Source organism: Scomber japonicus, chromosome 6 (genome assembly GCF_027409825.1).
Source record: "Scomber japonicus isolate fScoJap1 chromosome 6, fScoJap1.pri, whole genome shotgun sequence".
Lineage (NCBI taxonomy): Eukaryota > Metazoa > Chordata > Actinopteri > Scombriformes > Scombridae > Scomber > Scomber japonicus.
In genome coordinates, this window is record NC_070583.1 from 6,966,691 (window position 1) to 7,038,779 (window position 72,089).

The 72,089-nt window shown below is 39.8% G+C and overlaps 3 protein-coding genes across 4 annotated transcripts in view; 1 reads left to right on the forward strand and 2 right to left on the reverse strand.

Annotated features, from left to right (window-relative positions):
* Nucleotides 1-26,761: 26,761 nt before the first annotated feature.
* On the reverse strand, nucleotides 26,762-43,730 carry zbtb44 (zinc finger and BTB domain containing 44). 2 transcript variants are annotated; one of them, XM_053320595.1, is made up of 6 exons: nucleotides 43,476-43,730; nucleotides 40,132-41,232; nucleotides 39,514-39,598; nucleotides 38,435-38,586; nucleotides 35,729-36,029; nucleotides 26,762-31,391 (listed from the first exon to the last, which is right to left on the reverse strand). In XM_053320595.1, the coding sequence occupies exons 2-6, from the start codon at nucleotides 41,192-41,194 to the stop codon at nucleotides 30,980-30,982; spliced, it is 2,013 nt and encodes a 670-aa protein (XP_053176570.1). In that variant the 5' UTR covers nucleotides 41,195-41,232; nucleotides 43,476-43,730; the 3' UTR covers nucleotides 26,762-30,979. The 2 variants fall into 2 exon arrangements, with proteins under 2 accessions (XP_053176570.1, XP_053176571.1); XM_053320596.1 differs by having other exon boundaries at nucleotides 31,221-31,391; nucleotides 35,946-36,029.
* A 2,243-nt stretch (nucleotides 43,731-45,973) lies between these two features.
* LOC128360210 (A disintegrin and metalloproteinase with thrombospondin motifs 8-like) lies at nucleotides 45,974-60,477 on the reverse strand. Its single transcript, XM_053320592.1, has 9 exons — nucleotides 59,494-60,477; nucleotides 57,101-57,340; nucleotides 53,246-53,378; nucleotides 52,899-53,066; nucleotides 51,727-52,019; nucleotides 49,957-50,143; nucleotides 49,182-49,354; nucleotides 48,604-48,779; nucleotides 45,974-47,973 (listed from the first exon to the last, which is right to left on the reverse strand). The coding sequence occupies exons 1-9, from the start codon at nucleotides 60,232-60,234 to the stop codon at nucleotides 47,229-47,231; spliced, it is 2,856 nt and encodes a 951-aa protein (XP_053176567.1). The 5' UTR covers nucleotides 60,235-60,477; the 3' UTR covers nucleotides 45,974-47,228.
* Nucleotides 60,478-62,195: 1,718 nt separating this feature from the next.
* The window catches only part of LOC128360211 (A disintegrin and metalloproteinase with thrombospondin motifs 15-like), a 13,892-nt gene continuing 3,998 nt past the window's right edge, over nucleotides 62,196-72,089 (forward strand). Inside the window, exons 1-5 of the mRNA XM_053320594.1 lie at nucleotides 62,196-63,167; nucleotides 65,604-65,736; nucleotides 68,258-68,425; nucleotides 71,421-71,704; nucleotides 71,796-71,973. Of these exons, the coding sequence (XP_053176569.1) occupies nucleotides 62,196-63,167; nucleotides 65,604-65,736; nucleotides 68,258-68,425; nucleotides 71,421-71,704; nucleotides 71,796-71,973 (1,735 nt within the window). The remainder of the gene's footprint in view (nucleotides 63,168-65,603; nucleotides 65,737-68,257; nucleotides 68,426-71,420; nucleotides 71,705-71,795; nucleotides 71,974-72,089) is intronic.

Below are 72,089 nucleotides of genomic sequence, written 5' to 3' on the forward strand. Positions count from 1 at the left end.
GACCAAAAACAGAGCTAAAAAAATGTGAATATTGGACTTACTTAGTCTGATGGACAGAAACATGACTTCATATGAATGCCATGTGTAAATTGTTTGCTAACACAGTCATCACAACTTTATAAAGTTATAATATGTCAATGTTGTGTTAACATATTTTCATGCTACTCTCATGAGACCACCAAAAAAAACAAAAAACAAAAAACAGTCAACGCAGCTTTAAAATGAAAAAAACACTCAACTTGGCTGATTGTTGACATCAGCTTCTGTGTACTTGTTTAAATATTGCATAATCATTTAAAAAAACAAAAAACAGATGGTACAGAACACTAAGTCTTTGTCATAAAATAATGTGCATACCAGCTGTAATGCTGTGCAGCTACATATACAACTTGCATGTCATCCAAGTTTTTAATTTAGTTGGGTATCGCTTTTAACATTTGTTCACAGCTTCACATCAACTTTTATTCACTATTTCCAGGATGTCTTTACTCTTACCAAAACTACTAAAAAGGAAGACGTTTAAGTCTTCATTTCACACTTTATGTGTAATATTGAAAGTGCTGGAACACCTGAGGCAATATTATAGCTAATAGACTTTCTTCAGCAGCTCTGCGTCAGCAAATGAGGTTTTGTTCATTTGATGCTGTGCAGAGCTGCTGGCCAGCAGAGAAATCAAATGCAGAACGCAATGACATATGAAATGAAGCCTGCAGATTGAAAAAGAATATGTCCAAACTAAATTGATGTACAACGTGTGAAGCCTCTGCCATGGGCACTCTGAGGCCTGATGTTGGACGAGTTGATTTCCAGATGTGTCTTCAGGCCCTGACTTATGTAAGGTAAGGAGTCTGCACAGTGGGGGCAGGCGTTGGCTGTCTGCTCTCTTGATTGAAGAAGTTCAAATGTTGATTCAGTCTCAGTACACTAAGTATTTCTCTTTTCACTGTAGCAGGCATCATTAACCCTCTCCTTATTCATTCCTCTTTTGCACAAGCTTGGAAAACAGAGTTTTCAATATGCTGCACATCATCTGTTTGCTTTCCAAACTGAACTCATGAATGAAAAAATATAGGACCATAATGACTGCATTTCATAACGTCTTGGCTGACAGAAGCAGGCCTCAACCTCAATTCATTTGTCGTGCAAAAGCACAGAAAGGTGGGCCTGTCAATCGACTTTCCTCTCCGCATGAGCTGACACGAAGGATTAAAAGAAAACAGAACCCAGAGTTTGCTTAAATCACTCCTTTATGTACAGTGTCTTCCCTCAGGGCCCAGATATGTGTGTTTGGTTTACTCACCTGTGTGGACCTGCAAGTGCTCCTCAACAGGTGCTTCTGTGGTCCAGAGATGTGGTTGGTACAGTGTGTGTATAAAGCTGTTTACTTAAATAATAACAGTATGCATGTGTGTGTGGGTGTGTGGGTGGGGCTGTTTGGCTCCTCAGCTCTCAGAGATTACATCATTGGTGCATTGATTGAAATGTTACCAACATGCTGCTCAGAGTGGAAGAGCTGCTACGTTGCTGAAATTTTGCATGAGTAGAAGTAAACAAACAGACTTAAAAATAGTTCAGTGAGTAGTTTATGTAAAACAGATGCAGCAGAATAAGAGATAGTTGCTGTGTCTCAAATCTTCTACTTCTGTACTTAAACTTAATATTGCGTTCACACGGAGAAGTATGGAAAAATGCAGTGCACTATGAGTACCTATATAAAGCATTCAAAACAGTAAAAAAGTTGAGTGTGGAACTACGGACACTTCTCACCCTTAATGGTGGCCATCTTGGCTACGTAGCAGAAGGGAAGGGACCACTTCGCTGCATTATACAAATGCATTATACATGTGTTTTTTGCACGAAGCACCACTATAATGTTGTCACATATAAGCCATCAGTAGGTTTATTGGGTTAATTTAGCAGTCTGTAATGATTTGGTAGCGCGAATAATAAAGTGAATGCTAGCTTGCGAACTAGCTAATCATCATTTCCAGTAAGTGTGCAACGGCTGTGTTTGATTTGAGACAACACTAACCTGTTGAAATCTGCAGACTGCACAATGAAGTACACAGTGTACTACACTGAAGTGTACTGACAGCAGTATGTGATTTGAGACACAGTGATTGTCTTTTTTTAATTCCTATATTTAATTCCTCTTCCTTGTCAGAATCTGATGCCTACATTAACCACAATGCATCTCAACTGACAGTTTTGTTTGCAGAGATGAGGAGCAGACAACAGAAGTCTGGTAACTTCACTTTTTTTTAACTCCACACCCCTAGACTTTTTTCATTTTTTCAAATTTGTAGTCTTTGGCGCCAACTGACGGTGACTCGAGTGACATCACTTTTATCAAATATCAACTGGCCCCTTTTTTTTCACACATGCAAAAGTACTCCACAACATACACAAGCTGATTTGTAAAATCAGTAGAGTTCCAGTTTAATAAAAAATGACACTTTTATGTGAAGCTTTCTTACATGGAGACAGGACAGAGGGATTTCAACATCTTTCCCAGTAACTTTGACTCACAGATGAAACATAAACCTTTTTTACAACTTCAGAACAGACAGTAAGACAGACTGAGAAATGACAGAGCAGACTGATTACGTACGTGTTAAGTTACACTTACTCATATGAGTTCCACTTTCCTGTGCGTGTTCTTTTGTCTACTGGCCACATGTCATCCTTCCGTGTTTGTTTGTCATTCAATAAAGTGGTAAAACTCACCATGGTAACAAACTATCCACTCATGCAGTATGAGAGTAGTAATGCTGTAATGTTATGCCTGCAGCACTTTTGCTGTGTTGACAGTGCATCATTAGACTTTAAAGTGTTGAGAAACTAAGTGATACATTTTGCGTGAGATGAGATCATATAAAAAAAGAGAAGACATCTTTTGTTAGGTCAATGCAGAAAGTTTAGGTTTTATCTGCTGAAGTTTTGGGATATTTGCCTCTGAGACTTACCAACCATTAAAATTGAATAAACAGGGCGTTTGAGCATAGCTCCGCGGGTAGAGCACCCGCCCCATGTGTTGAGGCTACAGTCCTCGTTGCAGGTGACCCCGGTTCGAATCCCGAGCCGAGCGGTCTTATCCTGCGTGTCATTCCCCCTCTCTCTGCCTGTTTCCTGTCTCGCTCCACTGTCCTGTACATTAAAGGCAAAAAGGCCAGAAAAAATATACTTTAAAAAAAAAGAAGATTAAACATGACATTTAAAAAGCCTAAAAAGTAACTAGCAGCAATGTGTCTGTTATTAAAGAGAACCCACAGACCTCATTAGTAACAGTTTTTGGACAGTAGGCAGTTGGAAGTCAAACATTTAAGATACAGCTGGAGTTGTATATTTTTTTCAATGTCAGCTAATCTTGTGAAAAAAACAGCAATGTCTCAGCAATAGTCTCTTTCCAGCACAATTTCTTCTCCTAAACATGTTAATCGGAAATATATAGTTCTATTTTTAAATAGGAAACAGAAAAACCCAAAATAAACTTGTGTCCATGATCGTGGCATTTATGTGCACAGGCTTTGAGTCCAAGACAAATTTCCCTACAGGGACAATAAAGTATATCGTATTGTATCGTATCGTATTGTATCGTATCATACTTAATCGTATCGTATTGTATCATACCATATCATATTGCATCGTATCGCATGGCATGACATTGCATCGTATTGCATTGCATTGTATTGCATTGCATCGTATCGTATCATACCTTATTGTATCATATTGCATCGCATCGTATTGCATTGCATCGTATTGCATCGCATCGTATTGCATTGCATCGCATCGTATTGCATCGTATCGTATTGACTCGTATTGTATCATACCATATCGTATTATACCATATTGTATCATATTGCATTGTATTGAGTGGCTCATTTAGTAGTTATTGGACAACAATGGACCTCCTCCTCAGAACAGAGGAAAAACACATTTAGACATACTTGGATACACACACAATGCTTCATTCATTGTGATTTTAATGGGGTTTGTTGACAATCATAAATATATTGAAAATGGACAACCTTATCGTTTAAGTAGAAAATCAGCCCAGGTTGTTCTCTGGGGTACCGGAGAATTCTGGGAAAAGCGACTTGATGGAAAACAGAAGAAGAAAGAAAATGACACATTTCCAGGGGGTGGAAGTGCAGACAGTGCAGGAAAAAACCCAAAACACTTAAGTCCTGGAATGCAGTGGACATAACTAAATTGCTGATTTGACACAATGAAAAAGCATCTGATGGTGATTTTCTAAACTCAGTGTATATGAGTTTCTCGTTTACAGTAACAGCAGTAAATACCTGTTAGCACAATGGTCACCTCATTTTAAAGCTTCTATAAAACTCACTGACATTTGAAGATGTTGTCTTAGGCCTTCAAACTAATTTCATTACACATTGCCTTGGTGAAGTACAGTTTACTTACAAAAGAAGTCCATTAAATAGTTTTCTACGAGTCGTAAATGTAAAAACTGTCAAAATGGCTCTGCTATAGTGGACATACCTGAGTTGAGCTTTTAAACAGATCAGTCGTATAACACAGCCTATCTGCTCGTCATTTTTATTATAAACTGGCTGTTTTTAATCCAAGGCCACTCCTGACGTCAGCACTTTTGGAGAGGAACCTGCACGCATTCCTGAGATGAGGAGGGATCCAGACTCATTCCCTCACCTCCCCCCTGTACTGATCAGCCAGGACAACAAGCAGAGCTCTCTGCAGACAAGTTGATTGATAGATCAATTTGAGCAAATTTACAAGTCTCTGTTTTTTCTTTTTTCTTTTTTTTTTGTACACCAGACTTCCCCAAAAACGACACCGTGGTGTATTTTCTGCAACACTACGTTACACGTTTATTGTTTGACAGCCAGACTGACCTAAAGTTGCAACGTGAGTGGGAAAAAAAGTTGATTATTTATGAGGTACATCTAAGAAAGAAACCAAGAAACCCAGGTACAAACATGCTTAAATGTCAGACAAGTGCGGACAGTGAAATATTTGCTAAATGGAAAACTTCCAAAATGGCTCATATTATGTAAAACATTTGTACCAAGTGTACTTATAAGACAGCTGTCTTGGCAAGGTTGGGCTTTCCTACGTAAAAAAAATCATCCTTCCATTCTTTTTTAACAGTTTTATTCTTGATGTACCATGGCTGCAGACCAACCTTTTTTTTCTTTTTTTTTCACTGTTCTCTGTTTCTTCCACCTTTCTTCCACAAATCACTGGGATGGTGCTGTGTTTACAGCCAAGAAAACCACAGTGGTGTTTGCTTAAAAACAGAAAATAGCTAAGATTAAAATACCTCCTCGCCGCTACGTAACAGCATCCCTGTTGAACATGTTCCATACTGCTTTTAGGAACATAAACTTTAACTGTGCTCATTACAAGACCTGTAAATCTGCTAGTAAATACTTTCAGAAAGTCCCTTTGACATACCTCCATTATCTATGTGAGTTGTGAAACACATGTTGGGTTACATCAACCCTAACCCTTAGATTAGAAACAGGAATAGATATGAAATAAACATTAGAAATGCCCAAAAAGCACTGATTAAATTTTCAGAGGAAAGGATGAAATGTCACTTTGAGACTGACTTAAGATTTTCATGAGTCTATTTATAGTCAGTATTCAATTTACTTACTTTCAATGATTTGATATTTTTATTGCTATCGGTGGAGTCCACCATTCTCACAGGAAATTTACAGGAAAACCATGCAGCATGTAACCCAGCACAGTCTTAATCTCACTGATAACAGCCACACTGTGTTTGAACACCTTGACAGAGCTGTATCAAGTTACTGCTAATGCCAACCTAACATTTCCTACTGCTACTGCTTCACATTTGAAATACAGACGGGTTTCATTGTGGAATATCCACTGAAAACACAATGTGTTTGTCATACTTAGTTATATCAAAAAACAAGGCAACTGACATTTTTTGAATTTTTTGACCACGAGTCAGTTTTAAATATGGCAGGGAGCCCTGGAATAAGAAGAAGCAGCCACAGTGAGCTGTTAGATGAAGAGATGAAGGCAACAGGCTGCACACATCAAACTCCTCAGTAAAAGTTAACTGTGTTCTGTTGTTCTTCATCACGCTTGGTTGCGCAGTAAACAGACACACCAGCTGCTCTGCTGTTGTATTTCTCACACAACAGTGGCTCATGGAGTGTTTATTGTAGTTATGCTACATTTACTATTGCCACAGAAACAACTGAAATATTAAAGATTACAACTTAAAAGCCTCAGTAAGTTCAAGAGCTTAGGACGGAGAGTGTGCCACATTTGAAAGCTGAACTTCATTACCTAAAGAAGCTAAGAATTGAAATACACTGCTAGAAAAGCTGGAAGCTAAATTTTAATATTGTAAGTTTTTTCACCTCTATTGTAATACATTGTGGGAAACAGCTTAATATATTATATAATATAAGTACAAAAATGTAGAAATAAAGTTAAATAGAAGCATTAATATCTTTAAAGAACAAGTTTAACATTTGAATGGTTTCTGTAGCTTAAAATAATCAGAAGTAGTCGCCTGAAAAACAAGAAAAGGGAGAATAAATAAAGCATTGTTGAAAATGCTGAAATATGATATTAATTATTTATTTTGAAATTCCAGCCCCCGCTTAGCTTTTGTTACCATCTTGAGGCTTTTATTTTGAAAAGCAAGTCTCATCCTGACCCTCCTGCTTAGATACTGTTACTCTTTGGGGCTTTTATTTTAAAAAGTCTGGCTCAAACGGACTTCTCTGTTATGATAAAGTCATTGTCTGGGGCTTTTATTTTGAAAATTGGAAAGGACACATTCGGTCCTTTGACTTTGTACAAATTGTACAAAAAATGTTAAAAAAAGTTTTTTTTTTTTTTAAGTATCAAACGTAAAAGGAAGGAATGTCACAACATAAATGTCCTTAAAGAGCTGAACATTTTGATAGTTTAATAGTTTCTTTCACTGAAAGTATGCAGAAGTAATAGTCAAGCAAAAGACCTTTGGAAGAAAAATAAGTATAAAGCTTAAGAAGAAGATTAATCTGTAAAATCAACTAATAAATCAGAAATAATCACATTTACTTCAGGTTCAGGTATTGTTACTCTCAGCCATGTGTGGAGTATGCACAGCAAGTCCCTATACATAGTATATAGTAGGGTATCATGATGAAAAATGCCCCTCTATGTTCTCTGAAACTCATATGCCGGTTCTGGCCTCCAGTTGCACACGCAAATTGGCCACATGTGCTGGCGGACTACTGGAAAACGTCACAGGTGTCATAGGCGTTTTACTGTCACTGCTGTCAGGTCGGCTTTTCCATGACTTCCCAGAAATGCAATGGAAAGACTTTGCCATGAAAGAATGGAAAAAACAGCTCAAGACCCTTCTCTGATGGTTGGTTGGTGGGTTGGAAATCATCGCATCACTTAAAGAAATCCCTCAGGTGCTCAATATTGGTCCTTTTCGTCTGATATAAATTTCAACCTTGTTTCGAAATAAAAAAACGCAGCCGTTGCAGACAATGGCTGCGAGCTAATGAGGGAAAAAGTGAAAGAGTGTGCTTTTAATATGAGCAGCACGTGCTTCAATGTCACAAATCTTTCATCTTGAGAGCCTGATTTCACACATGTGAGCAGGTTGAATCGCTCACAGCTTGTGCAAGTAAACACGTCACAGAAATGTGAATGAAATGATGATGTTATGCAGTGAAAAAGCAGACGCTCACTTTGTCATACAAGCCTGTGCCGGGTAAACTATCCTGGCAACACCTTTTTCGATCTCTGGGAAGATTATTTCAGAAGATGAGACCATCGTTTGACGTCAGATTGGCTGTCAGGCAGAGATAGTGTCCTTAGCAACAGCAGAAAACAATGGATCACAAATACAATTTTGAGAGCAGCACAGCCAAGAACCTCATCCCGGTATTGTTACAAGAATAACACATTCTTGGAAATTACTTTGAATAGCTCAGTGGTGAGTCATCAATTTCATCCCTCCCCCCCACAGCACTGGAAACCTCTGCTGATCACAGAAAAATGCTAACAGGTTCCACTCTAGTGCGATAGGCTGTTAAAGCTTTTATAGGCTTTTTCTTCTTCAGGCTTGTTGTGATATCATTTACAGTAACTTTATTAAAAGCTTACTGACCTCATGGTCACCTCACCTCACTCTCTTCTTCTGTTCCCCAGAAATGGAAAGATCATGAAAAATACCAGACGATCCTCTCCACATAACACATGAAGAACTCATATATGCAGTATAGTATATTCTTTTTATGTCTATATTCTGTATTTATTATGTGGTATTATAATTCATTACAACTTGAATCTTATTTTTTGATAGATTTGGCCATCATTTAGTTGCACTCACAGAATTACTGAATTGCTGACATGGGAATATGGTGACATCATTAAAAGCGATCAGCAGTAGCTGAGGTGCTGGAGCAGGTCATCTAGTACATTTTAATCGTAGAGTCGTGGTTTCGCTCCTTGACTCCTCCTGTACAAGTGTTTTTCTGTGATTTTAATGTTCGCCATTGTTTTCTCTTCTCTTCTTTCTTTCCTCTCTTCCCATTGTCTTTGCCTTCCAAAATGAGCCACATGAGCATTTTCCCATCTGACAACACTATCACTGTCCATGCTTTCCAAAACTATTACAGATCGCTGTGTTCCGGTTTGATCAGGCACAAAAACATTTTGGGTTAAGGATGCCTCTGTGAACTAAGATACACAACATCTCAGTCTTTCATAACTTTACAATAATAAACCATCTATTCACAAAACAGATGAACAAAATGAGATGATGCAGTTTAGTTTTATTGATGCGCCTCACAGAAAAAGCTTGTTCATAATAGATGAGTCGTCCTAAAAATGCACATAATTCTTGCAGCCAGGTGAGTCAGTTTTGGGGTTACAGTGGTTAGAAATACTGACAAAATGAATAACAGTGTGTTTTATTAAAAAATTGGAATTAGTTTTCCGCAATTTTGCAAAGTTATCCAGTGGGCAAGATTGGTCCGGTTCTGGCCCATGGGCCGTATGTGTGACGCTCCTGGTTTACAACCTGATTTTATGACTGCTGTCGCGTCTGACTTTTCAACGACATCGCTAAATTCCCAGATCTCAACAATTAACTTGGTGAATACAGAGCCAACCCTGTGAAACCAAATCCAAGTTGTAATAAACCAGAATTGTCATTTAAGCACCATAAAGTGAGAAGTTACAGGAAGGAATACATAAAATGATCATTTTTAAAGCTTTCAGGCTCAGTAATAGTGCTACAGCTGTGACTGTATTTAAGATATTAGGATCCAAGCAGTAAAAACTCCTAAAAGTCAACAATGTTAATACTAATAATGTCAAAGTTTTTATTTCACACACTCATGGATCTGTTACTCAAACTTGACCTCCATGATACAGGAAACAACACCTGTATTGTTTTAACACTGTTTTTCCTGCGTGAACATCCGCTTACTTATCACCCCTTCATGAGGAACCCCACAGGGCAATCACTCATGCATATTCAGGTATATTTAGATGTTTTGTTTGTGTGAAAGGAGGGGCGGCTGCTGAAACAGACTCCTATTCAGACAAAGTGGCCAGATCACAGAGATGAAGCAAGAATTTAATAGTGAGCAGATGGCTTGAAAGGGCATGAAGTGAAACAGTGAAACTTTTATTCTTTTTTAAAGCCTACAGCCTTTTCCTCTTTAGCTCATGTAACTTTATTTGACTTATTTGCTACTCACTCACAAACCTCCTTCTCCTCCCGCTATGACAGGATCTAGGATCAGATGAAAGTTTTCATTTCCTTAATATATTTGATTTTTATTTTAGGTCCTTAATTTAATTTCACATCTGGAAACACAGCTCCTGGCAAGCAAACAAAAATTATCAACACCGTCCTCTAGTTACTGGATTAGTTATTGAAATGCTGAGCATCTCCAAAGCTAAGGATATTTTTTCAAAGAGGAACGTGCCAGAAAGAGAAAATAAATTTCATTGCCTCTTTTTTTTTTTTTCGCATAGCGAGGATGTGACATACATGAGATTTATGCTCACATGGGTAGATGCATGCCAGCTATCTCTTGTAGCGAAAACATGTGATTCATTCTCTCCAAAATACACTGTTGCGTCGACTGCTTTGACTTACCACGGCATGAATGTTTTTTAGTAGTCACATGTGCTCGCTCTTTATCCAATAAAAGGATGCAGCGTCTATCCTCAAAAATGAAACAGTATCTTGTCACTGCCGTGTTAACCGTATTTATTGAGGATTTTTTAAATATGCCAATAAAGAAAATGTTAAAATAATATCCTTTTAAATTGTACCTTTTTCCTCTCATAAAAGCTTGACAACAGCTGATTTATTATAATCTGCTTTCTCAATAAATTCAAAGAGATATGTCATAACAACCTTTCCACTCTCTTTTTTTTCTCCTTATGAGTACAGTCGGAATCACACAGAAATCTGTTTTGGCAACACGCATAAATGATTTTCTTTTACACTGAAGCATTCTAAGGATGCATGAATACTTACTAGGTCAGGTTTTTATCCTTTTTTTGTACATGTCAGCTCTATATGTCTTTCTATTAGTAATAAGATAAGATATTCCTTTATTCGTCCCACAGTGGGGAAATTTATATTAGTGGATAGTAAAAAAAATAAAATGTGCATCAATAAAGAAGAATAAATAACAATAAATAATAAGTAAGTACACAATCAATAAAAAGACAATAGTATGAAGGATAATATATCAGAGTGATATTGTTACTACACAGGTTTTACACAGAAAAATAAATATTGCACTATTGAACTGCAGTAATAGTGTACCAAAAATGCTGATATTGCACAGTAATGTACATTAAAAAGTGAGGTTGATGAAATTGTCCAGGTCAGGGATGTGTGAGGTTTACTGGGAGCAGTGCTGGTTGTAGCCTATAGTCTAACAGCTGCAGGGAGGAAGGACCTGCATTATCGCTCCTTCACCTTCTGGGTGAAGCAGTCTGTCACTGAAAGAGCTCTCTAGAGTAGTCAGAATGAACCTGCATGGGGTGGGAGTCATTTTTCATCAGATATGACAGCTTGACCATCAATCTCCTCTCTCTCACTGCTACCTATACAGTCATGGTTTATGCTGAAATACATGTAAACAACAAATTGTCCAAAAGCTGCATCAATTCAGTTTTATACAAATACATCACATGAATAAGTGTTGTTGGAAAAGTCTTTGCATGTAATGACAAACTCACAAGAAATGATCACCCAGCTCTGCAGTTACCCTCCGCTCTGTGGAACCTTTTAGTGTCTTTCAGCTGATTGTTTTGGTTTCATGGCCTGCAGCATTTTGGTGTAGTCTCAGTGCTCTAGTCCAGCTTCCTTCCTGTAGGAGAAGGCAGCTGTTTTCAGTGGAAACACTTGACTAGCTGGTAAACATTACAGTGGAGCACTTAACATGTGAAAAGCCAGATTTACATTCATTAGGTGGCAAGGAGCACGTCTCCAAATGAATGCAAATTTTGCTCCCTATCTGCTAGATGAGTCCATTGGAAATCGCTAGCTAGAGAAAGAGAAAGAGTTAATGTATCAATATTGTGTTCACAGCTTTTTCTGCTGCCCTCAAGGTGCCAAAAAACCAATGCTGCTTCAGAGGACTTGTTTACACTTATTCAAGTATATATTAAAACAGTATTCACATATACTGTACATTAAAAAAAGTTATTGGTTGCTGAAATCAATTCTCCTCTCCACATTTCTTCTTAAAACACTTGCTGTGTAAGTGTTTGAAGAAGTGCAGGACTGCATTCTAAAGTAAAGTTCACTAACAGCTAATATGAGGCTTCAGCAGTCTTTCAACGTCTTCTCTATTTAGACAGAGTCTGTTTAGTACTAGATTCCCCCTTTGCTTCCATGGATAGTGTTTACTTGCTGAACCACAGTGGAGAGATAGAAACACAACTAAACAGGCTATAACTCTGAAGATACCCATTGATGTGTTTAACTGAGACTGCCGAAGCCTCAAACTACCATCAGATGAACGCACAATTGTGCTGGGTAGTGGTGTCAGCAAACAAAATATACTGGTGTGTTTGTATTGTTTAAGCCAGGCTTTTTAAAAAGGGAACCTCTTGTTTAATTTGTAAGGAACAGCCATATATTACTAAATGTCTCAAGGCAGGCTAAATTCAACTCTCTGGCTCCTGTTTAGTGTCTAGAGTAGTACAGTGTTTTACATAGACAATGTGCTCTGCATAAACAGACAAGTGACAGTGAAGGTTTTGGCAAAAAGAATAGATGGAGGATCAAGATCAGGATCAGTTACCTCTATAAAGGACACTCTTACACTCCTATCAGGCGTGTGGAAAACAGGCAGCTACACACTGCATTAGACAAACTGTACAGACCATTAATGGAAACCATTCAACGTGTGCAGTGACTTCATGCAGCGCAGGCCTGTCATATAGTATTATTTGATTTCCTAGGGGCTCATTTGACAAAAAGGAGCTTGAATTAACAGCCATCCATCTATATCTATCTGTTTCCCACTCCTGCTTACAGAGATCCACCCCATTGTGTACCATGCTGTTCAGTAGCATTATACATTATCTAATGGAATACACTGCTGGGAGTACTGGGCCATAAAATGACTCTTAATAAATGTCAACTCTTTTCTTTAATGTTAGTAAGACTCCAGAGCAGGTTGGGGTGGTTTTACTGGAAAAGGTTCCCCTTCCTTACACAGTGGATAACAGGTACCATACTGGGAAAATGGGATTTGTCTTTGTGCGTCCCTGCAAATGATTGCATACATGGCAGGAGCCCATTGTTCAATAAAGGCCATCTCATAGTCCCACTTAAATGTTTTATCCTGCATATTTCTGGAGCAGGACTATGGGCTGAGTGTGGCTGTCCATCTGTCACACATTATATTAGACACTAATGACTGGATTATGACACAATTTCTGGGAATCTTTGGTATTATTACTGACCTAGCACTTTGTAAAAATACACTAAGTGGCCTCAAGTGTGTGCAGCACTGTCCCTCTATTTGCTAAATGGCCACATGGAACTGTTTCATTACAGTTTGACATGCCATAGTAGGAAAAGCACAGCAATTAAAAGCACATGTGATTCATAATAGTAATAATGACTGTATTCCATGCCTGTGTTTCACTTCTATTGCTGTGGTGGGACTGGGACACCTCAATGGAAGGGGATTATTAATCTTATAAGTAACACCTTTACTATGCCTGCTATGACAAGTAGGAAAAAAATCCTTTTGGTGTGAAATTACGTGGGAAGGGATAAAAGTGGCTGATAAGTGATTGAAGACACCTGCTTAAGCCTCCTGGGTACATGACATCACCTGGGTAAGGCACCCGACCTTTGGTATCTTAATCAGTTATTAGCAACTGACAATGATATCCTGACATACCTTTCAACAACAATTCACACCTTATTTCCTTTCTGCCACGTGACTAAGATGTAACAAAAATTATGACTCATGTTGGCAATTGACTGTGAAATTTTAGCATGACAGATACACATTATAACATCACCAGCGGATATAAGCTCACCATATTCATATCAACAAATATGTTTATTAGTTATGAGTGTCTACAAGTTATTTTTTAGCCATATAAAAGCATGGCTTGATGGATGGCAGTCCATGTTTGTTGTTTGATGGCGTTCCTCTTTGGTCCAGACTGAAATATCTCAACTATAAAATTGACTACAATTCAATTTTGTAGGGATGAATGGTCCTCAGAGGATGAACCATGCTGACTTTGGTGATCCAGTGACATTTCCCTTATGGTCACCAACAGGTCAAACATCCATGTTCCCCTCATAATAATAATAATAATAATAATAATAATAATGATTCATTTTATTTAAAGGTGCCATTCAAAGCATTCAAAGACACCTTACAAGACACACATAAAACAACAACAACAGCACATCAAACAATATAAATCAGCTAACATTGATGTGGAAGTTAGTGCAGTTATTGCAAAGATAAATAAATAAATAAATATAAATGTGACTACAAAGTGCAATAGTACAATGGATAAACAAGAATGTAATTACATAGTTAGAGTGAAACAGAGTATGCCACTTGGAATAACTACGTTTTCAGGCAGGATTTAAAGGTGGAGACAGAGTCAGAAGTGGGAGAGAGTTCCAAAGGCGGGGGGCAATCAAAGAGTGCGGAACGGTGTGGTGTGTAGATGTAGAGATATGATGGTGCCAGGTTGTGAAGGATCTTTAAAGTGAGGAGCAGAATCTTAAAGTCAATGCAGGATTTGATAGAGAGCCAATGAAGTTGCTGCAGGACAGGAGTGATAGCGGTGCAGGTTGGTGTAAGTGAGAGACGGGGACGATTGATGTTACGTAGATGGGAGTATGCAGACCGGATAGGATAATGTGGGTCCAGGATGACACCCAGGGTCTTTACTTAAGGGGATGGATGAACTGTGGAATTGTTCATAGTGATGGAAAAAGTGTTAGGTGTTGCTAGGGTGGATCCGATGAGGAGGACCTCAGTTTTGGTGCTGCTGAGTTTGAGAAAGTGATGATTTAATTTCCAGTAAGCAGTCGGATAGAGCTATGGGTGGCAGAGTAGAAGTTGGTTTAGTGGAAAGGACACTTGATTTCGCAATTTGAACTTATTGAGCTTTAGTGTAAGGCCAAAATGTTAAAGGTGACATTGTTATTATACTTGTTTGTATTATTGTTGTACAACAATTAGATTGTTTACTTAAAGGTCCTGTTTACCAAATTAAACAGGTCAGGTCTTTTGGAGACCCCCTAGTCTATATAGGAACATCCAGTCGGTTGGAGAGGATCCAGAGCCCTGGATGGAATGATTCGGGATCCTTCTGTGATTCATAGATGGCGAGCCTCCCAAAGATCCTAGAGAAGCTGGATTGATTCTTCGTCACTAACTCCAATTGGTGGTAGGGCCAACCTGGTTGGCAGGATTGCTACACACCCAAAAGAGTTAACCCGTGACTCTAATCACCCTGTCACACAACAGGGATACATTGTCAAAGGTCAAACAGTATCGGTACTAAGGAAAAACAAGACTCATTATTTTGAAGGCGCCATTTTCTTTTCTTTATTATTTTTCATATCATTGTTTCTATAAATGTTGTCAACTTCTGCTATACAATACTCACAAAAAGAGTTTACTTTTGCAATTTACTTCGTGGCTAATGTTGTTCATTGTTGGCTGTTCAGGTCTATGACAATTGAGCTCTTTCCAAACCTAGCCATTCAGTGTATTCACTATAAGTGGGTTACATATATATACATTGTATAAGGTTGAATAGATGAATTAATCATGTTAACATATTCTGGGATCTCTATTGTCAACTTCTAAAGAGAGATAGAAATGAGATGAGACAGACATTTAAAATATAGACTCTTACTTCTATAAATGTAAAGAGATCTGAATTGCTGAGACACTGCAGAATAGGCCCACACATATAAATATACACATGAACCCTAAAAGAGCATTTGCCAAAGTTTACTCAAGCCTGCAGGATCATTTAGCCCATCCTTAAGAGGAGAAGATCTGGCAAATGCCTGGTGACACTTTTGCAAATGAACACACAGAGTCGTCAAAACAGAGCGTCACTTACAGTTCAGCATTGCTGTGCTGACTATGTGCAGGCTTCTGGAACAATAAATGATAGATAGCGACGTTATGCAGCAGTATGCAGTCAGTCCAGGTTTTGCAGTGCTCTAATGTTGATGCTTTTGACTGTGTGAACCTCCACTATGTAGAGTGTGAAGTGAATAAGCAGACAAAAGCCTGTAACCTTGTGAATAAAGACCATATAAGGCGTCAGTCTGAAAGAATACATCACAATGAAGTAAGTTTTGTTTTAAACACAGTCCTGCTCACCAAACTGTACAGTGTGACAGCAGAACTTTATACCAACCAAAAATCCTCCAGAGCCAAAAACCTCCTCAATAAATTGAGTGCTATTAGACAGCCTCATAAAGCATCTACAATGCAAGAACATCCCTGTGATGTTCCAAAGCTGTCTGAGACAAGAAACGTAAATTGCCAAACAGCTGCAGAACAGAAGCAAGATGCAGCATCAGTAATGAGTGTTTCATCTGAAGCTGAAATCTCTACAATGCAGACATACTGTTACTGTACTTTAAATGTCTTGCCAGTCTTGGGACATGTTAGAAAATCTGTGTCTGGACAAAGTTTGGTAATACACCATAGCCAATATTTCTATCAGCCTAAATGACAAAATGGAGACTAACCCTAACCCTACTTCTATATTCTATATTACAACTTGGATCTTATTTTTCTATGTTTGCCATCATCTCTTTAAATTATGATAACACCCATTGAGTTAATTGCTGAGATCTGGGCACATTGCTAAAAAATGTCCAACTGAGTAAGAAACAGGAGCAGTTTATCTTACATTCAAATTAAATGGCTTACAAAGTCATATGGCTAAAGCTACAAAATCAAGGCGCGTGTATTAATAAACCAAAATGATCCTTTAACTCTCAGGACCATTTGGTTGCAAGAATGTTTAAATCTACTCAGATTAACATTTTTAGATAAAGTTTGGAACATCTGTGTAATGTGAATGACTAACCCAAAGAAAATTCTCACCCAACTCTGCAGCTTCCGTCAGCTCAATTGAGCATATTACCGTCTTTTAGCTAATTATTGTGGTTTTTGGGCCCATAACTTTGTTGTTCTAATTTAATCTAATAGTTCTCGTCAACACTGTTTTGGCTGTAGGTGGCAGATGTTTCCTGAAAAAAGCTTGAAAACAGGGATGTCCGAACTATTCCATAAAGGTCCATGTGACTGTAGGTTTTCATTCCAGGCAATCAGGAGCACACCAGGCTTGACTCATTTAATCAATTGATCTCAGTCTTCAGACAGTCGATTGGCTGAATCGTGTGATCTTGGTTGGTTGGAATAAAAACCTGCAGGCACACGGCCCTTTATGGAATAGTTTAGACATGCCTGGTCTACAATGTAGTCAAAACACATACTAGCTGGAAGAGTCATGTATTTTTCTCAGAAGTTGGTGGAGACCAAAACAAAGTTAAAAGCGTGAATATTGGTCATTTATCCACCATCTGAATACAATTTGACTCCAAATGAATGCTGAACTTGCATGTGTCTGTTGACTGTATAAATAAGCCACTGATTGCAAACAGGTTTGTCATATCGGCAATATAAGGTGTAATGTTCTTATAAGTTGTTATGCTGTACCCTAGTGGATAAAACTCCATTACTGCAGGTTTAAACCCTAACACAACCAATAAAACTGCAATTGAGGTAGAAGTTCTTAATTTCAGTAACCGCACACAATGTAAAGTTGCCTTTTTTTACTTTATTGCCATTCATAAACATTAACAGGCAATTGTAACTGTACAGAACAAAATCAACTTGAGGTTGGGCTTCATTCCACACATATGTAGGCTACATACAAATAACACTGCATAGGGTCAAAATAGACACCATAGGTCCATACATCACATATAGAATGGAAGACTTAATCAAAGTAGAGAATAACAGGTGTCCATCTCCTTATAAATATAGGATTGTTTAACTGTAGGAAGGCAGTCATATGTTCCATCACATAGACATGTCTGATTTTCTGTTTCCATTGCACTGTCGCAGGAGGGTTAGGCTTGTAAAGCCTTCATTTAAATCTTAAGTAGAAAGCAAACTAAAAGAGAACACGTTGGCAAATATTTAATTATTTATTATAAAATTCACTAAGGAGCAAACACTAGACAGAGGACAAATTTAAGATAAAAAAAAATGAAAAAAAGGAAAGGAAATGGAAAAACAGTGGTCAGAGTGAAAGCTTAAGGAAACTCTGTATAGACTGTTTTTTAGCCACAGGAGACCACAGCTATTATCCAATGACACAAATCTTCTACTGGCACTTCATGCTGCAGGGTTAATGTTGAAGACTAACTGCTCCTTCGGCAGACTTATGTAAAAACACTGAAACACATGGAACTATTTTCCTGAAAAAACAACAGTCAAACCCTGAGAGCCACACAAAGACTTACAGCCTGATTGTATGGGTCAATTAGAACAAAGGGTCCATGCAGAGCAGCTTCAAATTGATTCTTCTAAAACAATAAATCTGTGTCACGTAAGTTAAAGTAGAAATATGTGGCGTGCTTGCAGGCAGCAGCCCCTAAATCACACAGCAGGACTGCCACTTTGATGGCTCTAGCTTCTGTATGAGACTATTTGCTTTTCATAGAAATCATATGAGCCTAAGGCCAGGAGGCCACCTTCCCAGGACTTGAATAGGAAGTCAAGGTTGCAGTACAGTGACCAAGACATGCATTAAAGGATGATTTTATTATGCAACTGACAGGATGGCTTGGTGATACTGTTGGAAAATATGCCCCTGGCCTCAGGATAGACAGGTGGTCGGTGAGAAGGCTGGAAGTAAGCAACTGAAAAAAAAATTGAAAGTGAAAATCTGGAGCTTTTTCACAAAAATAAATATGTTTTTCTACTTACTAGTACTCAACAGTAATTGAAAACTTTTACATTGACTGTTGCAAATTCAAGCCATCCTGTCTTTTCTTGCATACAGAAAGTGTTTTGTAATATTGTATGCTTCAATTTAGAGTAAACAGAGAGGAGTGTGGAGTTTGCGTGATCAGCGGTGACAGCTCATATGGAAAGACTGCCGCTTACAGAAACGCAAATTCCAAATGGCAAACATCACCAGACGAGTACACTGATATTGGTATGATGAGATTCCTAAAAAGGCTAAGATTTGAGGATGTATTTGGAAGCATTTCCTGAAAACTATTAACATCTGTACATTTTGTGCAAATCCATCCAATATCTCCACTTTGACTTGCTGGTGGCATTCATTGAAAGGTCAGAGGATCACCATCTATCTATCTATCATCAGATAGATAGATAGATAGATAGATAGATAGATAGATAGATAGATAGATAGATAGATAGATAGATAGATAGATAGATATTGGTTTAGAGCAGCTACATCCACACTTAAGACAGCCACATGTAACATCTCATAGAAACACATCTCTAACTATCCAATGGAAAAAACTTTGGTGTCCCTGTCTGTTCATATCGCCGCTAAGGCTGGTGATACTGTCTGGGATGCAGTCCTTCAGCCACATGTCTGAAAAGCACATGAGGCTGCTCTCCAGGAACACATTCTGGCTCCTGACAAGGGTCTCCAATTCTTCCATTTTGTTGGACAACATTTCCCATGGTGATAGATGGTAGGGCTGGTTTAAAAGCATCTCTCTATGCTCGCTCTCTCCCCCTCCTGTCTCTTTTTACTCTGGCTTGAGTCCTCTGACGTCTTGTCCGCAGTGTTTCGGCCGGGATATTGTCTTGTTCCGACATCTTTTGAAAAACCGAGCCAGCTTGGATAGCTGCACCGAATTTCATGGACATCCACCAATAGTTGTGAAGACGTTTCGCTAAAACCCAAAAAAACCAAGAGGTCTTGGCGCTAGAGAAAACGTCAAGGGATCACTAAATTCTGCTGGATTCATCTGCTGGGGACCATGGATGTCAAAAAAAATCACTTGCAAGGACCACACCTTTGACAAGAAAAGAACGATCGATGAGCATGGTTCTTCTGCTCGCTGACTTGTGGGGAAGCTTATAGGAAGCTTATAGGAAGTCTGGCGTAGAGTCCAGGTAGCACAGATGTGGTGTGGTCCTGCTCATGAAACATCGCTGAATAAGCCTCACTTCATGGCAGTCTATCCGAATTGTCTAGCTTTTGAGATATTTTCATCTGAACAAAGGTGTTGCACCAATGAACGACTAACCGGAAAACGTAATTGATATCCATAGATACTTGCATAGTATAAAAAAAGCGAGCATTAATTGCAAGTTTATGAAAGGGTACCAACACCACTGCAGACATGGCACATGGCACACTGCTTCCCGTGTTGGTAATTACCATTAATCATGAGGTGCAAAATTCTTAAATATGAACGTAATTCCTTGGGATATCTGGCTCCAAAAAGGCATCACAGAACTGACAGTACACTTGAATAATGGGAGGCACTGAGCAAAAACATCAAAGTAATGACCTAATTGCACACACATTGGTCAAAAAACTGGAGAAATGATTTGATGTGGCAAAGGGAAGAGTCTGGAACATCACGGCACAGACAAAGAGCAACATGAGGTGTTCTGTAGAGAAAGCTTGACCTTACTTTTAATTAGGCCCATGATCTTCAGAGCATGATACTGTTTGGCATTTCTGTCAACGTCATACTGACGTTTGAGGCACTAGAAGACATGGCAATTTACTTTGATGAGAGGTCTGGTGAAAATGATATAACACAAGCTTTGGTTTGGCTGGCCTAATGTTAATGATGGCTAGAGGACAATTTGGACTATCAGGTAGTTTTCCTGACAGTGATCACATAGGCCTCCAATGGCAGCAGAATCCCTGGATGGTGAAAACAGAAAAGTGTGTGGTGATCAGTCATAAATACCAGGCAAAAGTTCTTCTAAGCTGTTGGCTAATTGCTGCAGTTCTTTTGGACAGCCCTCTCACATGTTTACCTCCTCTTCCTTCCACCATCCACTGCACTGTGGGACATCACGTGACTCAAAGGAATTTACACTGGAATGAAGGCTGGATGTTCCATGTCTGGCTAAAATGAGGCTTTTCCAATAGTAGTGAACAGATTAAAATGTGAGCTGTAGTGGAAAGAATCAAACAGCAAATAGAGTTCTGAGAAGCTCATCAGAAATGAATTGAAAGTGACACAGCAGTGTGGCCAGATGAATTGGTTTTCTTATTGCTTCTATTCGCAGGTATTTGGTACAGTAGAGCTACTGGTGGACAGACATGAGGCGAGCTGTGGAAAAGGGAGAAATCAGCGTGGTCGATACTTTTCAGACGGCTGTCATCGCTGTCCCTGAATCGTGGAAAATAATGGAACAAATGTATTCACTTTTTGCATAACTGCAAGACGTCAGCTGCAAGCATGGCCAGTAACATTACCCAGGTCCTGGGGTCATTTCTTCAAATACAGACTTTGAGTGTCTTACTATTATTTTCTGTGGATACAAAAGCCTAATGAATCTGGCTCGGATGTGATTTGTGGAATATTCCATTGAATCCAACCCCTCCATTGATTGGGAATGTATGACATGTGTATTAGTCATGCAGTGTGTTTTATTTTTCCTGGCAGCAAGGCTCACCGCAGCATTATCGCTCTCCTCACAAACTGCTGTATCCAGTTTGTCTAAAATCCCCCTCCGGCTGTGCAAGTCCAACAGATAAGCCCAAAATGTAAACAAGTCATAAATGCATCTGCAAACACATTTTTGGCTCTGCAGTAAAAGTTTACAAGGAGCAAAGTATGAGCCCAGTGTTACGCAACGGGGTTGTAATAGAGGCAACGCATGCAGGGAGAAGAGGGACTGAATGATGGGTTTCATCACTCTGTAATCCATATTCATCCACCTATCTTTTCCCAGCAGATAGCTTTTTAATTGATGACTAGCTTGGAGCTGTTGAAATCACTCTGCATAGTGGTTCCATCAACAATATGGGCACAAGAAAAAAAAGTTTCTGAATATTATTTAATATTCATTACATCTGTATTTCTACAAAAAAATTATTGAAGCAATAGGTTTTAGTCAAGGGTAGAGGGATGAATTTTTCTCTGATGGGTCTACCATGGACCGGAGGCCAAAAACAACAAAATTCTGGCCCTCGTGGATGGAATAGATTAGCTTTAGCTTACCCGTCATCAACCCAAAAATACAATGTCTTCCACCAATTTCTGTGTCCTCCTCACCAAAGATTTCCAGGAATATAAAACAGTTGTTTTTGAAACACAGATTTATACCAGAGCCAGACATGTTAATCACATCCAACTGCTCTTTCAACTGAAAGTTGCAGTTCTATATCAGATCAATGTTGCTTTAAAGCAGCGATATATTTCTAATGTTTATAAGTTATTGCAGCAGACTATTGAAGTAACCTCAATAAATTTTTTATCCTTTTTCCAAGGTTCCACAGAGGAGGAAGGCCAAAAACCTAATTAATGACAGGGTTAATCTGTAGAATTAAAGGCCAATTTATTGTTTTTTGGAATCTGATTTGGACGGTCTGAAAGCAGTGAAAAGCTCCTTTTCCGATGTGCAGACAGTCTGTGTCATAAATTTTCAAAACAGATAATCCAACAGTTTAGTTAGACAGCTACACCTGCTTTCTGCAATGATTTGCCAGGTACACAGGTGTGAAAACAGCAAATTAGAAAGTGATAAATTACATTTATCACGTTCCTACTTTCCTGTTTCTGCTTGCACAACAGCGACTAGGACAGATAATTGCTCCAAAATAGGGATTCTCACATAGAGCTATAGTAACAATTAGTTTTAATATTGGCATTCTGAAAAAGTTAAGTATTTTGCTGTGCAAAGAAAATGCATCATCCTAACTTGGAGTATGTTTTGGCACAAAAGATTCATTAATCCTAGAATGCCCATTTTAAATTGTGAAGATTCAGCCTTTTCACATCCAATACCAGAGTTTCATTTGGCTAAAATGAAAGAGTCACATGCACAGTACTGACAAACTGGAATTTAACATTTGAAGTACAAAAATCAATAAATTACTATACATAAATGACATTAAAAAACCACCTCTTTTGCAAAATCACCTACAGCCAAAAAGGATCTTATGTCTGTTATGTTTATGGAGACAGCTACTGCGGTTAAATGAAAGAAAAACACAGTAGTTAGCACTGGCGGCAACAGTCATCAAATCAGACAAAGACAGAACTCAAATTTCATCAACAGAAAACAGAGGAAGAAGAAACAGATGAACTGCTCAGAGGCTGCTCGCTATGACAGCATATGATTAGTGCTCAAAATATTTTGTGCTGTCTGGGGCTTTGTTTTCGGAGACAGCAGCCACCCAGCATAGCGGCATCCTTGAGTGACGTGGACCATCGAGATTTTTGTTCCTTTATGTTGTGTGAAGTTCTAATTTTAAACAAAATTTGTATTTAAATGGAAATACAGTTGTTAGGAGTCACCATGGATGTATTATAAGAACTTGATAAGGTTCTGCCACTTAGCCCTGCTGCCAAGTTTTCCCAGTGGTCACTTGTGGTACTGCAGCAAAAATAACCCCCCACCCCCAGAAGAAACACTACAGCACATATTTAGTGGGCTGCACAACATGAAAGAAAATCTGGAAACTGGAAGCTTTTTTGGCGTATGAGTCAGCCGCGCTGTTCTTATTCTTGGAATGAATGGGAGCCATTTTCTGTGTGGTATCCAGCTCTTATAATATATCCATGGGAGCCACACTATTAGTCCTCTGTGTGACTGAGAAACATTGGCCAAGGTGTACTGAAAAGGTGTACTGAAAAGTGCATGAATGTGGAAAACTGCAATCTTTACTAACTGCTTTACTTAACCTAACCCCCAAAGGGCATGATGCTTGTTAAACGTGCCTCAGTTTTGGTGAGAAGGAGGGAACAGAGCGAACGACTGCTAAGCAATTTTAGTGAATTCAATTTCAGCACGGTATGTAATTGTCTTAAATTGAAATTAGTGCTGAAGGAATTCTGAATACTGTTTCAACATAAGTCTGCCATCACAGATTAACTGAAAGAAAGCCACTGTCAACAGAAACATAAATGGATACTGATATGTGCTGTATGTTTTAAATGGAGAAAAAAGCAAGATGCTGGGGTAGCAAATGAAACACCAACAGCTCCTAGCCTTCCTTGCTAAAAATCACTGATAAAGACTGACCTAGTAGCCTGCAGAATTTTCTCGGTTTACTATAATATTTAACTGAGAAAACAGCGATAATAGAAACAAAAGAATAGCTGACTACTGAGTAAGTATTTAGATGTGTTTTTATGTCACTAGCAGTGTAAAAATATGTAACCTTTTGTTATGTAGGTAGTTTTATGTTTTTGGCTTTCTTGTTGACAAACACAAAAAATGTGTGTTGCTATTTATGTAGCATTAATGAACAGTTCATACAACTGATGTTATATTATTATATAGCTAGTGTCGGTCTGAGCCATTGACTGTATAGATATGGATGACATGACAGCTGCCCCTAAAATTAAGCCAAATCATCTGGATCGCCCCCTGGTGGCGTAGTGTAGGTTATAAATCCACCCCCCTTCCATGTTAGCAGATAGTATATGATGCAAACTACAAAATCCAAATGCACATCAAATACATTTTTCTCAAAGATGATTTCTGTCATTTTAGGTAGTCCTTATCACACTGATATTTGACCAAGTACTCACTTTTGAATTAGTTTGGATGATATGAAAAGGAGGTATGATGTCATGATTCTCAACTGTCCCAGCCACTCTCATACCTCTGTAGAGGGGGTGTGTCCTGCAGGCCGCTATCCCCATTGCCCAAATCTACTGCAGACTCTGGCTCCAAATGATGTCACACAAGCAAGATGGCAGCTTTCTGAAACAAGATATTTTGGCTTCACTTGCAGCAGGAAGTGGAGATGCATTGTCCATTTTTAAAAACAGTCAATGGGCTCAGCTTTTACCACAGATTTGCATTTAACTGAGCAGTGAGTGCAGCTACAGAGTGCAGCTCATCATGTGCTAAGAGCTTTAAAAAAAATGACAACCATTTTTGAGCCAAGACTTCAGTTAACATTAGTGTTGGCCTTCCAGGAGAACAAACACTCCAAGATGAGAAATCATGATGAGAAGCAATGCAGATGTGACTCCTCTCTACACTGTGTACTCAGTGATTTTATGATGTTGGGCTAGTGCCTGCAAAACATTAAAAGACTGAATGTTCAAAACCATAACAATGATGTTTTGACCTCTTTAACCCTCTATAGCTGCCAACAGCCTCAGAACATCTGTGAGGATATCGGTTGATCCAGACACCAGCAGAAGATGGTCACATTTAAGAATTCTAGTTTGTACTGTTGGTTTAGGACTCGAAGAAAATGACTGTGAAATCACAACACCCAAAGGCTGGGGACCTTTGTTACATGTCATCACCTGTCTCTCTCAACTCTTTTCCTTTCACATCTGTTACAGTCTGTCAGATCTGTCTTAATACAGTACTCATATGCAGGGGCGCATTAACATCACTGGAGGCCCCTGGGCTACAGAACTTTATGAGCCCTACCCGCACCCCCGCTACAGGACTTTATGAACCCCCCATCCCTAAGTGGTTGACACACTATATTTTGCCTATAAAAACTCAATACATGGTCATCTTTGGCTCTGTGCCACTTATTTGTACCATTGTATGTACCAATGTAGTATGTACCATTAACTATGTGCATTTCACTTTTGCAAATGAGCCAACATATACTCACCCACACACACAATTACATCAGCACAATACTTCACTTAGGCTAGTAATAACTGTTCCATAGGCTATGCAAACAAATCAAATATATTGCAAGCAAATAACTGATTCATCTCTGTGCCATTTATTTAATGTATGTAGGTCTAACATTAACTATGCGCATTTCAATTTTGCAAATGAGCCAACATGCACTTACACACACATGCACGTACACACACACGCACAATTACATCACAACAACTAGAAAATTCCAGGGAAATTTTGAGTGCCACGGGGCTACTGCCGGGATGAGTACACAATTATTTTTTTCTTTATGACTGCATTTTATTATCAACTTAACATCCCTGAAAATATTTATTGAATGTTAATCATATTTAAGCATAAATAATATTTATTTAAACTTATTAATTAAAGTCTACATCACAACAACTGATTAGTCTACATCTAAGTAAGGCTATAGCCGTACCTTGATTAGATCAATGTGTGGATCACTCATAAAATCACAACAACTGATTAGTCTAAATCTAAGTAAGGCTATAGCCTTACTACAGCCCCTACATCTAAGTAAGGCTATAACCTTACGTTGATGATATCAATGTGTGGATGACTCATAAAACCACAACGTGATTAGTCTACATCTAATTAATGCTATAGCCTTACCTTGATGAGATCAATGTGTGGATAACTCATAAAATCACAACAACTGATTAGTCTACATCTAAGTAAGGCTATAGCCTTACCTTGATGAGATCAATGTGTGGATCATGGTTTACTTATAAATCGCACTGCAGATAAATGTGAATTATATGTGGAATTGTGGATCAGACAAACATCTACTGCAGAATAATGTCTGTATTTAATACTGAGGAGTGATTTTCACAGTTATATCCGCACATGTGAGAATATAGGGGACAAATCCAGAGTCCTTCCATGCAAAAATGCATCCAGAGGTTTAGCTGAAGCTAAAGTGAGGGTTCAGCAGTTTGAGTTAGCCAAATCAAACAGGTATTCTGGCTCTAGAACTTATGCGTAAGTTTATTACTGCTGTTTGCAACAAATGTACATGTACGTATAAGGACATATGCCTTAACCCTCAGCTTGGCAAGAAAACATTGTTCATAGAAACACATAGGGAATCTTGTATGAAAAATACCACAATTATGGGTGATTATCCACTTGAGTAGTCTAATTCAAACTGCTGATGCTCCATTTTACCTTTGACTGTACTTAAGTGTGGACTTTGAGCTCCATTTCTTACCACGTAGTCTTGAATAATTAATGATATAGAGTATATTAGCAAATACATGTATTTCCTAAACGTGTGTACAAATGACCTGCCAATGAACTCATGTATCAGAATGGCAAAAAGCAACCTCAGACAAGTTTGTCAACTTATTCGGACTTAGGCATTTTTTTTATTTACATTTTATACTTTTACAAAAAAACAACTCTTTTTTTAAAGAACAACAGGACTGCAAAGCCAGAACACTAGCAAAGATTCAGAACAACCATGAACTCTAAAATACAGAGTGGTCTTGTCAGTTTTGAACAGCCAACTGTGGAATATGATCCAGTTAAAACACTCAACACCACAAACGTCAGTTCTCCCTATACAATGTGCAGGTTGCATTACTATCTGGGATGTTTTGTACAGTTTCTCCAAACTACAGTTTAAATACAGTATCAAAGACACAAAATACAACATCTGTCTGAAAGCAGGTTGTAATCAATTAGCCTACAGTATAAAGAATATGCAACATAGTATGAGTGTATATACTGTATATTTATATATATACACACACTGCAGACAGTCACAAAGTGAAGACTACTAAGGCCCCCCATACTCCCAAACTAAGCTGTTCTATTCACATTGAACAAGAATATCCAAAGATGCCATGAAACAGCAACCATAATACAAAAGTCACCAAAAATATATGAAGAGCTACCATTTTTTTCTGTTTTTTTTCTCCTACTTTTAAATAAACCATATGGACTGGAAAACGTATACAACACCGAGTGTACATTGAAAAGGCATGTCCTGTATATAATCAAGATATTTTTTAAAAACATTGCACATAACAAAGGGGTAACGTACAGAAAAGAAGAGGGCATGCTGAGCAACAGATCAAAGCTACGATGGATGAAGAGTCATCGACAAATAAGGCCTTGACGGAACACATCGCCGACTGAAGACATGCTCTCCACAGAACGATATGAACATGCAACTCTAGAAAAGAAAAAAAAACAGAAAAGAGCTGAATAGAACCAGTCGTTTGATATCGAAGCCTCGTTCCTTGTTTCACAGATCAAATGGGGTCCTTGCCTCTTTGATTCACCTTCAGTCACATTTGAATAAAACAAGATGATACATTCTTCTTCTTCTTTTTTTCTCTATAATTCACCATTCCAAAGAGAAAATTTAAAACTTTTAAAAACAACACCTGTCCATTTATTGCACACCATTGGTTCACAAAAATATTTTGGGCACTTTTGCGTTTCAACAAACAGCAGCATTTCATTATAAAAAAGTTTGAATACAGACACCGAACACAACAGAAGAAAAAGCATGACATACAAATGGAGAATAGAAAACTTTTTTTTTTATCTGACATTGTGCAACTAGAGTTAATAGGTCCATTTACTAAGGCTAGCCTCTTAAATGCACAACATCATACAGTGTTTTAAGGGGCGAAACAGCAGAACCCCCTTTTGCTAAATAGCGTGGACCACTTAGAATGATTATCTCTTTCTTTTATTATGTGCAATTACTGATTGCCATGGCAAATCCCCAATGAGATAGAGAACATTTGGTCCTGTAGGAAAAAAGATTGATTTGTACCCAGATAAAAAGGGCAGATGGCACAACTTTGAAAAGTGACTGCACTGGGTGACACAAGCTCTTATAGTCTTATATTAAGACAGCTCTCAGTGTATTTGAATAATCAGGACAGAGCTGTATTGATGCCCCTCATCGCAGCAAATATGAATCTTCTACATTTACAATCAATCCTGTATATGAGCTCTTGCATCCTGCTGTGGCAATCCTAAATGTCAGCTGTTAGTACTACTTTCAGAAGCGGGGTGTAAAAATTAAATGAAGATGTCACTGAACAAGGTAGCCAGTCACAGTCAGTAGCATTCAACTCATGGATTATCACCATGGGTATCATTATCTTCTAAAAAAATACAGGCACGACAATGTCCAAGTACAGAATTGTAACACAGGTAACACGAGTTGGAGGTTTGACCCAAAATCGGCACCAGAAGAAGAAAAAAAAGAAAATGAAATGAAATTAGTAACTGCCAAACTGTGTTGATGAGTTTCAGGTAAAGAACCAGCTCTTGCCTAACACATGTTTCATTTATCATTCAGAATGATTTAAAACTCACAGTTATATGCATTCACACAATCAGCACGCCTCTATTGCTTCTAAAGCAATATTATCGCATAATATCCCCAACCATAATCTGTTTGCACCTGCTTCCTGCTTCCCCTTCCCCTGGCTGCAGACGTACAGTCAAAATATAACTTTTAAGTCAGGGAAATATTCACAATGTTGGTTTTTTCCCCTTTGTGACAACTTTAGGACAACAAAACAGAATGCTGGTGGTTAATCCACACGTTTGGGTTCACATAATCTTCTCTGCATGAGGATAAAAGTTTTTTAAAAAGACAATCATGTTGTACCTAAATGAAACGTCACTTCAACAGTCATGCAATATCCTGGAACATCAGCATTGTACCTGTTGGTAAATCAAGATGACCAAAAATGTGACAGCCATGTAAGATATTGAGGATCCATAAACAGAAACTGAAATATCAAAAAAAAAAAAATACATATCAGATGCTGTTTGACAAGCAGGCCTAACTTCAACTGGGGATGAAATGCTACATTAACATATCTTAGAGCCCATCTGGGAATATATAACACTGCAGTTGTGAGGGAAAAAAAACCTTGTAACTCCAAATTTTAAATGTTTTAACATACATTTCAGTCTTATTCTGTCATTTATTTGGTTGGGTTTTTAAAAAACAACAAAAAAATGCATCATCTGAGTTACTGCTATAGTTGCCTTGTTGTTTTTTCTTTTTTGGAGACACAAGGTTTGATTTAACAACAGCGTTCAGTTAAAAAAAAAAAAAAAAGTATATACTGCACAAACGTCTTAAGGGAATACTCTGTCAATATAATTTCAAGTTTTAAACATTTGTGTTCATATTGATAAAAAGAAATGCACATACGCACACCTGACATATCATAGTTCACAACATCCAACATACACAGCATTCAAATAGTAAAACTACAGTACAAGCTATTGCAATATAGATAATATTGACATTTAACAGTTTGCCTATAGCGCCGGCACTGAAGGAATAACACAGTCTCTGCCCATACAAACTAGCATTATCACTACAAAGGAAATACAATGTTTTTTTCTTTAGCTCAGTTTGCACAGACTTGATTTGTCACTGTTGGCAAAGTCAAGATCTCCTCTTCCTCTACAAGTTACTTGTTAAAATGGGAACTCTCAGGCACTTTCCAAAAGTAGGGCAAGGCTTGGATTTAACAGACCTCAAATTGGCTAAGACAGAAATGACTTTAGCTAGTGCTGCATTCACGTCATATGGGAAAAAAAACAACCCTCCTACTTAAATTTATTGTTCCAAAAAAATACTGCTCGCTCGCATTTCCAGGTGGTAAATACGACTTTGAAACTCAGGTTTGGAGATGGACTGAACCCAGATGTTCTGACCTACTCGAAGCTTACGTCATTGACAAGGAAACTGCTTCAGTCAACTTTAGGAAAATGATACAATCATTGCAAATAAAAAAAGACCAGTGTTTCCCCTATAACTGTACAGGCCTGGCGGGGCTGTGAAGGCCAATGAGAACCCCCACCAAGCCAAATATATATACTTTTTAATGACAGAACATAACGCCAAATCAACAATGGATCGCATTTGGAGGCCTCTGTGTGGTGCTGTTCCGAAACGTGACTCAACCTCTGTGGGAAACTCTTGGTGGCACGGCTCCTTTAAGGAATAGGGCAGTGCGTAATGTGTGTGAGTGTGTGCGGTTGAGCGAGTGACCGTGAATGTGAGCGGAACAGAGGAAAAGGTTAGCAGGAAGTTGTCAATCTGGCAGTAAATGTAGAGTACAGGCTACAGTGTGTCAGTTAGTAAATGCTGCAGCTTCTCACGACCAAGAAAAGTCTTGTCAGTTGTTTCCCCAACTGCTGGAAGAGTGAAGGGGGTTAGCCCCGAAGGTAGCTACAATAGATTAGCCTAACCAGAGCAGGCTCACTCCCTCCCCCCTCCCAACTACCCCAAGGCATTCAACCTAGGGGAAACACCTGAAGACATGAACTTTGTTGGATTTGGTTTGGTGTACAACATAAAAATCAAATAAGTGCATGTGTGTTCTGGAAAACATCATCAAGGCAACTGAAGTCTTTGGAAAACTTCAATCGCAGTGCCTTGATGCCTTTCACATGATGAACTTTCAACATGTGACCACGTCCCAGTCGTCCCTTTTTAGCTGTCAAGGCGTTTCACTGGATATTCCCATATGACATGATTGCAAAATAAGACATGATGGGCAAGTAGAAGACTTGAATCACTCTATGGTAATGGAAGCCAGCTCCTTGGCCGGGGCATGCTGCTGCTGCTGCTGCTCTTCTTCAAACACCTCTGGGGAACTGCCTCCTACACTGTTGTCCATCTTGGTCTCCTCGGTCATGGCTGACGTCTCGTCTGCGTCCATCTTGAGGGAGGCCGGGGCTTCCAGGGGATCCAGGGGCTCGGGTGAAAGGAAGCCGGAGGAGCTCTCGCAATTCTGGGTAGAGGAGGAGACCTGGGAGATGACGGGCATCTGGACTGAGGAGGAGGACGAGGCGGCAGTGGTGGTGGAGGTGGAGGTGCTGCCCGGGTAGACGGGGTGGTGTTGGGACTCCTCCAGCTCATACTGGACTCCCAGCGCCTCCTCCTCCTCTTGTACCTGGCTCAGGTAGTCGGGCACGAGGAAATCACTGCAAGGATGGAGAGAACAAGTTGAGTTCAGTGTTCACTTACACTAATTTAAGATTGAAACTGTACATGCCAAGTTTGAAAGATCTCAACTAATCTTTGAATGAAAATGAATTGAGTTGGAGATATACGCCTTCAAACACATTAAGAACTGATGACTGTATCAGTAGACAGTACTAAACATACAGCCAATTTGTGATTCAGTGTATTCCAGACATTACTGCGTCCATCAAGGAGGTTATGATGTCATTAGTGTCTGTTAGGAAGATACCTCAAAATAAGTTTGGTTTTAGCCCTTAAGGAGCATTTATTAGATTTTAGAGGCGAGTTGGATCTAGGTTTGGCGTTTCTAATCTCTTCCCTAAACTAACTGAAGGGCTAAACATTCCACAACAAATCGCGTATGTCTAAGCATCCAAAAATGAACTCCGATAAAATTATTAACAGTAGTTGTTGGCTGTAACAGAGTACATTACATAACTGAACATTTTTTCATCAGGAGAGAAGACTGCATTTTCTAGTAATCTAACTTTTTTGTCTAGACAGTCTCATCTACTCCTACAACTGTAATAAATTATGGTCTACATTTGCCAGAATGCCTTTTCCACAGCCAAAAGAAAAATGCTGTAATTTGCTGTTTACTGATTGGCGGGTACATGGGGACAAAACAGGTTGAAACTTTGGTCTTTCCGATGAGAGTTACTTGCTTTAAAGAACAGGTTCACACATTTTCACGTAGTCCTTTCTCCTGTTCATACTGGCTATTAAAGATCCCATTCAAATACACTTTCAGTGGAAGTGATGGGGGCCAAAATCCACAGTGTGTCCACACAGTCATTTCGTTTATCAGAATCTTCTGTTTCTGTGTCTTGACTTGATCTATTACTCAATTTGCACTGTGTAGCTTGATGGGTCATCTGTCAAAAATAGACTAAGTGCATATGTTTAGCAGTGCTTCTGAAACATGCTGTGGTGCAACTACTGCAATCACAAGTAGTGACTAGAGTAGCCATGATCAGCTCTGATGGCCACACTGCAGCCGGAATTCACCCAGTAGGATGAAGGCAGAATATGAGGCTTCAGCAGTCTGAGTTAGTCAATTCAACACATTGACACATTTACAGTCCTTTTAGCATCAACTGTCCTTACAGAGTCCATTCACACCTTACATTAAAATGTGTTGTATCCAGATTGCATCTACATATCATTTCACTTGATATTAATATGATGTCTCCAGAATCCACATTGAAATCCGATATCCAGCTCAAACAACCTAACATCATATCCTACTCTCATTTGCGCAGGTCCAAAAAAATAATCCCCTTCACCAAGGCATAATGTGGGTCCATCCACCATCACTGCATCTAGTTCATTTAAAAATGGACAAGTTACCCTGCCACTGCCAGTTGTTTTGTTGGTGTCCTTGGCTTTTTAGTATGCCAGTTTTGTGTTTTTTTCGTTGACCACCATTTGCTTCATTATTAATGGCCAAGCAAATATTGCGTCATGAATTGTCAGGTCTCGTTTGTATACTTTTGTTGGACCAAATGGAAAGCAGACACATGGTCTCGTCTTGAGTCAATCCACGAGTGTTTTGAATATTCGTCGCTTTCTTACTGCTTTCTTGCTCATGGCTTGGCTCGCAAACTGGCTAATGCCTGCTACTTCCCTGGTTTGGAATGTATGTACCCAAGTGGTTGTTTTATGTGGATTGACAACGCAATGGCATTTACACTTGTGTTGGATGTGGTCACAATGTGTCTCTGACCACCTCTGGAGGTGGTTTGGCCAATTGGATCACAATCCATCCTCAGTGCATCTTGAGCGCATTTACACCTGTACTTTCATGTGATTAAACACTATCCAATTGCAATCCTATCACCCAAAACACATTTTAATGCAAGGTGTGAAGGGTATCTTTGTGTGTCCTTGGACAGTGCTTCCCTTGCTGAGCTGTGGTGGAAATATAGTAACAAAAAGAGGGACTTTGGCACTAAAAAGACTATAACATTGAAATATATCTACTTGATTTGACTCATTTTGACAGAAACTTCATATTAGCTCCAAATAAACTTTTTAATAATTTTTTGTACAGAAGAAGGACTGTGGATCAATTGCAATGTAAGTGTATTATGAAGGGATCTCCTAATGGTCAGTATGAACAGGAGGAATGATTACAGGAAGAAAAACCTGTTTCAGTATTCATTCGGGCTCCTGATTGTTTTAAGAGACTTGAACCTGTGAAACCTGTCTTCTAATGATCCTTGCTTAAAAACACTACTAGTGTTGCAATTGCATTGCATTTGGGTCTCTGACGTAACTACACCTCGTTTATGATGGATGACAGCTGAATTTCAACCACTGCTACAGTTCGACAAACTATAAAACACTATAAACATCCTACATGTTGACACCTTATCTATGGGAGGCCAGAGAGGACATGTGTGTAATGTACTTTTCCTGTAAACTCAAAGTCAATTTTGTGATCTTGACATGATCATCTTTGTTTTTCTTGACCTAATAATTTGGATAATTTTGAAATTATTAAATAATTTCAATCCTTATAATATACCTTTGAGACATAGCTCAAAATGATATCTGTCCATTTCCTCATAAGGGAAGATAACTTTGTGATCAGAGGTTAACAAAACTTAATCTAAATTGACTAATGAATCTATGATAATAACTAGAGAAGTAATAACAATAGCACATGTCCTTTCCAACCTTCCAACATTTGATCCATATCTGCGGGTACAGCTGCATTAGTAACTATCAACCATCTGAATAACTCAAAAGGTACATCTGCAATGTTATTTGACTGTTTGTAAGTGCGTCAATGTGGATTTATATATGGAAATTAGTACGAGTCAAACAGTTAAGCTCGGTTTTCACTGTGTGTGATAATAGCCTAAGAAGTACATTTGAATTCCTGTAAAAGTGGCCCTTTAAATGTGAGTGCACAGCATGACCATGATTGTAAAACAGATCAGTCTCCAGTCCTGCAGCTTTACATGTACTGACTATCAAACAAACGACAACAGAATCTGACAAACTGCTCTAGAAATCAGTAACTTGTACAACGTAGTTAAAGGTCCAGTGTGTAGGATTTACTGGCATCTAGTGGTTGCAATGTGCAACTTCTCCAACTGAATACCCTTCCCCTCGCCCTTCTCTTCCAAGCGTGTAGGAGAACCTACAGTGGCCTCGAAACTCTTAAGGGCCCTCTCTAGAGCCAGTGTTTGGTTTGTCCAGCTGGGCTAATGTAGAAACATGGTGGGCTCTGTGGAAGAGGACCCCCACCCTATGTAGATATAAAGATGATTCTGAGATAACGAAAACACAATTCTTATTTTCAGGTGAAAAGGGTTATACACGAATCAAAACAAACTTATGATTATAATATTCCATTTGTGCCAAGTCAGCTCCACTAGATGCCATTAAATTCTATACACTGCACCTTTAACATATCTTTTTATGTGAAGACTGAGGATGGGAGTAAAGAGTCTGACTGGATTGCCAGAGAATTTTCCACACTGTTATGATCTCAGACATAGACCTTCTACTATAAAACTTTTGAGGAGTCAATGGCCCGTTTGAGTTCTGCCGACCTGTGAGGGTTTGAGTTGATTAAGAAGTGGAAAAGTCTGGGAAATAAAAACACACTGTGACTTTATAAAAGACACTGTGTTCTGACTTTCACGAGGCTTTGTGGGCTGAGCTGCTGATAAAAACAAACAACTCCACTCCTCTGTTTGGTTAAGAAAAACCATCCATATAGAGACAAACAGAGATGACAACATGATTAAAGTTGTGTTTCGCAGGTATTGTGTGACCAAAGCTTAAACAAACTTCAGTTTTCACAGTGAAACTGTTTCTCTCTTAACCAAAGGACTTGATTAAAAGTAGGGCTATAAAACCATTAACTACTCTACAGTGTTTCAGAGGACTGCACAGCTGGTTTCGACAGTTGTTAAGAAGATTTAACTCTCTTAATTTTGCATACTTAATAACCCACTCCATTCTCACATCTCATGGGAATTTGTCTGCCAACAGAGCCAAAACGGATATGAGGTATTTATCATCTCATCTAAATGATGAATGTTACATGAGAGAAATTAAAACTCCCACATAAATACAGTCAAATACTTCAGGTACACTTGATCTGGGCATTCAAATCAATAGTAATCAACTCAAAAACAATTCTACACAACCAAAGTCATGAAAAGAAAAACGATCAAATGAACCTCAGGTATTAGAATCTAAACTGGTAGAGGTATTATTTTCTGATCCAGGTGAGATCTGAGTAAATGATGGGGGTCAGAGCCCCCAGACTCCTCACCTGCTCTGGAAGTAGTTTGCTAGTTCGGATGCCTCATGGTTCAGACTCCTCAGGTGTACAATTAAATTGCCAGAGTTGGTGAACATGGCGCCGCACGTTTTGCACTCGTAAATCCGTGGCTTGCGGATTATGTGTCGGGAGACCCTCATGTGGTGCTTATATTCACCGAAGGACGTGAATGTGGCGCTACAAATCTGGCACCGGAAACAGCGTTTACCTTCGTGCTTCAGCCGATGCATCTTTAGGGAGTAGGCCCGTGTGAACTTTTTCCCACAGCGGTCACACTGGAAAGGCTTAATGCCTGAGGGGGAGGAGGGAAAGAAAAACAATGCTTAGAAGATCCGTACATGAGCATCACGCAAGTGTTTGTATCAGTGTGGGTGAGGTGGTGAGGTAATGACTACATCTTACCACAGTCTGCTTCAACTGATGTCCAAATTACTGTTTTCCAGCATGCTCACAGAAGTAGGCTCATTCATTTATCACTAAGCTATAAACAAGGTGCAGGAAAGTATAGCAAACCCAGTATCATTTCACCTTTTATTTATTTAACATCTCCATTGGCAACTGTACTAACAATAACAACAACTCTGTGTAGACGGGTGGATTTCAACTTTACTGAACAACAGAAGGTCTAAAACTGTTATCTGGTCATTAGCCTATTTACCTTCACTTAGACTTAATTTACATGTTGACTTTTGAGATTTAGTACTTTTATTTGAATAATTATGACCCTTTTTTTTGCATAGCATAAGAATATGACTGAAAATACTAAATACAGATCAGATTGTTTTTAGAAGAAAGAGGTTTTTGGGAGAAACTGACATAACCTGAAGAGAATGAATGAGTCATCTTTTCTCATGTTGTATTCTGTTTTGTAAAACCATCTGATGACTCCATTTATTATAAATGAGATTAACTACTTTAAACAGAGTATTGTTATAATATTTAGTAAATATACAGCAGTAATTCCACTGCCTTCCATTTCACTGTGTACTGTAGCATTTATTCATCTTCCCTTTTGGTTAGTCAATATTTCTAAGAGAGGTGAAGAAAACATGGACATATGATTATTTATTTTATTTATACAAACTAAACCAAAACGAAAAAACATATTTACACATTTGACCTTTTGTAGGTTTAATTTATTGCTATTTTGTATTGCAATTATAGCTTTAATAATAACATTTCAGCTAGAGAAAATTAAATTTTTTCCCTGAATATTTTTCTAATATTTGCTGTTTTCTGATGTCAATTTTACCCCTAAAAGTAATTTAACTATTTAAAATAATCTCTTTATCAATAAATAAATAACTTTAATAGATTTAAAAATATTGAGAGGAAAAAGAAAAACAGTCTGCTGTCCTTTATATTGAAGGAGTGCCAACAAGACCTGCTGTTGTGTTTGTACCTTAAAGATGCCTTAAATAGCATGCTGTCAAACTCAGTTGTAACTGTGATTGTGACTAACTTTGACTCCCTTTATTATAAATGAGATAAATTACTTTAAGCAGAGTATTGTTATAATATTTAGTAAATATACAGCAGTAATTCCATTGCCTTCCATTTCACTGTGTACTGTAGCATCAAAAAGGTTTCTTGGAATAAACATCACTAGTTTTACACATTTTAAACTTTTTTGTGGTTTTATAGGTTTCATTTATTCTAATTTATATAAATATATAATTTATATTTGTTATTACGTACTCATGCAATACTGTCAATTTTACCCCTGAAAAGTAGTTTAATAATTTAAAAGAAATTTCATAATCAATGAAAACTACGGTTAGTAGATTTCTGAATACATGTTTGAAAAATTGAGAGAAGAAAGAAAAACGGTCTGCTGTCCTTTGATATTGAAGGAGTGCCAACAAAACCTGCTGTTGTGTTTGTAGCTGTTTCAGATGCCTTACATAGCATGCTGTCAAACTCAATTGTAAGTACATTTTAAGTGTTTTCACATGTGAAAATACTTCATGTTCATGCTCTATGTTTGTTCTCTTCTCTAATGGAGTGACAGTACACACCAACAACAAACACACAATGCTCCATTAATGCTGGCTATATTAGTAATGTTTATTTTTAGTATTTACCACCAATTGTAGCAGAGAACCTGTTAACGACCTGAGCTGGCTTTGATTTAACACTGTTTGAATCTCAGGCTTCAAACCTGAATTACATCACTGTGACACTTGTGTCACTATTTTATAATCTCAGTTAACTTGTGATGTAACTAAACTACATTTCTAACGCTAGATGAAATCCACCAGTGTTTGTAATGTGAGTTAAGAGCACCAATATGGTAATTCGTACTTTCTCAGCGCTCTAAAAATAAGTGAGGACAGAACATCTAAAAACATCATACAACAAGAATGCTTTCAAAAAATATCTTGACTTTTTCTGGTAAACAAGATACATTTAAAACTATTCATCCTGTCTGTGTTGTGGATGGAATGGCATTTTTATTACACTAAATGAATAAAAATCTGTATTCAATATTTTCATTTGAAATAAAATCTATATTAAATACAAATATAAAACATAACACGACTTCTTCAGCATAACACCTATTTGGTATTGAGTGAACAGTGTCAAAGAGAAAAAAAAGAAAAGAGAAACTTAATTTCATCACTTGCCAAGAAACATGTAACTTTCCATTGATTGGTATTCTTGAAGTTTTTTTTCCATTTCCCACATCTCACCTACCGGAGTGTATGAGCATGTGCTGCTTTAGGTTTTGAATGCGTGTGAATCGGACTCCGCAGGTCGGACACTGAAAGGGTCGGTCTGGGCCGTTGGTGCCGGGCCGGGCTGAGGGGCTGATGTAGAGGTGGTACGGATACTGAATCCCTTCCAGCCTGAAACACAAAGGGAGGAAAAATTAGCTAACATACTAACCATATCTGAATATTTAAATGACGTCAAGTCACTCGACCAGCTTCCTTCCATATAACGAAGCTCCTCTACTATTCAAGATGACTAGGCCTGTGACAATAATAATATTATCGACTTATCGTACAATAACATAATCATGTCTATATATGGACTCATCATATGATTCATGGACATGACTTTGATCATTTTTTTGACATCAATATTGCCACACTTCACATTAGACTATTCATGTCACATTGACTAAACAAGTAGTGTCCTCTATTCCTCACTGTGTATGTCCTGAGTGGAGACTGCACCACGTATATGGAATTAAAGGTAAATAACTGTCCCAGCCCATAATGGTCTGTGTTTTTACAAAAGCTTAGCACCCATTTTCCAAAAGTAGTTATCATGACTAACTAATTTTCAGTGTCTATTTTTGTCTGCATATGTGAGTAATTGTGATTCTCTGTATTGGAGGCTTTAAGGGGAATGTATAAAGTGTGTGTATATATAATTGGGTGAGGGAGGATAGTATAATACCTGTGATTGTAAGGAAGTTAGTTTATTGAGCAATTTAATGTCTTTTAATTTCTAGAAGGAATGACCACTATGTTGAAAGGATATTTGTATTGTGTCCTTGCTCACTTTAATTAAAAAAAAAGCTTTTTCCAGTTAGGAGCCACATTAAGTTTTCACATAAATCTTTTATCAAGCATGTTTTTTTGCGAGGTTTTTACAATAATAGATGACAGTGCATCATGTCTTTAAAAATCTCAACATGACATTTAAGTTTATGACTAAAACAGGTGTGTGGCCCAGACACCCAGTTATAAAGTTTATGTCTATATATTGTTTAGTGCTTATGATGAGCCATAACCCTCGCTGCAAGTCCTAACTAATCGCGATACCTTTCATCGTCTTCTGCGTGTCCTCCAGCGTTAGAGGTGCTCTGCATTGACGGCAAGCCCTCAGACACTCCCTCATCCATCGATCCTGGAAAGTGAGAGAGAAAGGATGTGTGTGTGTGTGTGTGGGGGGGGGGGGGTCATTCAAATAGTAGCTTTCTGAGTTTTTGACTATAGAATAAAGCCTGGAGCAGAACGATCTCATATTGAATGGAGGTTAGAACAGGCTAATCCCAATATTTAAGGATTGATGCTGCTGGATGGATACCAGCGTGCTGTGCTATTCAACAACTTTGGAAAAAATGACGAGTGTTTCCATTTTCTTTTTTATTTATGGAAGGGCGAAAAAAAAAAAAAGCCTTTCAAGCTGCATTTGGGCCACCGGACAATAAAACTTTCCACTGAGACCAACACAAACAAAAGTCTTGAGAGTGTGTAGGCAGCTGTGAGGGCAGGTTTGGTTTCACATTTTAAAAAGAGACAAAGCCTCATAAAAGGAGATAGATTCCACTGACGATTTTGATTCAACTACTTTATGTATGTAACTTTGAGATAACACAATAGACCTGCAGGGTTAACTCTAGCTGCTCTGGGTCAGTTTTGTATAGAGAATAGGCTCACCTATAGAGGATGACTGTGGACTGATGAGGAGCTCCTCCTGGACCTGTTCGCTCCCCGGCACCGTCTGTTGGTCACTCAGCGAGCTCTGGGAGGCACTGACCGGCTGGGAAGAGGCCTCTTGGACCTCTTCGTCGCTGAGCCGCTCCACCTTCACCCTCACGTCTTCTTCCTCGGCGGGCACTGGCGACGACACCGCCTTGGAGCTCTCGCACGTCATGAAGTCGCTGAGCCGCCGACCGACCACCACCTCTGAAGTCCCGGGAGCGCCCTGCTCTAGACACCGGGGGCTATCCGGTAGCTTCGATTTGTCTGAGTGGAACCTCCGGTCAATGCCGAACGGGAAAGTCCACGGGAAGGCCAGGGAGGACTCCACGGGCTGGGCTGTGCTGTCTGAGAATGAGGGGGATGGGTTGGGAATCTGCGGTGAGGTGGTGATCATCTGCGTAGTGCATTTGAGCGGACTCTCGGGCGACGCCATCGTTACAAAGCTCTTGCGTTTCCGCCGCGATTCCCGGCAGATGGGAACGTTTCTCTCCATCACGCTGCAGTCGGACGACACGGGCGACACGCTGCCGTCCAGAGGCGTCAGCGCGCAGTTTGACGAGGCGCTCTCCGGTGCCGACTCGTGAGGTTTGTCTGCCGCCATCGCATTGTTGTTGTTGCTACCCGGGCCCCACAGAATGCTGGACTTCATGAACTCTGAACACGTGCTGGCCACTGCGAACATCTGCATGTAGCTCGCTGCTGCCAGGACGTCGATGATGTTCTCCGTGCTGATCGAGAGGGTCGACGTGTAGGCGTACTCCAGCAGGGGGGCGAAGCCGCTAACAGTCACATGATGAAGGTCCAACACAAACTTGTCCTCCTCCTCGGGTCGGCCCACCAGCTTGGAGCGAAAGAATTCGCTGCAGCAGGCCAGGACCACTTTGTGGGCCAGGAAGAGCTTGTCCTGGACCCGGATGGTGACATCACATAGATGACCCTCGTTGCGCAAAGCGTTGAGCTTATCCAGCATCTCCTGGCTGTGGGAGGTCGAGCTGTGGGTGAAGGTTTTCACCCCCATTTTGGAGTCTGTTTCTGATGGTGAGCAGAAATTGCGTCCTGTAGAGAGACGGGGGAAAAATAAAAACATTTTACTTCAACAGTGAATACATATGTTTCACTTTTTTGTCTTCGAAGTCAAAACTCTGCAAATGAATTAATGCTGCTATTTCTTATAAGCTTTATTGTTCTTTTATGTTGACTACTTTACTACTTTCTGAATGTTTGTGTACATCACTGCCAGTGTGTCTGATGATTACATAACTAGACTACATCCAGCCCCAGAGTTTAAATAACTGGGTGTGAAATAACAGATGTCCTTCCTGAGCCACGTCTTTTGTAATTAATAAGCACAGAGTCAAAGTTGGATATCAAATTTCACTTTGTAGAACATCACTCACTTATGAGGGCATTAAGACAGGACAACATGGTGATGGACACAAGGTAAAATGCACTGTTGAAGGCATGGGGTGTTGGTAGACAGCAATACTAAGGTGCTCTCTGAGGAGAAGGGAAGGTAAGAGGGGGTAAAAGCAGGGTAAGGAGCACGGAGGACAAAATGCCAAGTTATGTAACAACAATCAAAGCAGATGCGCAGCGATGCGAGCCAGACCCATGTGGAGGCCAGTGCACTACAGGATGCTCAGCAGCTGTCTGCGAGACGTGGATTCTCTGAGGCATGAGATTTTCCATCAAACAAAAGCTCAAGTGAAGGGGCTCTCGCAGGGAGAGCGCACTCCCCTTCACACACACACACACACACACACACACACACACACACACACACACACACACACACACACACACACACGCATACACAGACCAAAGGAAAATACTCCTGGGCTAAGTTGGCCCAGTAAAAGGCAAAGTGAATTATAGACCTGGGCTGTGGAGAGGCAACAGGAGAGTGCCTAGCCTGCAACACCAAACAGAAAAGAGCTTTGATTCCACCATGACCTTTTCTCAAAGCTAAAATATCTCCTGTGGGAGAATCATTTAGTTACATGATCTCTGTGAAGCTTCTGCTGATAAATAGGAATGTTTTTTTACAGTCCGAGAACACATAAAAACATTTTTCTTTGAGTCAAACTTGAGCCATCTGACATAAACAACATTAAGATGTTAAATTATTCTGCAGGAATGTCAAACTTTGTTGTGAAAAAGTAAAAACATGTCACTGTGTCATTTCCTCTGAATCACAAACTGTTGATTCATTTGTGGTCTCTTTCTAAAGCTAACAGAGAGGAAAGTCCTGAAGGATCCAGAGCTGAATCACTTATTTACACTTTCATTTTGGGGGTGGGGGGGTATGTCACACAGAAGCTACCTGAGGACACCACAGGGCCTAGGGGTATCTTATGATGGTGGTTAGCTATTAGTTAGAAACATTTTAGATCACCTCATTAGTCAGAGGTTGTCCTCAACAGCAGTAAATAAACTGTTCACTTCCACCAGAGTGCACCTCACAATATGTATGATGGCGATGGGGCAGAGGAGGCGTAGCTTTGCCTCTGTTTACATCATGTACTAGCACAGAGCTGAGCTAAACAGCTGTAAACAACCTGTCAGTCAAAGTGTGGAGAACAGCAGGAAGTCTGCGTGTAGGTAAAAACATCGAGTCAACAAGATGCTAATCAAACGTGTTTTCAACAATCACAGTTTAGCAAACACTAGCTAACAGAGTCAAGCTCACACATCAAGTCAGTCAGGAGAGGAAAAGCGCATCCGATTTCACCTGTCAAAATAAAAGATAAGACCACTTTGTTTATAAGACTAGCGTGGAATTGGATTTGAAATCAGCGTAAGAAAACGTTTTTAAACAAACTGGAGTAAATCAATGTGTGGAAAGAGCGCTATCTGTGAGAATGAAGGCTTACATGTCAAAATGAAGAGATATCAACATTAAAAGGGAGAGTCAGCATTATACCTGTGTCGTTTGCACTAGACTGATCTAAATATACGCAAGTATGACGTCCACTCAAATTAATTCATTACAGTAAATATGAGCGTAAAACATAACACACACTGACTTGACATCAGTTTGTTTCCCGCTGTAGCCTCAACTACGCTATATCTGCTTTTACTTTGAAGCCCAAACAGTCAAAATTCCGGTTTGACCGGCTGCATCAACGCAGCCGCATCAAGCTAACCCCCGTTAGCCACCGAGGTACCGCTAGTTGACACAACACCCCGCTATTAGTTGGTTCCTCAGCCTAAAGCAACGCCTAGACAACAAAGTATGTGCATTAAAGCTCCCACTGAGGGACTCCTGCTATGTGTCAGACTGTACGGAGGTCGTTTACCTTCTGGGACGAGGCCTGTGGTAACGGCCGGGCCTCGGGATGCAAACAGCTCAGTGGACAAAAAGCAGCGGTTAGTGGGAGACCTGCCGCTCCGCCCCGCTCACTCACATTCCCCGGGCTTCTGAGGCAGTTGCCAGCCTGCCGGTTACTAAAATCTCACAGTTTAATGAACGCTCACATGAATTCACATCACACCAAGCGGGTGTCAAAAGTTTCCGAGGTGCAGTTTTGGATCCTTTGTTGCTTCCCCGCTGTCCTTTCTGCGCTGTTTGTATCCCCACAATGCAACGCGCATCTGTCACTGTACTGTACTGTAAGAAACAGGAAGCCTCACATCCAGCATGTCAAACAGCTCACACTGTTTATCTGCCTCTCTAAACCACAGCTAACCTCTCACATACAGTATGTGGTCTACATGTTTACATTCAGCTTGTGTCATACAGGGACTTATAATGCACATTTGTGTTTTACTTTTTTGGCTCACTTTAATGCATTCATTCATAAAGGGTGGGTTCACAATTTTTCAAGTGTGTCTTAAAACAACAGTCAGGTGTCCATATCAGGGTCCTGCACAGACTATAAAATACTCTAAAAAATATCCTACTGTGTAATGTGTGGGTGTGGGTCTAATCGGACACATGCAGACCGTGGGTCTTTTTTAAAACATAACTTTTGTAAATGTAAAAATATATATTTTTTGTAACACCCACAACAATATGCTTGCAATTCAAGATGATAAAAGCTTTTTGAAATCATGTAGTTTGTTCATGAACTGTCTGCTTTAATTTTAAAAAATCCTAATCTGCAGTTGTTGAAATGGATCCTGACGAGAAAAGAAAAGCAAGTTTTTTTGTATCTGATGTATTAGACTGATTTTAGTTAGTGAGTGGAAGTGATGGCGGGGAGGGGGGATCCACACAGTCAGTTTGTGCAAAAATCAATTTAAAACGTTTTATTTAAAAGTCACTTTTATGAGGCTTCAGCAGCCTGAGTTAGTAATATATCTGCGAGGAAGTATAGTAACAAAAAGAGAGACATTGGCAAAAAAAAAGACTGTAACCTTGAAAGATATCTACTTGATATGACTCATTCGGACGGCTGAAGTTTCATATCAGCTTCAAATAAACTTTTAAATACATTTTTGCACTGAAGGAGGACTGTGGAGTGTGTCACTTGCATTGTCAGTATGAACAAGGTAATGACGACAGCAAGAAAAACATTTTTCAATGTTCATTAGGTTGTTATGCTATTTAAGACTTGAAGAAAAAAAAATATCCAATCCATCCTTTAACATACTCTGCTGCTGAAAAGTTCAATTTTGTCATGTTTACAGATGGATTACAAATGAAAGGGGATACATGAATAAATGGAATGGAAAAAACAAACAAATGCAGATGGAGACCTTGAGGGCTCAATGAATGGTTTTATAAGTGTATAAATGATGTCAATATATTTTAGAAGAACAGTGTTTGTTCCTCCAGTAGATTTCAACAAACTATGCCAAAGCTAGGACTGAAGCTGTTTAAGAAACTATTGGTGGTCCAACACCTTACTAGGACTGTTTATGTTGTTTCTTATTTCTTGAAAATTATATTTTTGGCATTTTGACAATTGAACCAGGGATGTTTTGATTATGCGATATAGTTCTTAACCAATACCGCAACAGGAGGCTTCTATGTTGCTTCTATTGATTTGTCATCGGTCTGTATAGCCTTATAACTTGCTCTATTTTCTATTTCTGGCTTACAGCAGTTGCTTTCTATCTATCGATTTGTGCACTTGCAATGTCCCAATTTCCCAGTTTTCAGGTGAGATACTTTATTTATAATGTATTGGTATTTGTAACCATTTTATCAATACACATGGTGAAATTGGGTCCTGAGGTGTCTCAGAACCCCTTACCCCCACCCCAACCCTACCCTCTATACCTGCACTCATACACTCAACACAGTGTATGATGTTTACATCTGCTAAGCTTGGTCAGTTGTTATTATAAGAAGACTATTATAGGCTATTAAAAATAGGATATTGTTAGGTCAGTGGTGTTGCCTGTTAAATGGATGTTCCTTCCTAACCACAGCTACTGAGTATGTTTTTATATGACTGTCTTTATTTCAGACGTCTGAGTGCAGAAGTTATTCCAGTGTGGGAGGATTTTACTGAACATCTTAAGGGGTTTCAGTCTGTAAAACCAGCAATGAAATCTGCCTCACCCTGCTTTTAAAATAACTCCCGGCCCACCTATAAGAATTCCATTAGTCTGGACATGGTGGAGGGTTTTAGTGTTCCGCACTTGTCTAAAATTGTGCTCTAGACAACATGGAATACAAATGGCAAAATGCTTGGAATTTATGTGTCATTTAGAAGTCAGTTCCTGTGGGGTCAACTAGAGGGTTTTTACACTATTTTTGATGCAGGACATTGGAGAAATGTCCTGAGTTTTTTTGGTTGTCATGGAGGATAAGAAACAGTGAAAGAGATCCATGTATTGACATAAATGTGTTTATTTGACCATTTTTTATAGACAAAAATCTCAAAGACAGCAGCATCTGCCATGTTAATTACATGTCCAAGGTAAAAACTTTACAAAAATAAATAGCTTAAAAAGGAAGCTGTAATAATAAAATAGTATAGTCCTTCACTGAAGGGATATAGGCCTAATGCTCCATCTCTTTTGTTTTATGACATCTGTAAATTAACAACAAGAATGAAGAATCAAATATACATACAAGAGTCTGAAAACAACTGTGAGTGTTTGCATATGATGCAACAAATAGATGTCTGAAAATGAATAAAATTAATGTTATTTTTGATATATAAGATAGATAGTATGCTTATCACTTAACTTAGTAATATCATTTGTTGTACTGCTGTTCCTCTCAACTGGGAAAAGGTGATATTAAACTAGAGGGTAGAGGGAAATTCTCTGTCAAGGGTTACTCTGATCAGGATCCTGACCAGTTATTGCTAACCTAAATTTTACACAATGTGTAAACTCAAATTCTATCAATTTCTATATATATATATCTGGTTTAGCATTGAAACAATTTGCTCTGTTGTATTCTAAAATGGGCACATTTTAAAGTCTGAGATACTGTCAGATTTGGCATCAGTGAAGGGTTTGTCCCATAGTTAAACGATGACAATTGTCAGGATAAAAATATGACATTTACAATTATTTAACACAAATCACATTTTGGTAATCGTATGTTTGTAGAAAAGAGAAGCAATCAAACAGGAGCGTACTTCCCAGAGGCTTAAAACCCAAATGCATTAATCTTATGTACCTACCTCAATAAATTAGGTTAAAGGCTCGATCAAAGCTTTATAGGGGATTGAGTTCTGTGGAGGACAATTGGAGGTATATTTACACTGTGCTGGTGTTTGACAGCAGGTTTCATGCTATTGTTCTAGCCCCACTTTAATTAACAGCTAACTCAGAAGGACATATTGTAGATTATACCAAAACTCATCTGAAAACATTAGTCTCTATTTAGAGTAGGGCTTGAGAACTTCTCTTTCTGGAGAAAACACAAACTCAGCACCTTCATCTAGCATCTATACATAGCATCACATGTACATCCTGAGGTAGATTTCCATTGTTTCAAATTTCAATAGTGGTTGTCAATAGTCAACAAACGACTACAAAACAATATTCAGGCATAATGCCCTTGACGTGACGTGATGCGACCAGTTGGTAAGTGCAGTCAGACTGAAAAGGGAATCTTTCAAAGTTTACTGTACTCATGTTCTTCATAAGCACTCTTGGTTGAGACACTCTCCAGAGACTGGCTCTGGGATTTTGTTCGGATCACACTTCTCTGGCTCAACAGTCTTCCCAGTATAGTCTATGCAGAAGATGCTGCGGCGACGCTCCCCCTGGCCACAAGTTCGTGAGCAGGCGGACCAGGGTCCCATCTGCCATATGGGGCAGGGCAGATCCCCGCAAGGCCTGATGTCTACGGGCTTCAGGTCTTTGTCGCACTGGCGGGAGAGGAAGCCCGCACTGTCTCGGCATTCGACGTTCCTCCTGGACCATCCAGAACCGCAGCTCTTGGAGCACTCAGACCACTCTCCCAGCACCCAGTCAGGCACACCAAAGGGATGGATCATATGCAAAGATGGCGAGTTGCCCTTCTTCTCCTTGGATTTGTTGAAAGTAACATCTCTAGGGATGAAAAAGGTATATTTCACCTTGGGAGGGTTGGCATCTCCTGCAGTGGCCAGAAGCTGGATGGTGATGGTCTCTTTCAACTGCAAGAAGCTCAGGATCCTCTCCAGAGTGGTGGAGGAACCGCTGTATTTCAGCACAGCACCCAGCACAGGAATGTCCTGCTCCACCGTGGATACAGAAAAGTTACCATTGAGGATGTAACCACCGCTCTCTCTCTTGACAGCCAGATAGTTTCCATCATGTCTGATTCCTCTGTGGCTCCGCTGTTTGATGTCAATGTTAGTGGCGCCAATGGGAATTGTGACAATGTCGCTGTATCCATAGCTGATAGAGAAAAGAAAGAACTGGGTTTAGATAATATACACACTTTGTTTGCTGACTTTAAAGACATAGTTTGTATTAAGAAGGGAGCTGGAGCTATTCAGTCAATTAGCCTAGCTTAGCACAAAGACAAGAACAAAGAAAAAAATTAGCCTGGCTCTGGAATTTTTTCTACTTAATACAATACAGTTTGACATTTAGAAAGTACACTAATAGACAGAGCCTTTCATTTGTGTTGACTTAAGCTAACCAGCTGCTGGCTATCTTAAATCTAATGGACAGTTTTTAGGATAAATCCTCACTGTTCTTCTGTTGCTCATCAAGAAATAATATCAGCACGTAACTCCCTATAAACTCAGGAAACCCTTCTAGATTACACCATTGATAGAATTTGCAGTTTATGAAGTGGCCTTGAAGTGGTTGTCACATTATTGCTGTAAATATCAGTGATCAAATTGAGATTATGAGAGGCTTTACAGTCTCTTCTGGGTGTAATTAGCAGCATAGGGAGAGTGATTCATTATCACATAGTCACTAAATCTTTGGTCATACATTTCCAAATATTAGCCACTCTCTATTTTCACCCGTTTGATTAGCAAAATGCTCCTATAATGTATAATAAAGATGACTTACGTTGGCTTGTTGTAGGAACCAGTGATCTTTCTACAGGTGAGCCCACTTCCTCCACAAATTCCACACTTATCCACTCTCTTGTTGGATCCGATCACCTGGTCGCAGCCTGCCTTCACACACTGGCCTTGGACGCACACTGATGTGGTGTCAGGACCACAGGTCGTCCCGTCAATTACCTGCAGGGACACATTAGGTATGACTTGTTAATCCTGATTCACCTGAATATTGCACATTTTTTAAACGATATCTCAGTCCTTATCTAGAATGTTTCTCATATTTGATACTAAGATGCAGTGACACTCCTAACATCAACTCAAGGGCCATTTAGTAGCGTTCTTAGAGGTTTCAACTGTGTTTCATGGTCTACATCAGTGGATGGAAGTTATGATCCATTCGTAGAGGTTCAGGATTACAATCAGGTCCAAGCTTAACACTTAACCTCCATCCATTGTTGAAGACGGTGTGATGAAAGCTCCAGAAAAAGCCAGTAAGTGGAGAATCTTTGCTTTTTAGACTAGTGATACATTAGTTGAAGTATAAACCAAATGTATGAACTGTGAGGTTGAGAGAAACAGTACCTTGGATTCAAACACTTTAAATTCACTGCTGCCTCTGGCTCTGCAGAACAGTTTGCATCGGTCTCTGGGAGACACTCCGGCATACTTTGGTATCCATTGTTTCATGTTTCCGTTGTAGTCCAGGTAGTTGGGGCTGTTGTACTTCTCACACTGCTCCTCTCTGAAACTCTTTCCTAAATGTAACAGATTGGATAAAGTTTACACATTTTTCACTAAACTGCTGAAAGTTTTTATAAATACAATCATCTTTTAATATCTGCATATACCATGATGCAGATCATATTCCAAACTAAATCCAGTGAGTAAAACTACTCCAATAAAACATATTTTCATAAAATAGTCAAATAAGTCTATATTTCCATTTTTATTTCTGATTTTTAACTAATATTAAGCAGTTTGGTATTCTACACTATTTTAGTCAGATATTACACAGGAATGGTGATGATAAGTGATATTCTTATTATTACACAATTATATCATAGTTCTGGATTTCGATTTCCTACCTCTTTATATGCCCACTTCTTCCAAACCACCCCTCTAGTTTGTAATGCAGACTTCCTGTTCAAAATTCTAAGTCTCAAGCTCAAGCTGACATAATTAGGGTTATTATTTAAAACTATGCAAAGCTCCATCTAAACTAAACTTTATTAAATTTCACTTTATGTGAAATCAACAGAGTGCTCCTTTAAAATGATGTCATAATATTACATTAAAATTCAAAAGAAAGATTGAATATCAGCAACTCCTCAAAACCTGTATATTACTGATTGCTTACCATCATTTCCCTCACACTGCTGTGTGTTGCAGGACTGGTACTTAACCCTCTGTCCCTCACAGTACTTCCCTCCATTCTGAGGCACAGGGTCAGTACACTCCCTATAGGAGAACTCCACCCCACCTCCACATGTCCTGGAGCACTGCTGCCAGGTTCCCCACGAGCTCCAGCCGCCGTCCACAACCACCTGTGGTAAAACGCAGAAAGCAACAAAAAAAATAAAAGAGTCAAGAGTAGTTGGTCAGAGCTCAGTGCCAAAGGCAATCTCAGCTGTGCAGCCTAAACCACAGTCTGGGCTTCTGGGTTTGAGGCCGCACAGTGTGCTGGCGTGCCGCGACTCCAGGCTAAATCTGTGTTGAAGTTCGGCACGCGCCTGCTGTCTGCCTCTACCCACATTCCTGCCACATGTGTCACTCACCACTAGTGGAACCTGCCATGCTGCAGCTTTGTAAGACAAAATTGAAAGTGTGTGTGTAACTGTGTATATGTGTGTGTCTGTGTGTCTGTGTGTCTGTCTGTCTGTCTGTCTGTCTGTCTGTCTGTGTGTGTATGCATGTGTGTGCGTGTGTGTGTGATTGCTAGTGTGGGTGTCCTTTCCAGAAGTTTTATGAGTTTGGACTAGCTACTATTCCAACTGCCAGCACGTCTGGGTTCATAAACAGATGTGTGATCATAACACAAGGAGCAGATATCAGGACAACTGAGCTAGAGTGAAATAGAGATGTACAAATGTTCTTTAAGGAAATATAAAAAAGGCATCATGAAGAAGCTGGATTTAAACTCACCAATTTCCAACATTGTTGTATCATAGCACACTTAGCATGTACTTTTCATTCATACATTTCTGCATATAGGTGAGAAAAGTGTAAAAGACTTTGCTTCAAAAGGCAGATTTTGTGTTTAAATATTTTCTAAATTAAATAGTCTGAAACAAATCCTATGATAGTTGTTCTTGAGCTATTCGTGGTATTGAATTTACCCATTTGTCATGCAGTTGTAGATGTTCCAAATACATTTTTTTCAGAACACTTGAAAGAGTTCTCGTGTATTTTTCTGTGTCTATCAGAAACCCACAGGGAATAAAAAACATTGTAAATCTGCTGGTTTCAAGTTGCTGACTTTCCAGTTTTACAATTGCAAACCTATTTCCTCTATTTTCTGAGTAAACCACAAGAGTACTTCCAAGCAGGTGACTCACCGAAACCCTTTCAGGCAGTTCTCAGCAGCGAGAAGGTGCAAGTAAATAAACATCATCACCTTGCAACCAGCAAGCCCAGGTGTGAAATGTTCAATTGCAGCTTTTGCATGCTTTTGTGAGTAAATATTTGACCTTAAAGCAGATATGGAACAACATTATGATTCATTTGGAGTCATGTTTCTGGGCTAATGTAAACCCATTATTCACTCTCCTTTTGCTGTTTTTGTCTTCGCCAACTCACGAGCAAAATATCTGCTCCTTTAACTGCTAAATACTCCACCATGTTCACCAGATATTTGCTAACTTTGTCTATTTGATGCTGGACAGGTTGTATAAGTGGGTTTTATCAGAGCTTTTTTAGATGATAGTTGCTGCCTGCTGCAAACATGGTTGATGGGAGTGGTAAAACTGAATCGAAACAATGAAGGGAACTACTTAATTAGGTGGTAATTCTCTATATCCCACTCCTTTTATGTTACACAGGGACATCTAAACCACTGTTCACACATACATATTGACTCATACAGCTTTACTGACAGTTTATGACCAATCACATACAGAAAGAGTCTTACCAGTGGCTGCATCAACTCCTGGTTCGACACGCACTCTCCATTGAGACAGGTCCTGTTGAGGCTGCAGGTGGTGCCGTCAGCCCAGGGCAGGCTGCCATTCTTGGTGGAGCATTGTAATGTCCCGTCTTCTTGACACCACAGCTGGCTGCAGATATCACTGTCTGAAGTGTTGGGGCAGTGGATGAACTCCTCTCCAAAAATCTGCTGGCACTGTTGGTCCAGGCTGTACTTGGTGCCTGGCAGCTCTCTTGGCAACGGCATGGTACTCTCTGGGACATCCAGAAGGCAGTCCCCTGCGGTTACAATACAAACACTGTATGAGACTGATTATATTGTGGTAAAAAGAGATTATGGACTTTGTGGCAGTGTGGTGATTGTAAATGTGTTACTCTTCATGTGTGGTAATGACAACAGGGGGAAAATATTCAAGGCAAGTTATGTCCGCACTATAAAAATGAATAATTTAAATTTAACAAATGCAGTGCGCCTTTATAGGCAAACTAGTACTCTGAATTTGGACATTTGACAGCCAGTCTAAATCTGAATTTATTCATTGTTTCTCTAATTATTTTTTATTACATTCAATAAGCTTTTCGTCTAGAGTTGTCAATGACATCAGCAGTTCGGAATGAACATTCTCAGCCACATGAGTTTCTTTGGAGACATTTTCCAACTGATAAAGAACATATTTTGCTGACACCAGCTGTTGCTTTTGGCTGCAGAGGTGGAGAACAGGAAGAAGTCCATAGTATGACTCAGTGGAAAAGAAGGTTCACTGATAGGTCTAGCATGGATACAAACAACACAAGATGCACGACACGAGATGGGGGGGCCAGAGCCACAGAGATGAGGCTAAGAAAAGGCGCAAGAAAAGGAGCGACTGAGGAGGAGCGGATGTGGAAAGAGAACATGTGGAAATCTAGGTCAAGATAAACTATCCTGACAACCTATAATTTAAGGAGAACGACATGTTTAAGCAGGAAAGCCATAGTTAGAGTGCAAGAGGAATAACAGTATGTTTTATTCATCTCTGAATCAGCCGTAATAACAGAGCCACAGCATCATGGCAGACTTCCATATTGGCAGAAGATCTCTACAGGGCTGCGCAGTTTCTGATTTAGTCATTGTGTAATTTTCAACATGCACGGACGATAACCGGAAACATTACCTACCATGTCCGTTGTCAAAGAATTCAGTGATGTAGAGCGCGCTGCAAGGAGACCAAGGTGCGGTTTTGTTGAGGCTCACATACAGAGGAGCCATCAGGTAATTTCCTCCTAGATCACCAAATCTCTCCTCACAGGTCTTGGAGTCATCATGAGGCATACTTAGCACATGGCCTGCAGGAGGGGAGGATGCAAGGATTAAAATGTGACACAGTTTCACAGATGCACAAAAGTGTGGTTATGCAGGACTGATTGAAAAAGACTTGTTAAAACTATTACACTACATTTCAAAAGTTTTTCATAAATCCTACACCCACACCCGCCCATACACGTGACAGTAAATCTGAGCTAACCGAGCTCGTGTGCAGCTGTGAAGGCAGCTTGCAGGCCGTTGTCCTCAATAACGGAGCAGCTTCTCTTGGGATCGCACATCGTCCCGACATCGGCCACACCCAATGTGTCGCAGCTCTTTTGTCCGCAGATGTCCTGCAATGAAAATAGACATTGAAAAAAAATTAAACCAGAACATCCACAACAAGAGGGTGATATGCAATTTCAATTGCTGACAGCAATACAGAAATATTTTCAATAATAAAGGTGTTCAGAATCTTGAATTTGACTGTAGAAAACAGCTTGTCACTAGTGGTATGTTACTCTTATTTTAGTCCCATATGCTCATGTCACTGTTGACTAGTGGTTTAACCAGCAAAGGCACACTCTAACACTTCCACATACCACCCTCTTACAGTGTATGACAATTCTTTACTGGCATGCAGTAAGTAAGCTTCTGCTAACTACTGGGATTTGAATATCACTCATGTTCCACTACAGTGTAAAACTGATAGCTTATGTCATACTATGACTGGACAACTATTGCTCACTGTGGACAGCAGTCAATGATGTGATGAAGGATATACTTATCTGTTAGCTAAGCCAGCAGGGCCAGCCGTAGGTACACATTTAGCCGAGTACGACTTGTGCAGCGTGTGTAGCCTTGGACAAAGTTTGACCATTAACACTAGCTAGAAGCCAGTGAACTTAGATCAAAATACTCATTTTATTTACTTATTTGTTTTATGTAAGCGGTAGTGTAGTGGAACAGCAGTGATATGCTGTGTATCGTTTGCACAGCAGCGACGTGTGCCAGTAAGAACCATCATCTGCCATTCGGGTGGTATGTGCCCGAGTGGAACAACAGTGGTATACAGTTATCATGGCCTTTATGCCAGTAGGACAGCAGCAACACACTCAGAGTGGCATAATGCCAAGAATCAACATGTGACACTCAAACAATAGTTGCATACCACTGTTAGATGACAATGAAAAGTGGTATCTGTCGGTGGATTATGTGTGACATATTGTTTATAAGGACCATAAGCCAGTCGAACAGCCTGGGCAATAGTCAACATTGACATGCCACCAATTTTTGGCCTAAAACTAATTCAGTGTTATAGAACACTGAAATGAAATTCTCCATTGAAACCAAGAAAATGCAATGCTTGTACTGGGTCCTATCCAATTATTTTAATCACATCAGCTCAAGTAAAGGTCCTCTCACAGACTGCCAGGTATTGAGCAATTCGTCAATAACAATTTACAACAACACAATGGACAACACAGACTAAGAAAAGTAGTAAACATTTGCTCAGAAACAGCTGGCAGAGTAGACTATCAGTTGAAGTTAAAGACTTTATTCTGTCAAATAGTAAATAGTATGGGCAGCAAGGAATGACTGTTATATTAATTACATAGGATGGCAGAACATCGTCTCTATTTACGTCCAGTTGTTTTTCTGCCATTTTTAAGAAACAAATCAAAACATGTTGCTCAGTGTTTCCATCATTAAATAAAGCAAATAAATATCCCTAGCATGCAGCTGTCCAGGGCTGTGATGTGGGAAAATTAACAGTGTGGTGTGTATCAGAAATTTTTCCCTGCTCAAGAAGACGCCTGGCTGTGTAGGACGGAGACGGACGCATTCATGGCCTCGCCTCAGCCCCGAAAAAAACCCACAAGGCATAACCCTCTGTGATTCGAAACACATCTGGACTTGGAGCTGCAGAAGAACGCTGCTCAGCATGTGTTTGTACACCTTGTTCCACAACAGCATCTGTCACTCATGTATGCAGACACACACAAAGCCAAATCTACGTATGTAGGGGCCTGAGCACAAGGTCACAGAGTTGCATTCATAGATAGTGCAGACAGAGGAAAGACAAACACACACTTAACATAAGACCACAAAAATGCACGAGAAACATGTTTCCACTACATGCAACAGCGGGTGAGTTTTAAGTTTCACAACAAGCCCACAGTTGTACCGAAGCATTCTCTTGTGACTGTGGAATACATGGCACACATTTTCAGCCTGACCCAGCTGCACACTCAAACCCTGACCATTTAAAGTGGCTTCGTCATGTCAGGGCTGATTTGTGGCGGCACTAAAGTTAGCTCATCCACGAGGAGCCTTCCATCTTCTACATTTCAAAGCATATCTCCGCGGAAATGGAAAAACAAACACAAACCAGGTTTGCGTGAATGATGGCTTTCCTAAATGAAAGCTGCTTCAGAAAATCCAACACAAAATTGCAAAAGCCCATATGTTCTACTCATCATTTTCTGATTCAGTTGATGTACACATCATTCAGTAGGCGGATAAATGCTAAGCCTGCCATAAAATCAAGCAGCAACCAGGACACTCACCTATAAAAATGTAAGAATAGAGAAGCTGCTAGCCTAATGTATTGTCTGCTAACACCTTGTCAGCATGCACATACCAGATGGAAGAAGGCAGCCAAATACAGCAGAACAAGCCAATCACAGTTCAAACCCTAAGGACTTGTGAACTTATTTCCTGTTGAGCATCCATAAAGCAGTTTGTTTGCTGTCTGTAGACATTCCCCCTGCTTGGAAAAGATTACAACTATTTCATCTTGACGATCCCTTTTCAGCATCTGTAGTATGCCCAAAGAGCTAGAAAGGCTTTCCTTTCCTTTACCTTGTTTCATCTTTTCTTTCCTAACCCCACATATGTGCTTCTGGGCTGCTTAAAGAGCGAGTTTTGACAATAGCCACACAAAACCAAGGGGCTCATTAGCAGCTGGGGCCCCCCACAGTAAACACAAGTGGCCTTCAAGTGCATTTATGCTACTGTAAGAGGCTTTGTGTTCAAGTAATTGTTGCGTGGTTGAGTCTGCTGCCTCTGAAACCACATTGTGGACCACAGATGGCCTGGGACAGAATTCCACCAGGGCTTAATTTGTGACTCACCCTTGCTGGGTTGTTGCTGTTTGAATGGGAAGCAAATATGACTATCATGGGTGAGTAGACCCATTCTAATAACACACTCTAAAACTCTCACATTTCATGTTTTGTTTCATGCACTGAAGTGTCCAAACCATGCTCTGAGGAAAATTGTGTTATTGCGTTCATACTTGGTCTAAGTGTTAAAACCACTGTGACTCTTGAAGCCTGATACCAGCATTAAGATATGTTACGCTAGTATTATATAATAGTTTGAAATTACATTTCATTCCCAGACACTGAAAGCCAAACTCTCCAATAAAACCCCATGATACTACTGTTCCTAATAATACAATATGTGGTGTTCCCCTAGGATCAGTTCTCAGGCCACTGCTGTTTTAATTTACATTACATTACATTTACATTTCAACAAATTTGACAAAGAAATCTTAACTCAGTGTCTACTTATTAGACGGGTAGAGATATATATGGGTAGAGATCATGACCCCTGTCTCTGTTGAAGAATTGTCTCTGGCATTGGATATGAATGTCTTCCTTGATCTTTATCTAGCCATCCATCAGCTCTTGGTCAATAACTTTTGACCCCTTCGCAGTCAATGCTCAGTTTTAGTGTGATACTCAGACAGCTGATCTTGTCTATTTCTGGTGTTTCCAGAGATTCTTGTTGAGGGTCTTTTATGTTTTACAGATGTGTTCTCTGAGACAACTGAGGAAGATTACAAGATGCAGTTAAAAACTAGCAAATCTTGAAGTAAGATTTTTGTGTCAAACTACTGCTTGCACATTCAAGACTGAACTTTTATGTGCAAACCTAGGCAAATCTCCCATATAACATGTTTAGAAAAAGATGGTATGCAGATGATTGTGTATTTTATTGCACAGATCTTAAAAGCAACATGGGCATTGTGAAATAGAGCTAAATCAGATTCATTCTTATCTCTCACCTCTCTGGTGAAGAGCATGGCAGTGTCATAGTGTTCTGGATGTCTCTGGCTTGGTGGGTTGAAGAGCTGCTGCCATGAACAGAAGTTCCTAAGAGCCACACCTCCATTGCTGGAGACCTTTGGGCCAATTTCCTCGTCCTCCACCACCAACATCTTCACCACCACCATGTTCACTGAATTCTTTATGCTGGGGTGTTTGTAGAGCTGGGAGGCCATTGACATCAGGGTCAGAATGTAGTGCTATAAAGGAGGAGAAACAGGAGAGGACATTTAAAAAGCTTGAACAGTGGAGGATTGACAAGAGTCTGGTTTAGTTCAACATTTGGGACATTGGCTTATTTGGGACATTGGCTTATATCGCTCTCATATCTGTCCATTAAAGACAGCCTATAGCCAGCAGTCAATTAGGCTTGAAATATGGGGAAAACAGCTACTAGCAACTCTATTGTTAAATTTAATAACAAATCACATCTCATTTGTTAAATCTGTGCAAAATCCATAGTAAAAATTATAAGTTGTGGTTTTATGGGGGGTTATGTGTTTGACTATTTCCTCTTTCTTATTGATTATTAAGGAATTGAAATTTGGCAATATAAAAATAAACTCATCACTGCTCTCTTCTGCTCAAACTATGTATTGGTGACTGTGATTGTTTCTAAATTATAGCAAACATATTTTGACATTTTGGTTCTGCAATTTCTTGTTACTTATTGACCGATAAAATATACCTGCTACAAGCTAGAATAAGCAGATATACTTCATCAGCAGCATATTTCATGACTTTAGTTGGCTGAGCTACGCAAAGTCACTTTCACTATGATTACTATGATTATGTGATAGGAACACCTATATCTTGTAACTAAACAAAAAATGAGGTTACACAGTACAACTGTACAACAGGGTGCAGAAAAACAGAACAACTCAGTGTGCATCATTACTCACACAGAGGAATTAGAAGTATTGACTGAGGCGTAATAATATTTGTGGTTGCTGTGTATTTATATCAGTGTTGCTTTAAACAAAATATGTGCCTTGTGTCTCAGTTTGTTCTCCACGAGGTTGCCAAGGAGTCTCCTCCCAGCCCAATAAACTGTCTGCTGCCTTTAGAGAGGATGGGAGGAGCAGGTGTGATTGGAAATTACTGATGTCTGACAGTAATGTACAATGTTGTCTTCACAAGCTCTTCTTCTAAGTGAATAATTTAGTGCTAATTCCAAATTTGACTTGTTTGCTGGAGAGACTTGCCTCCAAATAGTTTTTTGTTTGTTTTGTGGGGTAGGGATGGGCAGGATTTTCCACAGCGCTGTCATGGTGTCGTGTCTTGTAGACAGCTGATAAATCATAGTGAATGTGGGGCGATTCTATCATTCTGTGTATTGTGAAGTCTTCCATGAGCCTTGCTGAAATCAATTTTTCTAGGGTGGGATGATATGCTCTCATAAAAAGTTTTTCCACATGTTTTTGCACACACCCACAGAACCACATGTCGATCTTTGCCTGGGGCCTCCAAATCTCTAAAACTGCCCCCTCCTCATAGACATCCAGTGTAATATAGATGGACAATCTGTCAGATGTATCACATCCATCATATCAGATATAGACTGATTGCCTGGCATCTGGTTTGTCATGAAAGGCCAATATGAGCTCAATTTATTAGTCCACCCTTCGGCCACTTGACCTTTTGTTACTTGTGTCTTACTGTGGAATACTACTGAGGGTTTGGCAGCTAAGGAGAGTGTTAAGTACAAACAGACTACAGGTTGGCTGGTCCAGATTGTGGCAGGATCAAGGACTGCCCTACTTACGTTTAGTTTTTTGTTGAGTTCCGGTTTCAACCAAGAATGATATTTGTTATGGAGGATGATTTCAGAAGCTTTTTCAATGTTATTTTAATTTAGAGACTGGATGTTGTAACTGACTTACAGGAAAGGGTCAGGAAATTAATTTAATGATTCAATGTAATTAATACTAGATATGACTTAATGGATTTTGTAATCCCTGAGAAGCAGCTTCCCTGGATGATGCTGAAGCTCTGCTGCCAAATCGTGACCAAGTCCTGAGGAATGTGGTACAGCATTGCTTGCATTTCTGTTGCCTGACCTCTTACTCAGCCTGTGGAAAACTAGGAGCCCACCGATTTCCTCCCAAGCTCCTCAGTGCCAAACAGTTTTTTATGAAGCAGCACAGCAAAACAATTCCCTGCCACTACATTATTGTGAGCTATGTGTTCTGACTTTGTGGGCTTGCAGAGAAAGTAAAGAATAACTAAGTGACGCAGTCGCCGGTTGTGGGTTTGTTTATGAGATGGTCTAAACTGCGAAATTGAACTAAAATGATTGTTTAGGTTCCTATCAACAGTGTGTGCAGGAAAGAATGAGTTCATCGTGTCTGACCTTTATTTCATCTCCATAGAAGTGGGTCATGGTTGAGTCTGCTACTGCCAGGGTCTCTATGAACCGTGGCGCGGAAACAAAGCGTCGCCGGCGAAGTTCCCTCTGTGCGTCACTGTCGCTGTGCGTAAAACTTTCCCCATTGTGCTTCTCTGCTCGGCTTTCCTCCGCCGCGTGATCAAACAGGAGGGGAACACCGTGGCTTTTGGTGAATGTCCTCCTCTTGATGACATGCAGCTGTTCGGCAGAGTCAGGCCCCAGGCCACCACGAAGTTTGGGCTCAATTAAATATTCTTTCCCCTCCGTTATGAAGGAGCCAAAGATGCCAGAGCACAAACTGACAGCAACAAGCGAGTTTTGATCATAATCTACGTTCCCCGAGTAAAAGCAACTTCTCAGCTGTCCTTCACTCTCCTCGGTCTGGTTGATTAATTTCTGGAGATCCGCGTCCTGGAAAGGTTGCGCACCTGAAGCACTGCGTAAAATCTCAACATCTCTGGCTTTGATGCGCTGTATGGTGAAGGTAGGCGAGATAAAGCTCGTATCAGGTATAAGATTTAGAGTCAAGTCCTTGCCAAATGCATTGAGGACAAATCTCGGCTGTTCCTCGCTTCTTTTCCAAAAGCGACCGCTGATTCTTCCATTTATCCGAACAGGTACAATATCCTCTGATTCAAACGGAGCGTGAAGTGCTGTGTTGATTACGCACAGGCAAAAAAAGATCAAACACACAGTGGAACACATCTTCTGCAATGGAAATTGCACTCGAGATTGATTTTTAAAAAAGGATTTATTACAATGTATGTCCTTTATTCGCTGGCAAGTGGCGCGTCTTCTGTAATCGGAGAAATATCTTGTAAAAATCAGCAATCGTTTCAAATTGAAAGTTATTTTTCCAGTGCTGTAAAGTCAGTCTTGGTCAAAATATGTCTGCTATTTCATTTCAGTCTGTCTGAGTTCTCGTTTCTTATACTCTAACCAAGCTAAGTCTTGTTGTACCACTCACCAGCACCGCTGCAGTGTGGACACATCGGGGGTATTTATACTTTCTGCTCTTCCCTGGACATGAGGGGGTTTATTTTTGATATCCTCCGCTGCTGGAAATTCTCCTCCCACTCGTACTTCATGAGAAAGTCGTGGATAAAACAGACCCAATGAGAATAGGCCGACACTCCCCCCTTCTGAAATAGCTTGACAACCGCGCTCCTATTATTAACCCAGCGTGCTATATGGCAGTGGCAGGACATCTATACTACGCATAGCTGGAAGTCCGCTACTCGAGTTATTTCGGAGCCGTGTGTGAGTGGCAGGCCCCCACAGAGCCAGAAGCCCCCCCTAAAACCAATCTGCTTTATCCTTACACAAAGCACCACCGCTGGACAGAGAAAGACACTGTGTGCTTGGAAATGACGGCTGAGAAATGTATAATCACATAAGTAGACCTCTATTAAGAATATTATCATTTAATAGGACCATATCATCCGCAGAAATGTATTTAGGAAAATTAAAACAAAACACAAAAAAGAAGAAATGATTATTCTTGAACAGCAGAACATTTTTAAAACAATTATATCGTTATTTAATGAAGTCACGCTGGCTTTATGAAACTCTAAAACTTAAAGAAATGCAAGTCTCAAGTGTAAATAATGTAAAATTACATTTATTACCGCTGATTCGGAGTCTTTTTCTCTACTCATGTGTTTTTCTTTCCAGCAGAATTATTTTATTCATGGTGCTATAGGGGGCTTTAAAAGGGCTTCTGCTGTGTTTCAAGACTAAACACATGTTCTGCCAGGCACCACTTTATAGACTGTGCCAGAAGAATTCCAGTATTTTAAAGAGAAAAAGGGTCCTGAGGGCGTTGCAATTTAACACTTTCACCACCTGATGGCGCCAGAGCACCACAAACGTACCCAGACTCACAAACGCGCTGAAGCTCCATCAGATTCCAGATGCAAACAGGTGTCGCTCTTTGCTCTAAGCTTTTCTGCTCTATGAGCATATGCAGAGAAGACTTTTAAGTATTTGTATGTTAACTCTTTTAATGAATGTTGGTGTTTGTTGTTGTTGTTTTTTTTTAATTAATTTACATTCATTTTATGTGACGTTCATGCTTTTAATGTAAGGGTCGCACATTTAATGAGTTGTGTCTTTTGTCTTGTTCACATGATGAAATAAAAGCCGAGAAAAGAGAAGTGTCACACAGAAAAAGAAAATAACATCAGAGCTTTTTGGAGACGTGTTACGCCATAAAGTTTGTAAGGTGCAGGTGCATAGAGGTGCAGTTTAGAGGAAATCCCTTTTGCTCCCTCTGTGTTTGAGCCTTGTCTCTGTGGGAGGGGTGATGGTGCTCCAGCTCCTGTCACACATGCTGTACAGCAACAATAATATTTGGAGAGTTACAAGTGGCTGCGGTCTGCAACACAAACCGAGACGCCTAACCAATGAGCACTCTCTTGCGCTAATACTCAGATTTCAGTTGACACTGATCATCGGTGTTTATGCGCGACTTTAAAGCTCAGCAGCTCACAGAACTTGGTGGCCAGTGTGGAAACGGTGCAAGATGGGAGAGAAGCAGGAGAGCAGCGCGGGTGTATAGTTTTCTGAGGACAAGCGGCGCTCTGTGCAATTGCGCACAACTTCTTGCTGCATGCAAACGCACCGCAGCTGAATTACAGAGTGGATTTTGCAGTACAGGAGCAGACATGGCTATACTAATTAGTTCTTTGATCGTTTTTACAAAAGTGCTTCTTTATATGAAATTAACACATTGCATGGAGGTTGATTTCTGCATACCTGTTCGCGTGGATCACCAAAAGCATGAAAAGCATCTGCACCGGCGCGCGGAGCAAATGAATGAAAGACAAATTGTTTTTAGGCTAAGTGCATTTAAGCATGAATTCTACCTTCACCTCACGCCGGATTCTAGTTTCCTTGCACCGGGCAGCATGCCACCAGATAACGGCTCCTCAGCATCCAACACCTCTGCAGGCGCTGACCTCAGGGAATGCTTCTACTCCGGTGATGTCAACTCAGACCAGGACTCCTTCGCCGCGCTCAGTCTGTGTAAAGGTCTCCAGGGGGGGTTCAGCTATGATGGCATGGAATATTTCATCAGCCAGACCAGGAGCGAAGACGCTGCTGCCGCGTCCGGATTTGGAAACTCTTTCGACAAGACGCATGTCATCCGCCGCCGGAGAAGCGCTGCGCACCCGGCCGCCAACTTCACTAGCAGGTGTGGAGTTACACCTGACTCCAACTACAGCGCTTCCCTGGAGAAATACAAGTACATGGGCGAGCTTGAGATTGATGGCTTAACTGAAACTGTGTTGAAAACCTTGGGGAGGTCCAAACGGTTTGCCTCCATCCCCAGGTTTGTGGAGGTGCTGGTGGTGGCAGATGAATCTATGGCCAAATTTCACGGGGATGACCTGAAGCATTACCTCCTGACCCTGATGTCAGTCGCAGCCAAGCTTTACAAGCACCCCAGCATTCTCAACTCCATAAACATAGTGGTGGTGGGCTTTATGGTGATAAATGAAGCTGACAAGGGACCAAAGGTTTCCAGTAACGCAGCCTTGACTCTGCGCAACTTCTGCTCCTGGCAGAAGAAGTTGAATAAACACAACGACAAGCACCCTGAGTACTGGGACACCGCTATACTGTTCACCAAACAGGTAAAGAGACGCAATGCATCACATCGATGGTGCAAAGAATAGAATAGAAATGTACTGATGCATAACTCATGTGTTGGTGCAGGCTGACATCTGCACAGCTCGGCAAGTCTCCTCCATTTAGTTCTGTTAGCTGCTGCAATGAGTCACTGGAAAAGAGCAAGTGAGCCAGTTCTTTCCATCAAGCCTCACTTCTCTCTGCTACGGAATAAGAACTGGGTCACTATCTGCCCATAAAAGGTTCCTTCATAATGATCAGAAATGTTTATAAAAACCCAATTAGAAGCCAAACCAATCCCTCCTTCATTCCAACAGATGTAAGCTGACACTATCTAAAACATTCAGACTGCTTTCAGCTGTCAGATAATCCCATGTGGCCACCAGAGCTGTGACCACCAGCCAGTAAATCTTCCTCCACAGTCACTAACTTCTCTCTCTCTCCTCTGATCCTTGGTCGCTTGTGCCTGCTTTCCATTAGGTCCAGTTTGGCTCTGGCTGGCCATCTGATACACAGCCTCTCTCCTTCACTGCATAGCAACATACAAAAACACTTCAAGGTCAAAGTCAGTGAAGTATCATCCCAGTGCTTGGAAATATCCCTTATTTACACTATGGGCAATTATATGTAGGAAAGTCCGGGTCCGGTGTTGTTGTCCTTGTAGGGCACAATGAGCTGCTGCACAACAGCTGCTGCCTTGGAAAAAGTCTTGTAATAGGTTATGGAGAGTGAGTGGTGTGGTGTACACATGGCTGGCAGAGGGTGCTTCTGGCATCAGCAGGTCTCACTGTAACACTGGGTTAACAAGTTCAGTGTCCACTGTGAGTTCATATTTTCAGTATGAAAGCACAGGAAATTCATTTTATTATAAATATAATATTGAAAGTGGCAAAATGGTGTTAGTCACAGAAATACCTATTCTGTTAGGCTTGAATCTATCTTCCTGATAACCAATGAGTCATGGCCATTGTCCCTATAATACTCAATTGTTCCAGTGAGAAAAAGGTCACAACTTTTCCTGTAATGTTAAATCATCAGTCTACAGTAGCAGCTCTGTGAGGCTGCACTCAAGCACAGTGGGGCTTTGTGCTAAATGCTAATGCTAAAAAGACAAGGGCCCAAACAATACTGGATATTTGGGGCTGATGCCAGTATTGATATTAGGGAGTAAAAAAATTCAGATACTGATATCGGCTGATAAATGTATATACATAAATGCCCATTTTTTACAATGGTTCCTCAAATGTGGTTATTAAACACTTGTTACAAAGATATGTAATGGAAGCAGGTTATTTTACAGTTTAACAATAAACTGTATTGTATAAAATGACATCATGTATGTATATATTTAACTTGAATTGAGAAAAAGGATCAAACATACATAAAATGCTGCCTATATAACTTTAAAATATACGGGTGCATATTGGACAATATATTCACAGATACTGATATATCTGTGATAGGCCAATATCAGCTACTGATATATCAATTGAGCTCTGAATAATAAACTATGCTAATCTTTTGCATGTGTAATTTCGACCATGTTCTCTATAGTGTGTCAGCATGCCAAGATTTATCACCAAACAAAAAGTACAACTGAGGCTGATGCGAATGTCGTTAGTTTTGACCTGATGATGGTGCTACATAGGAAGTTAAGGGACCACCAGATCACCATTCTGAGGGGAACATGTACGTTCTAAACTAAATGTCATGACAAAACATTGTGGTTGTTAAGACGATTCAATCATGAGGAAGGAGAAGAAAATGACAGCAGCTGTAGTCAGCTAAGTGTGCTGAGCAGAAATCCGTCATCCCGTCACAACTTGGATCAAGATAAAAGTTATTTTGCGTATCAGATGGTGTGTTACTTTAATTGCTCCTTGTTAGAGCAAGTTGTAGCAGACATTACTTCCAGTATCCACATTTTGAAGGAGCGAGGTTTGTCAGATGGCTGACTCGCATATGCTACAACATCCAATGGTAATACTCCAAATAGCAGTTAATGGATTCAGTGAAGGGAATTTGTTGTATAGAGCATAGTTGAATCAGGTCAGATTTGACTAATTAGCAGTAAAGGAGGGAAGAGGTGATGGTGCTAAACTAGTAGAGAAAAGGTTGTAGTTAAGTGGACATGGTTTCCCCTGGGCTGTGTGCTGCAGGTGAGACTCATCTAGTCCTCTCAGGCTCTCTTCCTACCTCTTTAACCATGAGGAAACCTGTGGTGAGAGATCTCCCTTGACCCTCTGCATTGTTATATTTTGAGAACAGAGCAAGACCAGCAAACCATAGTCCCATGTGTTTTGTATTAGCAGTCTTCACGCTCTGTTCATTCTGTAGCTTGTGGCTCAGCCACACAAAACACTACTAGAACATGGATTGAGGCCTATCAGATTTGATCAAGTTTTTTTTTACAGTGAACACCCATGCTTTTGTGTCACCAGGATCTTTGTGGGGCCACAACCTGCGATACATTGGGGATGGCTGACGTTGGGACCATGTGTGACCCGAAGAGGAGCTGCTCTGTCATCGAGGATGATGGCTTGCCCTCTGCCTTCACGACTGCACATGAGCTTGGTAAGAAAGTTGGCCTGTTGTCAGTAACATTTGAGGAAAATGTTGCAGTTCAGCTGGGACTGCACACGCACGTTATGCATTTCAGATTTATGCTAATGCTCACTTGGAATGAGTGCAGCGGGCCTCAGAGTGAGATATGCTCAGGGCAAGTAGTGCGTATAACCTCAGCTTAAAATGTCAAAGGAATTGTGCAGTTAGCTTTGACAGACGTATACATGCATAATCAGTGTGGAAACTGGCCTGGCTTGAGGTCTTTGCAACTTTCTTGATGATCTGTATGTGACTGTGGTTCTCGGCCCTAGTCCCAGAGCACCACCATGTTTCAATCCTACCAGCTATTTAATTGCATTTACCTAACATGCATTTTTAAATCAGTCCCTAATTAGGTGGGCGGAATGAAAACCAGCAGGTTTCTGAGTTCTACAGACCAGGGTTGAGATCCAAGCATGTTTAACGTTACAGCTGTGTCACGTAACTTTGCACGCTGGCAGCTGCAAATGGCAAGCGAAGAGATAACAGTTTGAAAAACCAGGGCTTATGTCACCATGAAGTATTTCACATGACAACATTGAACTAACAGATGTACACTTATCTTTAGCAGGACAGCTAAAGATAAGTGTTTTATACCAACAGAAGAAAACAGAGAAAGGAGAGGAATAAGTGTCCCCTCTGCAGAGTAGGGTCTGGGGTATGTAGGTGTCCAGTGAATTTCAGCATACACTCTGACATTATAATGTCAACCATAGTTTTTCAGTACCATACCATGGAAATACAATGATACATTTGTGATACATTTGTACTGTATCAGATGAGAAGTGTCACATCTGTGTTAAGTACAGAGCTGGAATAAGAACATTTCACAAACAAGACACACAAACATCTCTAAAGTGGACTAATTTATACAATGGACTGTTTTTGTTTAACCTGTACAAGAAGAAAAATGTAAAAAAAAAAAAAAAAAAAACCCCAGCTGTTTGTGGTTTGGGTTATATGCTGGAACTACTTCTTGACGATGAACAGCTGGGCCCTGTGGCTATGTGCAGCACCCTAAAGTCTTGTTGTCGCAGTGAGGTTGCCAAGTTTGGTACCACTGTGACTGATCAGACACCAAAACCAAAAGCTCTAGTCAACAACCATATCTGTCAACTAGTGCTGTAGCCGGAGATGCTGCAGAGAAGGGCTGGGCGGATGGATACACTGTTGTTTGTCAAGAAATAGCACTGACACATAAAGCTGCCTCTAAACTGAACCAGCTTTTTTTAAAATTTACAGGTTAAAAAAACAAGTTATACTGTGTAAATAAGTCATCAGTAAAGGTGTTTTTTATAGGTATACTTTTTCACTTGGCACAGAACTAGGCTAGCTGTTTCCCCCTGCCTCCAGTCTTTGTGCTAAGCTAGGCTAACCATGTCCTGGTTCCAGCACAGATGAGATTCATATCAATTTTCTCATCTCACTCTTGGAGAGGAAGGACATATAAATTACATATAAAAGAAAATTAAATTAAATACTGAACTATTTTTTTGAAATGCTAAAGTCCTGTTTCTAATATTCTTGCTAACTCACTAGCTAAAATGACCATTTACAGATAAAACCCTGCCTTGTACGATTTTAAATGACCGGTTTGAATATTTCTAAAAAAAATAAAATCCTGAACTATTCTTTTAAATGCTAGTGTTGTCTCTAATGTTCTTGCTAAATTGCAAGCTAAAAATAACTATTTGCAAAAAAAAAAAAAATCCTGCTTTGTGCCTTTTCCAGTGACCAGTTTGAATCTGTAAGAGGTGAAAATGGAAAAGGATTTGAAGTTTAACACTGCTAACACTTCCTTGCCTGTTTTTTTAAATATGCGGTTAAATGGAATGTATCAAATTGCATGTAGTTTTAAACACTCCTAAGTCTGTCAAAGCCTAATCCTACTAATAATACAAGTGACAGTTTCTTTTCACATTTTCAATGTACAAGCAGTGATTGAGAAGGCTGTAAACGAAGCAGGACTCATGCCTGAGACCAGATGCACAAGTAACTCCCAAGGCCCCAAGAGAGGCATTGGTTTACACTGCTCTCATATATGTTAAATAATTACACAATTTCCACTTAAAATGATCCTATCTCATGATTGAACATGCTGAAACCACAGTTTGTTTTCTTTTTTCTTTTGGAAAGCAATACATGTTCGTATTTAGGGAATGAAATGATTTTCTTGGGAACTAAATTCCCCTGTCAGGCCTGGTTTACAACATGGACGTAAGCCACGCTTTATATTCCCATGCACAACTGCATTCCTGTCTGCTATGACATCAGCCTCAAATCAGTCAAAGTTTAGTCCTCTTTGCCTTATACATACATGCATGTTACGATGTCTGGCAAAAGTTTCTCTTTGTGTTAATATTTTCAAATGTCACTGTCATCACCGCAAAAACTGCTTATTGTTTTTTAAATCATGGCAGGACCGAAAATAGAAACTTTAAGAAAGACATGACCTTCTATCTCTCTTCCCACCCCCGTCCTCTCCCACCAGGCCACGTCTTCAACATGCCCCATGACAATGTGAAAGCTTGTGAGGAAGTATTTGGGAAACTAAAGGACAACCACATGATGTCTCCCACGCTGATTCAGATCGACAGGAGCCGGCCCTGGTCTGTATGCAGTGCAGCCATCATTACAGAGTTCCTGGACAGAGGTCATGGTTAGTAAACACTTCCTGTATATGTCTCTGGACTCAGATGGAACACTAATTCTGTCCAGGTTCCGTGTTCTCAGCTGGTTGTAATCTAATTGTACCCACAAAAACACAGACCTTGTCTCCCTTGTGTTACGGTTAAATTTGTAATTTCAAGTTTCAGCTTCAACTTGGAAGTCATTGACTGTCACATATTTCAAAATATTTTAGATTAAGTTATGATGTTTTATTCTAACTATACAAGCCCAAGGAAATACTTATATTCTTCTTTTAATGGATAAGGCAACAAGTGTTTACATTTTTTAGTGTCTTCTTTGAGACTAATCCTCAAAAACCATGATATATTGAAAGTAAACACACTTCAATAGCAAGAGGATAAAAGCTTATGCCAGAATAATAAAAGAGCTGACATCATGTCTGCATTGACCAGTGAATCACAACAACAGAGGCTTTCCTTAAATTAAAAAGGGCTTACTTAAAGCTGCACTAATCAATAATTTTATATTAACAATGGATCCAATAACCATGTGTAATGTGAAGGGGTCACTCAGAGATGAGCCAACAGTGAATTATAACCTGACGCTGCAGTTTCCCTGAGCTCAATGTAGTGCCTTTCAGCTCATTGTTTTGGTTTTCAGGCCCAAAAACTAAACTGTTTTGCTTCACTTCCACCATTCTCATATATCAGGCAGCTGTTTTCTCTGAAAAAGTTCTGATAAAACACCCTGAATACTATCTATCCAGCACCTGTTTGTGACTAGCTGGTGAACATGGTGGAGCATTTAGCAGCTAAAAAATCTGATATTTTCCTCTATTGCTGTAAAATCCAGCCAGAACCAGCTTCAAACCTCATTAGCTGCATCAGCTTGCTCAAGCTAGTTGGTGAGCAGATGGTAGACCAGTTTTGTGTAGCTGGTTTAAGCTGGTTTGAGCTAGGTTTTTGACAGCTAGTAAACCAGTTACTAACTCAGTGCTGGTAGCCGGCCTACGACGAGCTGTCATAAACCTGGCTCAAACAAGATACCAGTTCTGAGCCTCTAGCTGGTTTACGTTGGTTTAAGCTAGGTTTTGACCAGATGTCAAAAAGTTAGTTCAAACTGGTCAAGTCACTTAAGTAGGGTCAGGAGTTGTTAAAGACCAGAACAGAGCTAAAAACAGATTTTACTTTTCTTTTTATTTATTGTTTGCCCAAAACATGCCTCCACATGATTGCTAATGTTGCTCTACTATGTCTGCTGAATGTGTAAACAGGGAATCGTTCGCCAAAATTTAAGCCACTATATCAAACGTGTGTGTTCCAGCTTGTTGTGGTGTTCTGACACCAACTGGAAACAGTTAACAATTTATTAACGTAGCTTCAGGGAAAGAGAAAGAGAGATGAACACAGTGGAGACCTGAGCAGCAGTTGCAATTTCATATAAATAGGCACATTAAAACTGTTGATGAACATACTGAAGCTAATTTTCCTCACATAGGACCTTAACTCTGGATATTTGCCTGGTAATCCTGTACCAACCTAACTGATGCAACTCAAACAGTCAATTGCAGAAATAGATGGCTCATTTTTTAAATGCCTCAATAGATCACACAATGCAATCCATCAGAACTGCACTTGAAACTGGGGTGAAATATATACTAGAAACTTGGATTGAATAAAGTTGAGGAAGTATTTAATTTCAGATTCTGATGATGACATACAGTATCCACTTGCTGTGTCCACATTCAATAAAGCATTCAGAAGTGTATTAATATGTCACTTGACTATTTCCCCACAGTAGCTGCAGTGTCCTTATTCCAAGTCTTTTTTCTGTCTGTGTGTAAACTCCCATGAGTAACTTTAAGTGGATTCTGTGTAATGGACTAAATTAAACACACCAATTTATCACCTCCCTTTTCTTACTGTAAGAAACAAACGAGCCTTTACTAACACGACTGTCTCCACTACATGAGTCATTCGCTCAATCTAAACATTATCAGGTGCCTGCACTGCCTCATGTGGAGCAAATTCTGCTTTTGTTCAGGCTGAAGACAAAGTTATTGAGCATACAGTGCAAGCTGCTTTAATCTGATTCATGCATTATTTATATGTTCAAATAATAGCTGTTCTTGATCATATGATGCAATCACTCTCAACAAGAATGACAGGTTTTCTATGCCTCAGTGAACAGTTTTGAACCTTCCTTTAATGCTATCATTCATAAGTTTTCAGTCATACATCTTTGTGCAACCTTGCCTGTTTGATTTTCAAAAACATGTGATTTATACATGTGATAGAAGTATAAATAATAATAATAATAATAATAATAAAACAAAATAGTAATATAGTATAGTAATAGTAATATTCTTTTTCTCTTTCTATGACTTCTGACTTTACTACCAACAAGATACCTATATGCCAATGTAGGAAATAAGTGGTTGGTCTCAAACTCAGCAAACGCAATTAGCTATTTTCATTCAGTATAGAGATTCAATTTTTCATTTGTTCTTAAAGGTGCATTAATTGATTTTTATCCAATCGGGGGAGGTGCATTTCACTGTAAACATAGCATTGTGCTGGCAAAGAGTTGCACAATGAGCAAACACAGGGCAGCATCAGCATTCCTTTTGGTTTTTGTGTCCGTATGATTAATGCAGAGCTAATATCCATTCTCCATTTAGCTCTATTTTTGTCTCCACCAACTCTTGAGGAAAATATCCATTCTAAATGCTAAATGTTCACCAGCTATAGTCATTAACTTTGTATCTCAAGCTAGTTGGTGCTAAGCAGGTAGCGAGCAGTGAGTTTATCAGAACTTCTTCACTGGAAACTATTTCTGCAGCAGCTTGGACCGAATCTTATTAGAGTGATGACACTGAACCTAAACAGTAAAAAAGTAAAGTTACAGCTTTAAGAGTTCATTGTTGTAAAAAAAGACCCACATGACATGGTAGCTTTAATAGAATAATCCTTGACCACTTCCACACTTTTGGCCATAAAATCACCCTGATTTTGTTTCTGTAGGAGACTGTCTGCTGGACCAGCCTCAGAAGCAGCTGTCTCTCCTAGACAACCTGCCAGGCTCCAGCTACAGCCTGCATCGTCAGTGTGAGTTAGCCTTTGGTCCCGGGTCTAAGCCCTGCCCCTACATGCAGCCCTGCTCCAAGCTGTGGTGCACCGGAAAGGCCCGAGGACAGCTGGTCTGCCAAACTAGACACTTCCCCTGGGCAGATGGCACCAGCTGTGGCAACAGCAAAGTCTGCTACCAAGGGGCGTGCACCGATAAGAACAGCACCATGCACACCAAGGTAAGACTGTGAAAGAGAGCACTTCTGGATTGCTTGGTGACTTTTAGTACAAATCAATGTACCATTGTGCCTATTTTCTCATTTTTTCCAGGTGGACGGCAGATGGGGAAAGTGGGGTGCATTTGGAGACTGTTCCCGAAGTTGTGGTGGAGGAGTCCAGCTGGCCAAGAGAGAGTGTGACAACCCTATTCCTAAGAATGGAGGCAAATACTGCTATGGCCTCCGCATTAAATATCGCTCTTGCAACCTCAACTCTTGTCCTGAAACAGGTACACTAATTTCTGTTTCTCCACATTCACACAGGAAGACATAACTTAAGCACAAGACACAAAAAAGTGTACAACAGGTATAATAAATGCTGTGATAGCAAAACTTGAAGTGAATT

Bases quoted from the DNA above. Each gene is read 5' to 3' on its own strand.
- LOC128360210 (XM_053320592.1), bottom strand. From the start codon at position 60,234: ATGTGTTCCACTGTGTGTTTGATCTTTTTTTGCCTGTGCGTAATCAAC. The intron at 53,067-53,245 runs GTTAGCTCAGAT...CCCCTCCTGCAG, and splicing joins CACAGCTGCACACGAGCTCG to GCCATGTGCTAAGTATGCCT. The intron at 52,020-52,898 runs GTAGGTAATGTT...TTGTAACCGCAG, and splicing joins ATTCTTTGACAACGGACATG to GGGACTGCCTTCTGGATGTC.
- zbtb44 (XM_053320595.1), bottom strand. From the start codon at position 41,194: ATGGGGGTGAAAACCTTCACCCACAGCTCGACCTCCCACAGCCAGGAG. The intron at 39,599-40,131 runs GTGAGCCTATTC...CTCACTTTCCAG, and splicing joins TCCACAGTCATCCTCTATAG to GATCGATGGATGAGGGAGTG. The intron at 31,392-35,728 runs GTGAGGAGTCTG...CCATCCTTGCAG, and splicing joins GCAAACTACTTCCAGAGCAG to TGATTTCCTCGTGCCCGACT.